At 43.5% G+C, this 72,089-nt stretch overlaps 1 protein-coding gene across 1 annotated transcript; it reads right to left on the bottom strand.

Annotated features, from left to right (window-relative positions):
* Positions 1-39,029: 39,029 nt before the first annotated feature.
* On the bottom strand, positions 39,030-69,800 carry lrfn1 (leucine rich repeat and fibronectin type III domain containing 1). The gene is made up of 3 exons (XM_062552845.1): positions 69,713-69,800; positions 43,844-45,227; positions 39,030-40,056 (listed from the first exon to the last, which is right to left on the bottom strand). The coding sequence occupies exons 2-3, from the start codon at positions 45,205-45,207 to the stop codon at positions 39,030-39,032; spliced, it is 2,391 nt and encodes a 796-aa protein (XP_062408829.1). The 5' UTR covers positions 45,208-45,227; positions 69,713-69,800.
* Positions 69,801-72,089: the final 2,289 nt, after the last annotated feature.

The raw sequence follows: 72,089 nt of genomic DNA, 5'->3' as shown, positions 1-72,089 counted from the left end.
GTTTCCAGTACGTTCAAACGCTGTTTAATGTAAGTTGCTGTAGTAGTAGCTACAGTAACTGGCTGCAGCTGGCGAATATCGCTCACCTCGTTTTGGGTCACCCTGGGCGGAATTCAGAATTAGCACACTTGTAATTACTGGACTTCGGTGTGTGTGTGGAGCCAGATTTGGTCATTTGCACTCGCCATGGATCATTCTCTTGGACAAGTGGGATTCCCTCTACAGTAATTTCATTCATGCTGTGAATCAGTCTACAGCAAGATCGAGCGGGAGTCGGAGGATCACGGTGGGTTTCCACACAAGTTCAATTTCGCCTCGCGCCCATTGAAAATGAATAGGGAAGCGAAATTCGCTCCGGTAGGGCGAAATGAAGCGAATTCGCCTCATGGGGCGAATCAAAGTTGGCGATCTCCCAACTTTATGCAAATTTGAACCGCTCAGAGCAAATCAGAAGCCTGCGTTGTACACAGAGGCGGGAGTTACAAAAAAATCAGAAAACAATGGCGGCAGCCCGGGGGTCGTAACTGGAAATATTAAATGTGAATTAAGGTTTCTTGACCACTTTTAATGGTTTATTTTGATACGGTTTATTGTTTATGTGCGACATAAATGTGTTCAGGACACACAGATCATTGTAGGTTAAAGTAAGCTCTCTAACGGTAGAGTTAGCTTGTTAGCTAGTTGACCCATTATAACCTATTGAAAACACATAGCAGCTAAATCGCTAGCCCACTGAAATGAACTACTATCGTGTTTCTGGACAACATGACTTGTTGTCAACATAAAAACATTAAAACGGATTGTTGTGTGTATGCCACTTGAACATACTTGGGCTAGATAAACCACTGGATATAATCTGAAGCACTAGACTGTCTCACTAACTAACCACTAAGCTAACCTGTTGAGCTACTGTTGACCACCGTTTTCAACGAGTATCCTGCCTGTCACTCAACCGAAACGCTAGGTGTGCGACCACCCCCCTCGGGCGAAATTTTAACAGGCGTATTTCGCGTGGTGACATGCCCTGTGGAAACCCAGCGTCACATCGGTATTTACTAACGGTCGTCGCTCGTTGGACGCTTTCCTTCAGTCTGCTGCTCCAGTATGCTGTGCTTGGAGAGGCGTTCCTGCTGCAGGTAAGTTCAGTTCACTCTCTTGAATAGAGACAGTAGTGCTACTGCAGTTTGTTCATTTGGCTGGATCATGTAGGTACCTATTTCTTGGTTTTGAATCGTTCGATTAGGAAGTACTCTACCGCAATATATTTTGTAACGTCAGTTAGCTACGTAGCCTAATCTTTGAATATGTCTCGCTAGCCACTTGCTAGTTAGCAAGTTGTTTGTTTGGATGTAGCTAGCCTACATTGCACATTTCAGTCTCCAAATGTAGAAGTTGCCCGAAGATCGGTGTTTAGTTAAAATAATTTGTCATATACATAGGAATGATTAGCCAAAATTGTGAATGATTGTGTAGTATGGTAATTGTCATAATTTTCCCTTGCCAGGTAGCTAAGCTACATTAGCAAGAAGGAGGAGCACTGCTGGAACATCGCAAAATCAGGTATGTGGATGTGCAACAATACGGGGTAACGGCTCTCTCAGTAAGAGATATAGATAATCTCCTCCTCAAAATAGAAGCTATATATATATATATATATATATATATATATATATACACATTATACACCATCTCTCCAAAGGGTCTAAACATGTATTTTGATCTTAAACCCTTCTTGTGATATTTCCACCATAGTCTTCCGTATGACAGCTAATTATAAATTCCTATACACTTAATTTTTTATATGTATTGTGATTCTATGTATTGCTATTTCATGCATTTTTGCATAATATTTCTGCACTGATGTTTTGCCAGCACATGCATTTTGCTCAGTGTTGTTATGCAATGAGATTTTGGGCTAGTCTGTGCTGATTGCCACCCATGGGTGCACCCCGCCTGTTTAAGGCAGATGCTTGATTACTAGGCCTATTGGTTATGTTTTATAGGCCTTCTATGCCAGTTCCTACTTTGCCTGATGGAGATCTGTTGATCGAAACGTTGCCTTTTAACTAAATTTTTAACTAAATTTAATAAAGAATTGTTTTGGAGCCATTACAGTGTGCAGACCATCACCTTTGCTTTTTCTCTCAGGAAGAGGCCATTTTCCTCTTGACAGATGTAGTATTGTTATTTTCCCCATTTATGTTTTGCTGTCATTTGTGTTGGTGATATATCTAAGGTTTTGTGTGCATTTCTCTGCCTATCTCCTGTTGTAGGAAACCTCCACTCAGGCAGACGTGGAAACCCACCTCTCACTGCCAAGCACTCCCAGGCTGATCATGCTTGGTAAGATTCCAACATAAGACATATAAACTAAATGGCCAGGAGGTGCATACATTTCTATACAGTCTTCTCATTCTGAAAAGCTGCCCCATTGACTTAGTATGGCGTTGTTCCTTTGTCATTACCCTTGTTACTACATGCAGTCAAAGGAACTCACAATATAAGCGACAATCCATCAGAGAAGAACAATGACATCTATTAAAGTAACACTTACGAGTTGGGTACCTTAAAAAAATGTTTCCAGAATCATTTTAGTCGTGCATCAACTCATAACAGGGTGATTGTCACTTCCACATTCACTTTGCGGCCCTCTATCAGCTATAACCGCACTATGTACGTTTACCAGATCGGGTAGCGGATCTGTAGTTTGATGCAGTGAGATGTAAGAAACTACCAATGTGACTTGCTTCGATGTCGCAATACATCATACTTTCACGAAACCATGCAACATACTTTACCCTGTCTGTGGACATAGTTATTTGCAAAGCCAGTGCTGAATAAACAAATAGCATGCGTGCGACACGGGAAAAGTGCTTTATGTTGCTTTAACACTCTAGGAAGTAAGCTAAGCATTAATCAAGTTTACCATGAATAGAAGACAAGAGCAAATAGAGAGAATTTGGCAAAAATCAAATAAAAAATCAAAAATCAAATATAGGGCTTATGAATGGTTTGTACTCTAGTGAACCCTTTGTTTTTTAATAAGATGTCATTAGTCAGTAGATGTTGCGCAGAGGTTCTTTTCCAATGGATTGTCGCTTGCATTCATTGCAATTGATTGTTGCTTCCTATGATATCTTAGACTAGTGTTTTCAATTGTTTTTGTCTGTCAAGGCACCCCCCAACATGTTAGAACATACATATTGTCTGCATGCATGCATGGGTGCATGGGACTATGGGTGAAGTCTGCATGACTTCACCCATAGTCTAATCATGTGATGCTAGTGTATTTTTCCCTCCTTCTGTAGCATCTTACTCATGTTTCCTTCTGTTTTCACTACAGTGAAGAAGACTTCAGTCTACAACTCCATACTCCATTTCTCCAGCTATCTGTTGTGATCAGGACGTTCTCTAGTTTAGGAAAATACATTCCCAGTTGTAACTGTTCATAAGCTGTGTGTGTGTGTGTGTGTGTGTGTGTGTGTGTGAGAGAGTCTGTGTTTGTGTTTGAGTGGACCTTTTTGAAAAAGGGAAACGGCAGTTTAAAAACTGCAATCATTACAACGTGTAATTGTAATCAAAGATGTGTTTGTTTTCAGTGAGTGGGAGCAAAGTTTAAATAAAGGACCTTTTAAACCTTTAATCTCTTTCTCTCTGTATTTTAAATGTCGTATTATATATTTAAGAGAGTAATGAATAATTGCTGTAAATGAAAATACAGTCAATATATCCTTTTTAGATATTTAAGAGTAATGAATAATTGCTGTAAATGAAAATACAGTAGTCAATATTATAAAGTGCAGTAGTTTATGTTATTACTGTAGTTAGATGTTACAGCAATCCCTGTGGGTACTGTGATTTGTTGTACAGTATACATAAAAATACTGTATTAATTACAGCATCAATATCACTACTGCTGTTAGTAATTACAGCATCTGCATTAGTGCTGTGATCTATTTCACAGTAACTTTACTGTAAAGTGAATCACAGCAAATTAGCTAATTGCTGCCAGCCAGTTACTGTAAATTTTACAATAAACTTTTTACAGTGAGTCTATAACCTGTTCTGTTATTACTTTTCTGTAGGTCCTTTACTGTAATACAGTGAAAATGGGGCCACACTGTGCAGTCTCCGGATACAGTAAAATATTTTTACTACTTTTATTGAATCTTCCATTCCAACAGGGAGAGTATAGGCAAGAAATTACTGAGAGATGGGAAATGGGGAATGGGGAGGAAGAAGTGAGTCAAACTCTTATTCAAGCCCTCATGGGCATTTTGGCTGATTATACTACTGTGCCATGGTCCCTCCATTCAGACGTTCATATCAAGTAAAATATCACACACACACACATGAAAACAAATGATCAGTTCAAGTACTATCATAAAATACACACCTTACAAGATTTGAAGTCTCAGCTGACACACGTTGAACACCGCAGCTGCCACACACAATGCGTGAACATTTTATCACACGTGTGGACATTTGGGAGATAAAAATGTAATAAAAAATAATTAACGCATGAGTCATCTACCGCGCCAAGTCATGGCCTCCTCAGGGGTCTTAGCCACGAGTGGGGCTAGTCGGTAAATTTAACTTTTAGCCTACCAAAGCTGGTCGGTAGAAAACACGTCCTTCTGCTGTATGAACTGTTCCAGGGCAACTTTTGTTCTTTTTTCAAAGAAAACTTGTCTTTAACATCTTCCAAAACAGAATTAGCAACAGCGGCTGCTGCTTTCATTTCGTTGCTGCTTAAGTTTTATCGTCACGTCACCGGCCAATAGCGTGTCAGGACTAGAGTAGCCTGGCCGTTTCAAGGTTCAGTAGCCTACTCGCCAAATATTTGGCCTTATTTGGGAAACGACAATAAAAAATCCCATCTTCCAACTAGGCTACTCCTCGAATCCTCCTGAGTGTGAACCACCTTCAGGGGTGTGATTCTTCCGTTTTTAAACGGAATTCCGTTTTTTCAGGCCTGAAAATGAGACCCACGCAATTCGTATAGATCCGCTGAGTTTTTTTTTAAGGCGGGGGGGGGGGGGGGGGTTCAGAGGTTTATTTCTGTAGCCTAAACACAGACCATTGCTTTATAATAGGCCGCTGACAATGATGACGGTTTTGGCGCTTCTTTCATTCATATAACTCCGCAAGCCTTGTCCGTTCTCTCACTAGTGGAATTCATTGAAAGTGAAAGCAGACGGGTTGATGACTGTTTGATGCAAGTTCGATGTGTGAGTGTGTGGTAAACTATTTGTTTCTTAGCAGAAGCCATGAAACGGTAAAGGTCAAATTATTTGTTTAGGTATTATTATTAAGTTAGTAGGCCTATTTATTAAGTTTTTGCTTCGCGTTCGCGTCCAGTTTGACGTGTCTGGATTTTCCGATAATGACGACAATCTCCTGGTGCTGATAGCCTATTGACTTTTAATTTCTGCGTGTGTAAACTAGTCTAGGCTACTGTACTTGAAGTTAGCTGTGACAGACTAGCCTACTGGTTTTCATCGTTTTCACCACAAAGCCCGTCTACCTTAGCTTAGGTCTACTAAATTGTTTAGTTAACACCTTGTCATTCCGCGTTTGTCCAGCCGTTCACCTCCGTGCGCCCCATGTCATTCAAAACATATTTCGGGATAGGCATCTCACTATGAGAAAACGTCTTATGAGTGCTAAGAGACTGACACTTTGGCATTCTTGGTAAACATCAGTCTTGACTCTTGCACGTAATACTGAGCTGATTTTTTTTAGTGGAAATGGCTTATTGTAGCAATGTGCTGATACATGGAAAAAAGTTGCCTATTTAAAGGCACAGTCTGAATTTGAATCCTAGCTCTCCATCGAGTGTGTGCACTTGAACAACTGTGTAGCCTATACCAGTAGGGCCTGCCATTTATTTTAGGAGGAGAGGAGGACATGTTACCTTGGAAGGAGAGGGAGTGATGCAATTTGATTTTCTTTCCAACTTAAATATCAATAACCTTCAAGCAACCTCTTCAATCAGCATCAATAGGCCTATCGTACAGAACGACTGTAAGGGGGCAGGCTAAATGTTATCATAGGCCTATAGCCTACTAAATAATGTAGTCAACATTATAACTTTATGTTGGTTTAAGTTGAAACAAAACATGAACTGAGAAAATCCATAATTCTACATCATTGTTGGCAAAATGATCATGATAGCCTATATTTCAGCCATATCTGCTTTAGTCTTAAGTAGGCCCTTGGCTACTTTGCTATAAATGAGTTTTCTTTAGGCCTTATAGACCATTTTGTAATATGTTATAATGTTTGAAATATATGTATCTCAGTCTATCAATAGTTCTCATAAAAGTCATCAGATGTCATCATTTAAGGGGTTATTTTTCAAAATTTTCTCTCGGGGGTGCATGCCCCCGGACCCCCCTAGTAAATTACATTGAAGTGCACAGTAGCGATACTATAGTACCTTAGCTATACACTAGAGCAGCAGTTCACACACTTTAGCCCCCAAGGACCACTGACTTGGCTCGCGTACCCCACCGTCGACACATTAAAAAGGGGGGGGGGGGTATATAAGGGTCGGATATATTTTCCTTTTTTTTTGTCCTTTGCCAATCACACCCCTGCACCTTGCTCAAGACACACATCCACATCTACCCTTAACATGCACCTAATTAGGTATTCCCCTGTATGAAAACTGCCCATGAAAGTGCACGTCTGTTTTGCGGTTAAAATGCGTCAATACCAGAAACCTTCAAAGACAACATTGCTATTCAGAGCACCAGTTTAGCATCTACACTATATACTATACTATATCTATGTGAGATGAATGGCAGGGTTGATCAATAGTAATACCACGTAAACTGAAGAAGCTCAGCTTCTGCTTTCTGCAGGTTTGCCACAGCGCTGATAATGTATAGGCCTACTGTACGTTCTCAAATCTACATACTGTACATCTAGCTCTCAGTACCCCAAATACAGCCAATACTGGAGTAGGTTCCAACCTATGGCCAAAAACATCAGATAAAGTTTAAATTTATTGAATTCCACAAATCAAATAACTTTGGTCACTACCAGAACATGTGACCCAACTAGGCAGGAAATGCCCCACAATTGGTCGCATCGGGGGGTCAGTGTTTGGACACATTTTAGCAAGCTTGACCTTTGAGAGATGTGAACTGTTTGAGACCCTGGGTGCCTCTCATGTGAAGTTTATACGTCCTCCCTCGCTCCCCGGGCCTCAATCCTCGATCCTCACTGATCTACATAAAGAATGATGGGGCGGCAACAACGATATTCTATCCCTTCGTCTATCTTTCTTTATGTAGATCAGTGAGGATCGAGGCCCGAGGAGCGAGGGAGGACCTATAAACTTTACATGAGAGGCACCTCCTGTCTGGTGCAAATGGATGCCGAGAGCACTCCCTTTGGTGCCTCTACCCATGTGCCCAGCCTGAACTTATTTCCTGATGGGTTTGGCTGTTAAAACAGTCTATAACCTGTTCTGTTATTACTTTTCTGTAGGTCCTTTACTGTAATACAGTGAAAATGGGGCCACACTGTGCAGTCTCCGGATACAGTAAAATATTTTTACTACTTTTATTGAATCTTCCATTCCAACAGGGAGAGTATAGGCAGGAAATTACTGAGAGATGGGAAATGGGGAATGGGGAGGAAGAAGTGAGTCAAACTCTTATTCAAGCCCTCATGGGCATTTTGGCTGATTATACTACTGTGCCATGGTCCCTCCATTCAGACGTTCATATCAAGTAAAATATCACACACACACACATGAAAACAAATGATCAGTTCAAGTACTATCATAAAATACACACCTTACAAGATTTGAAGTCTCAGCTGACACACGTTGAACACCGCAGCTGCCACACACAATGCGTGAACATTTTATCACACGTGTGGACATTTGGGAGATAAAAATGTAATAAAAAATAATTAACGCATGAGTCATCTACCGCGCCAAGTCATGGCCTCCTCAGGGGCGACACACCTCCTCTTGCATTGCTTGTTGTCACCTTTTAACACAAGCAGAAGTGACACCGCTGGCGCTGCCTCAGGGAAAGGCTTTGTGGTGGTGGAGGTCGTCATCAATTGAGGCTGCAAATTCAATCAGGCTTTAGGTGACTTGCCTTGCAGATATAGCCTTGTAGGCTGGCCTCCTTTCTTGAAGCCCCCCCGAGTGGTTCGCCAGTGAAATGTGCTGGAGCAGTGTTGGCCTCTAGCCACCAGCGGGCCACTGTTAGTGTCTCGTTAGTGGCGGGTGACCTTTACCGAGGAGCTTACCAGCCTAGGCTACCATAATTGATAGATGCTTCTGTCCTGGTTTATTGACTGCAAAACAGCAACAATAATCATCAGGTGTAGACCAACCTTTTGGATGGTAATAAATGTTCTTCTTCACTAAATCCTCCCTGGCATAATTACTTTGGTAGTAATGAACCGCTTGGCACTTGTCCAGAGTCTATATTCGTTTGTGTGTGCAAAAGAATTGCCTTTGTGATGTGAAATATTCATTTTTCTAATGCAGGGTTCATAATTAAATCCATTTATTTGTTTATTTAGATTTTCCTTTTATTAGATTTATAATATCATAATATTGATGTTTTTCCCCCATCAGAACTTGAGGTAGATGATGTTCACAGTGAGTTGTAATGAACTTGACTTGTCCATAGAAATAGCATCAATCAGATAAAATGAGTACTGATGATCAAGGCTTTTGTAGCATCAAATGGCACCTTATTGTAGGGCCATGAAGTGATAGTCCAAAATCATGGATACTCTTAGTTTTTGTAGATTTGTAGTTCTATCCTACTGAGGCCATTTTGTTGGTACAGCAACCCTGTGGTGTTATTTGAGTTGCTATGCAGAAAATGTAGGCATGTCTCTTTTCACTGTTGTTTTTTTATTATTCATAAAAGACTCTGACTGACAGGGCAAAGTGTGCAGGCATTAAAAGCAGCTGATGTCTATAATTGCAGATGGCTCATTCTAAAATAGACACCACTCACGTCAAAAAGCGTAGATGTTCTGGACTCCCCACTGACCTTAAATAAGGCACTTTTCTCTGCAACCCAAGGTTCTTGTATGCTGTGTTTCCAACAGATCTGGTTGCCAGCTTTAAAATTGAAAAAGACTTGAAAAGCCCCCTACTTTCATTAGATATGCAAAAGATGCTGTCTTGTCTTTCATTAGCATTCAATAAATTAGCCGTGACTTGTATACCACGGAGACGAATAGAGCCAATAGCAAACTCACAGAAAGTGAATGCCAACATGATGCGTGTGTATACTATAGGATCCCAATTGGGGGGGGGGGGGGGGGGGGTATAGTCCCTGACCTTAATTTCGCCAGTGTCATGTTCCTGTGGCTTAAACGGGAAAACACTTCACTGGAGGGTTTTTTTAATGGATTCTTCTTTTTTTCATTTTCTTCTTTTTTCCCCTCCTTTTCTTTCCAGAGAGACCATGTCTTTGCAACCATAAATCAGGCTTTATCCCACAATCAATACATGCTGGGAGGGGCCCGAAGAGATCAGTTCTCCTCCAGTACCATACTCATCTTGCAGCTGAGGCTTTTCTCCGGCACCAGAGGATTTCCGCGAGCACACACATATATTTACGCATTGCATTTTCCGCACAATTGGACAATACAGACACAAAGACACATAGGAGGCGGCTGCTCCCACCCCAGTAAACTACAGATAATACCTGATGCATGATAATTATTACCCTCTGTTTCTGTTTTTTTGTACTTTGTACTCAATTCTTAAGGCTGTTCAATTACTGAGCCACGGTACGGCCGTTGAATCATGTCTAGTTTGCATTACTGGGCTTAATGTTGTGTGCAAGAAAAGTGACCGTTATTTGTTTCTCCGTGCACTTCCAAAATGCAACCAATCAACAAAAAGCAATTCAGCACATTACACATATAGAGAAGCACTGATTTGTATTCCATACAACAGTGTGCCTCGGAGGAATTGATTTTTCCCTCTTCTCTCCTTCCTCATGTCGATGGGAAGATATTCTTCTGTTTAGGCACTAGATGAGTTGCTGGACTGTGAGTTTTTAATGTCAAAATGAACTGAAAGTTACAGCACGAGAAGTCACTTTTTTGTTTGTCATCATAAATCAAACTTATTTGTCATTGTTTACAAATCAACATTTGCTGCCTTTGGTCAGATGTGAAAACATCTGTTCCAAGTAGATATTATCAGGTGGGCACACCAATCGAATCCTGGCCTAATACTCAAAAGCATTTAGCTCATCTGTCTGCTAAATTTAGCCACTGCTGCGGGACTCGGGAGGGAAGGCAAAAGTGATGATTCGCAACACAAGAGTGGCCCACTTTTAATGTAGCGCCAAACGCAGCGTGACGGGGTTCCTGCGTTCTGAAGGACCGGGAGAATTAAGCGTGTTCCGGCTGCGGAAATTAAGATCTCGGCGTCTCCCTTGGTCGAGGCGGCGTCTTTCGTTAGCGGGAGATGATCGGCCGATAACGCATGTCTACTGTAAGCCCTCCCAGCTCTACACCTCAGAAGTTGTAGGTATTTTTCATGGTCGCGTCACACACAAAGGTGTAGTGAGCTTCTATACATGTAAAATCAGGCTTATCTTTCCCATAAGGTTTACAGGAAATTAGGACGTCCTATTTATAGCCTTTATGGTTCTGTGGGGGATCTGCATAGTGTGTCACCAGTCTTTCCTGATAACACAGCAAACTTGCCTTCAATATGTAGAAAAACAAACCCATGTAATGTCCTATCAGTGAAGCCACAGGCTCATGATTGCTATATTCTTACTGCTTATTCAACCACTGATACTAATGATCTTTTATTTAATTGTTTATCTCGCACATGCCAGAATATGTATATTTGCACTGTGTAAGGATGGCACAAGACACTCCTCAGGATGACAATTGCGTTGCCCAAGAAAGATTTGAATGTGAAGCAGTGGTGAATATTTTGAGTCTATATTTTGAATCTATGATTAATCTGACTCCATAAAAAATTTGACCTTGACTAATTACTAAGTAGTTTATCACCTACAGTATAGCAGGGTAGTACCATGGCATATAGAAATATATAATGGTGGGTGAATCAATAGTTTGTTACCAGCAAACAAACCATAAGCTTAATTGAAACATCAGTTAACATTGAATGCAAGCTAAAACTCACATAGGCAAATATAACAAAAGAACCAAGTAAGCTTAACCAAATAACAAACTAAAAACGTGAAACTTAACAAGTTAACAAAGATATAAAAATCAGATATACAATTCATCAAATATGAGAGAGAGAGAGAGAGAGAGAGAGAGAGAGAGAGAGAGAGAGAGAAGGCAGGGCAGAGCCTAGCCAGTCAAAGGCAAAACAGAAGAGAGAGAAGAATCTGTGTTCCTCCCCTAAAACAACTCAACATATTAACATAGGCAACATTCATCTGTAAACTCCCAAATCACCAGGGTCTCAGGGGGTGTGGATGCATCTCGTGGTTATAGAAAAAATCATACGCATTAACTTTACAACTTTACAACCGACAATGTTGTATTTCTCACATTGGAGACCTTGAGCTTGATACCAAACACAGCAGATTGTCATGTTTCCTTTGACGATTACAGCTAGAGTTCAGCTGTGGTCCAGGAGAGGCCCAGGACTGAGTTCGGCCCTCAGCAGGGTGATAAGAACCAGGCCATCTGGCAACAGTGGCCCTTCAGTTCATATGCATAAACAGGAGTGCTGTGATTGCAGAGGCTTTTGTCAATATGAGACTTTTCCACTGGTTTAGGCATGCAAATGGCTGGCCTTACAGCTGGATGGCATCATATCTTGGCTACCATAATCTTTTAAAGATTGCACACACTGCACAATCTCTTCTAATGCCTGGTAAATGTCACAGCAGACAGCCATCTTCTCTTACAGTGAAAAGCGCCAGTAGCGCAGGCGTACTACGTGTGTTGTCAAATATATACAAAAAATGGTTGAAGCTGTCAGAACACGCAGTGAAAATACTATTCTGACTGTGATCATGCATCAAATACACCAGTTGAACCGTCGTACGTTTTTGAAATATGTCTTTTTAATTGTTCTTTGTTGCGCATACTCTAGAGGCTCCAATTAAAAACTCATATATTTTCCTCATGGGTTATAGTGGATTACCAGTGAAACTAAACTCTGTGTTTAGTGGTAGCAGGTGTTTTTCGAGCATAATCACTGTGTAAGTCTTGCATGAAGTAAATGCTTCTTAGGGGTGGGAAGCTATTTTAAGCCATTTCACATCAAGTTTCCTCAAGTGAATTAATGTTGATTAACGGAATCCCTATGACACACATTAGCATCTGCCAAAATTGCTATAAATTATTAAATATGCATCAATAATTTAATGAGCTGTATCATTAGACTGGAGCACTGTGCATCTATTTGTTCATGAGGGAGGCAAAAATTACCATGGCCACTTTTAAAGGATTTCTGCCCGTTGTGCTTTGGGGAAGGGATGGCGGATGAAACCTGAAACGAATCACCTTGAAATGAAAAGTTTCCGCTCCTCACGTGTGGATTCTCAGATGTGGGTTGCTAACGGTTGTTCTGACTTGTATCGTTAGTGGCCAGCTCATCTAGCCTGGAAAATCCAGAGCCTGGTAATCTTTCAGATTAAGGGTCTGGCCACGAATAATGTACTGGCCAAACTCGAGGGGCAGCACCAAGCATGCATTTGAAAATCTCACCGCACGCAATTGGATAACTCTACGACCAATGTTCACTCTGACTGATTCCGGACCTCGACGCAATTGCATAACACTACGATTTACTGACCTGGGTTGGGACGTGGCCCGCCTACATCAGGCACACCGATTTGATTGGTTATCCCCGATGCCTGGGGGTAAAAGTAACATGCATCATTGCTCATTGCCAGAGTATCTTGCAGACACAATTCAAATTGTGCGCTTGCAAGAACTCTGGATTTCTAGGGCGATGCCCGTCATCTGTTTTTATATAGAAGTGTTGACAAGGGCTGCTCGATTATCATTATCACGATTATGTTGCTCAATATTGAGATCATGATCATTAAACGTGATTACTCAGTGATTTTGGAACTATCATCCATATTCAAAATGTACATTGTTCAAATAGTATTTTAAATATAATCCATGACAAATACCCAAATACATGACAACTCAAGACAAAAGGAGAGCGTTGTTATGAAACTGAATGTAGCAAAATAATCATTATATTTCGATTGTCATTTTCATGATTGTTGGAAGTCATAATCGTGATTAATCAATTGATTCGATTAATTGCACAGCCCTAGTGTTGACCACATGTCTGTGACTGAGAGGTGTCATAAAGAGGCCAGGGAGCACGACGCATACCAAGTGTGCAGTATTGTTAATCATGAATTATCATATGCATGTGTGGTCTATGAATCATAGTCTATGTTTACACTTTTATGTCAGCTTGCATGCATTCAATGCAGTATATCCTGGGGACTTGAAAGGTTATGATTATAAACATGAATTGTATATGGAAGAGGTGTCAACACACACACACACACACACACACACACACACACACACACACACACACACACACACACACACACACACACACACCTGTGCTATTGACATGTTATCAACATGCAAGCATGGAAGACGTGTCAACACGCACACATACACACACACACTCACACATACACACACCTGTGCACTATGCCATCACCACACAAGTGCACTCAAAGCTGTCCTTCACTGTCAAGCTGTCCTTCACTGCCCCCCCCCCCACACACACACACACACACACACACACACCCTGCAGGCCAAGGAATCATATGCTTCCGCTCAGAGGTGTTGCACCATGCATCATACGGCTATTCACATATGCAGCGTAATGGCATCATCGCCACCCCCACGCCCTGTAACCAAGTCAGTTACCAAAAAAAAGAAAGACAGAGAGAGAGAGAGAGAGAGAGAGAGAGAGAAGAGAGAGAGAGAGAGAGAGAGAGAGAGAGAGAGAGAGAGAGAGAGAGAGAGAGATTTTGCATGCATAATGACACCCAAGTCCGTATCAGAGCAGGGGACTTTGTGGTTCACATCAAACAGGCGTCTGGATGATTTAGTCTCCGCTCCATGCTCCTGACTCTGCTGCGTTCATGCAGCATACGGTGTGTGCACACGTGTGAATGTGATTGTGTGTGTGTGTGTGAGTGGATCTGTATGGCTGTGTGCCCTTGCATGTATGTGTGTGTGTGTGTGTGTGTGTGTGTGTGTGTTTCTTTGTGTTTTTGCGTGTGCTTGTGTGTGTGTGGGGGTTTGTGTGTGTGTGTGTGTGTGTGTGTGTGTGTGTGTGTGTAAGCGTGTTGGTGAGTGAGTCACTATTCTCAGTCAGGGGACTGACAGGTGACTGGCTCAATATTAATAATGAATGAGCATCATACTGCTTAATTTCTTCCTCCACCACATCCAAGTCCCTCTCTCGGCTCACGACCACAACTGTCATTGAAAAGAGCCCCGTGGCATTTGGGGGGTGGGAGTGTGTGTGTGTGTCAGTCAGGGGATAAGGGGGACTGCTGCGGAGGAGAGAGGAGGAGGGAGGAGTCGCTTCAGCGGGATCTGGGCATTCATCACCACATCATGCATTATGCATGGAGACTTCACGCCCACGTGGGCCTAATGACACTGACATTAGAACGGGCAAACCACTACAGCTGTCCACGCGGTAACCAGGTCCCTGTGCAACGGCACGTGGGCGAGCAAACGAGTGAACGAGCGAACGGACGCTCCCGTGGATCGGAGTGATTTCACAAAATTAATCCTCTGCTTAATTCAAAGTCACACGGAGCCTACCGATTGGCAGGTGGAGTTTGCGCTTGTCCTCTCGACGGGGTGCGGGTTCATTACATACGGTTCGCTGGTGAGCCACTTCATTGACCTGTCGTAGTGAGAGAGTAGGTGTATCAACTCTGCGAGCGTGAAGATGACCAGTGCTTTAGGTAGTCGTATGCTGTGTATTGATCGCTTTCTCGTTCCCTTACACATACACTTATTAACTCTAACTTACACAGTGTCTGTCACTCACTCACTCAAGAAATCAATAATTTGGGGTGATCTCAATGCATTAATGAATCAGCCAGAAATGTATCAGAAACAATCTAGAGTCTAGACCTAGGTTAGCAAATCTAGTTAGAAGCGCTACGGAAATAGATACACTCCCGAAAGGGTGGAGGAGGGAAATAGTTTTTATTCAATAACACACTCATCAGGAATGCACTGTGAAACATCCTGTGGGTTGATTATATTCCACGCAGCTAACTCCACAATAGTTAAAACAGCACCACTGAAATTTACAGACAACAGGCATGGCATTAAGAGGGATAATGCCCCAACTCAAAACACTCTGAAGTCTTTTGTAGCATTGGACTCCCACTGAGGCTCTCTGAACTGGCAACATTAGTGAGATTATGGCCTTATCTAAATTAAAATGACACCAGAATATAATAGAATCCCTTTGAGTAAGCCCCCACCCTTAGTGTCTTCAGTGACGACTGCCTACTCAAAATAAACAGTCAAGTGAATGATGTTTGGTTGCGTAATCGCACAACAGGCAATTTATTTTGTGCGGCTCAGATGAGGCGCAGACACAAAAAAGGACAGGAAGTCAAAAACAATATGAGAAGAAAATAATCCCCTATCTCCATTTCACTAGCATCGTATCCCATATCTCATTTGAACTATGTCTGTTGATATCCAGTAGTCTGGGATTCAACTTTTATGTTCCATTTCTTTTTTTTGTTTGTTTTTGTCTACTTCTCCTTGGTGGCCTGATCTCATATCCCAAAAACACGATGCAATTCCAAGGGCAGTTCTACAAAGATTGTGTAGATTGTACAGTGTTCCTACCACAATTATTGGCACCCCTTAGTAAAGTTGAAAACAACTTTTGTTAAAAAAATATGTATTTATTTGAGATCCTTCTATCTAGAAATATAGTTTCTCCTGTTCATTGTTTTCTGTGGGAGATTATGATAAATTATTATTATTTTTTTTTTTTTTAAATAGATGGCACTATACAGTACATCGTTCAAACTCAAGCTCAAACTCAGTCCCGCAATATGTCTGCATGATGTGGTTGATCAGAACTCTTATTCCCAAATAAGGCATTCTATCTTAACCGCTATGAGTACTCCAAAGTCACACTAAAAGATTCTAAAGTTTTCTCATTAAGACGAGTTTTGGGGAAGAGGATAAGGACTGCTGAGAACCCCTAAGATAACAGGAAGACTATGGATAACAGATGTCCTGGTTAATGTTGATTATCATACACTGTGTGTGCTTGCAAGGCCCTCGATGATTGGCTGATTAGTGAGACATGCAATGCAATGCAGGCATACACTAAATAGCCTACTACAAAGAACAACAAACAAACACATAAACAAACAAGCAAACAAACACATGCAATAAATGAGAATATGTTCAATGCTATGTTTCTATAAATCGCTGTTGTTGGGTGGAAACCTTGTGTCTCCAAAGGAAATAGTATATATCACCAATAATAATAATAATAATAATAATAATAATAATACATTTCCAGCCGACAGCAGTGACATGTCAACTTCAATCCACCAGTGTGGTGGGACTCCACTGATCATTTTCTGTCCCTTATGTCCTTTTTATAAGTCACCTGAATGGTACCAGAAGAACAACCCCTTTCATGTACAAGCTCTTCTGTTAGCTTCAAATCCAGACAGGTATCAAAGGATCTCACAAGAGCGAAAAATAACTGGTGGATTGTCTTGGCCAATCCATCCAGTATAAACTTAACAATTGCTCAAGTACAGGCCGCAGTAGCCTATTGAGAACCTCTCACCTTGCCTGCCAAATACACTGCATCCACATAGAATGGCATGATCTTGCCTGAAGGTCAACTATTCCATTCAAAAGATCAATTATGGAAACATGACAGATTATGTTAAATTTTATTATACATATAAATAGATACTTTTCCCATTGGTTATTGGTCGCAATAATTGCAACAGGAGTTGTTGTCTGGCCATTGCAAACACAGGCGATTTATTTATGTGGCACAAGTAGAGAGAAAAAAAACTACCCCAGCGGTGTTGCAATAGAGTGTAAGAGTACTGATGCAATATGCAGAAGCCCTGGTTTGGAAATCTTCCTTTGAATCGTATGATGCATACCCAGGCCACAGGCCACCACATCTGATCATTGTAATGAAGCACCACTGGCTGGTGAAAGGGGTCTTAAAATAGTACATTTGGCCCCAGCATAAGCCTTGAGATTGGTTGATGATTGTCCAGGAAATCTTGAAAATGTCAGAGATAATTAAGGCTGCTTGGCCTCAAGGAACAGTGCAATTGTCAGGCACGTTGTCACAGAGGATAATGAGGGTTACATGTTAAATTTGTTTTACTTTGAAGACAAATTTTGGGGGCTTGATACAAGATGATACCTTTTGCAGCCAGTATTTAAGCCCCCCCCCCCCCCCCCCCCCCACCACCACCACCACACACACACAGACGCAAGAAAAAAAAGTCTAATTCAGAGGGTTATTTCTTTTAAAGGCCAAGGCCAAGCTTTCAAAATTGATGGAAAACATGTTTCACAGATCACAATTGATCGACTGTACATAATATTATTAATGGACAACTATGTGCATGGAAAATGTGATGGTTGCATGGACTGAATATCAATTACAGTGTCCACTGCAGATGCACCTGAATACATTATTCGGAAGAGTACAAATGATATGATATCAACAGCAACAGCTACTGTTATTATCTGGAAAAACTCAAGTTAGTTGACCGCCTGTTCATTAACCACTGTTTCCCCAAATCAATTCATGGATGGGCAACAAGACAAAATGATGGTTTGCAGTGCAAGATTCATTCATTAGATGTGCCCTCTAGCTACTGTATATTCTGAACTCTTGAGGATGCGCCATTGTGTCAGTGCCCACGGTGTCAGCATGGCCAAGCTGAAACTCACCACTTGTGATCGGATCATCCAACTCTATTAGAAAAAAAGTGCTATATACAGTACAAAACAAATTTCCATTGTATGCCTCATATATGGCAGACACCCCTAAATGGTTCTTTAAACCATTTTTGAAAGGTTAATCAAAGGAACCCCTAAGGGTTCTGTAAAGCCTACATGGTTCTATATAGCACCCTAAGAACCCTTTTTTTTAGAGTGAAGGTGCATTTAGAAAAAAACAAATGTAATTGGGGTGTCTGAGAGGTTTGACGATCATTTTAGTCAGATTGGAGTTTTACAAGCTTGTTTTTCAACATTTTTTGAACTGACAATCTATGGTTTGTCAACCAATCATCATGTGCCATTGAAAAGGGCTTTCAGGGTTTTGATCAACAGTCAACATATTTCATCAACTTGACATCAAGGTTATAGGGGAGACCAGAGACAGTTGTAACAGGGGAAGGGTGTAAACACCTTGAAACACTCTTCCAATTAGAAAAAGTTTTGCAAGAATGGAGGGAAACTAAACAGTTATTGAGTCATCACTCTAGCTTGTGTCAGATTGGAGTACTGTATTTCAAGGAGTTACAACTGTCCCCTGTTACCACTGTCTCCCCTATAACCACCCACTGGAAAAGACTGACTATGCAGTCGCACATGAGCTGTTGATTCCTTGAATCCTCTCCAAGACACATTCCCTCTTCCCCATCGTAACACTGTCCCACTGTTTTGTGCTGCAGTGTTTTGTAATTAACCATCTCAACCGCTCATCACTGGTGTCACAACCATCAAAACCACGGTCATTAGCCTCTGTCAGTTGAAAGGCTCATCTTTTGTCAATGTAATGGGGATATGCAGAGATTATAGCCACACATACTCACCACATGGGGTTATTAGCTGTCCACGGGGAAGCCAATTATGAGAGGAAATATGTTAAAAAAGGGAGACATCTGACAAAAAAACAGACGAAGAATCTCGGTTAAATGTGCAGTTGTGCGGATATTCTGGCATTTGGCACGGTAGGCGACTGTCCTGTGAGCGTTAGCTGGAGCCTCAAATAGCTCCAATAGCTGCCTGGCGCTAGCATAGCTTATCAGAGGCCATACCTCCCATTCTTTCACTACTTTGCCCCCTCCACACAACAACAACAACAACAACAACACAGCCTTCAGGCAGGTCAACATAAAGACCAGGCAGCAATCACATCCGCTCCCATAGGAAAGCAACATTCAAAATGAGATCTGGCCTGTTCCTCCTAACCACTCTTTGGAGAAACGGATATAGGTCGAGAAGAACTTGAGATCTTGAGTTGAGTTAATTTGCTGAGAAAAGTGTAAGACTTGGTAACTGACAACTGATAACACCAGTTAAATATAAAACCCACTGTCATCAGACAACTTAAACTTTGTCTTCCTGTCTGCTAAAATAAACGGTAGCCTGCTAATGCATTTCCACAAAAAAAGTGTAGTAGCCTATTTTGCCATCAACCCTCATTATGGTTAACCTGACTTTCGCCAGATCCTGTAGTTCGCTGTCTGCTTCTCAGCGAAACGCCTCTGGTGGAGCATGGCGGAACTACAAGGGTCTGGCGAGAGTCAGGCTACATTTTTGTTATCCAAAACAAAAAGTATTATCCTCCATGATGATCAGTAAATGTAGTGTACAGTAGGCTACAAGATAATACCTTCTTCAGTATTTCAGTCCAATTATTTCATTAATGTTAGTGGTACTTTAGTTAGTTAGTTTGTTGTTAATGGTATACTGGTTTACTGTAATAGAGTAGAATAAGTAGAATCTCAATCTCATGTTGAAGTGTCATTGAACAAGACACTGAACCACCTTAGTTCCCCATCGGTAATAATGTGTGAGTGAAACACCTTGCGTTCTCCATTATCAATATTAATGTAGAGTCAATGGGTGAATGTGATGCATACTCTTTAAGTGCTTTGAGCGTTCAGAAGAGTAATAAAGGACAATATCTATACAGTCTATTTACCATTTAAATTTGAAAAGAAATTCCTCACTAAAATACAGAGAGCACAAAATTAAAGCTGATGGATAGCATTTATGTCAATATACTGTTACACATCTTAATCACCATCACCCTCCTACGGAAGAGCAATAGGGCCACGAAGTAATATATTTATTCTAAATCTCTGAGAAAAAAAGTCAACATTTTTGAGAAATAAAGTCAGTAATCTGTAGAAGGCGGCCATAAAGTTTGTGATTGGGATATTGTTCCTACGAGTTCTGCTCAGCTGTGAAAGCATATGAGTGTTTTAAGGGATTTGCTAGATCCTTTAAACCAGGGTCCTGCTGCATAGCCACTGTGGCAAATGAGATTTAATATGATCTCATGACATTTATCACATAAATAGCCAGTGCAGATGCAGATCCAACAGATAACTGTATCAGTCATTGGCACTCATCCTGCACAGGTTGCTTTGTTTCCTGTGTTTGTGCACTGACATTCTCTAATGTTTTAACAATATCTAGTGGTAAATGTCATCTCTCTTTAGTCACAGGGATAGCTGTGTATCTGTTTACTGCAATATGGAGTAGCGAAATGCTTCTGGTATGGATTCTCTGGTTCAACAGTATGTATGCAAATACTATCCGGAAACTGTGTACCTAAACTTGAATGCACTGCATACACAGAATATGAAGCAGGCCGCATTTTAATCTCGTTGTAAATGATGTGGTAGGCATTGCAAAAGGTTGTAGTCGTTACCAGCTTATGAGGTAAAAATGTTATCAGTGTTTATTCAGACTGCATGTTCAGAACTGATACAGTGCAATCTGGTTCCATTTAAATTATCTCAATCTTGCTAAACGTTTACTTGCATCTTGCCAAATCAGACCATTAAAAAAGAAACCTTGTTGTGTACAACTTTGAAATAAAGTTCAAAGCAAAGAATGAGGTGTTTTAACTTCATTTGCCTAGGCATTTTAAATTAGCTTCACACACAAAGCCTTTGAACAACACACTTTTAACAAGTTCTTTTTTGCTACAGTACATAGAACGTAGAATCTGTTTGAGCTACCTTGAGCACAGTAGGAGGTGGCATAATCATAACCCATGTGACCCTCGTGGTCTAAAGCTGCCGGGTCACAATTTCAGTCCGTGTAATTAAACGTAGAGAATAAAGCTTTATTTAATGCTCTGCCTTCGACACTGTCAGAACAATCACTTCACTGCTAGACTGGTTCCTTCTAAGCTCGCTGGCAGCCCCGAGTCTTGACAGCACTGCCTCTGGAGAGTTGCTCCTGGGCCGCCGGGGTGCCGATGCGCTCCCTTGCCGAAGTCAAGTGGCTGAATAATCCTATCCTCTGTGTGGTGTGTGTGTGTGTGTGTCTCTCTCTCTCTCTCTCTCTCTCCAACAGTGATTCCGGGTCTCCCGACTCCTGCCTCCCGCCCAACTTCCTCTCACCCTTTCCCTCTCCCTCATTTGCATTAAACATTAACTTATGTTTCAATATTCAGAGCCTCATCCTCCTGCAATAAAAACTGCATTAAATTTGCATGGCCGATAATTCTTTTTTTTCCCCCTTCTCGCTCCGTCTCTCTCTCTCTCTCTGTCTTGTTCTCTCTCTCTCTCCCTCTCTCTGGCCTTGTATGGAGACTTCAGTGAGCTACATAGAGAGAGGGGAGGACGTGGAGATGGATGAGTAGAGGGAAATATGTTTGAGGAGGAGAGGAATACGGAATACAGCAGAGAGAGAGAGAGATTGCATGAGCGTGTGCACGTGAGGGAGAGAGTGAGAAAGAGAGAGAGAATGTAGGTGTGTGTGTGTGTGTGTGTGTGTGTGTGTCTGAGAGAGAGAGAGAGAAAGACGAGAGCCGGCATGTGTGGGGGAAAGAGAGAGAGATAAATAGATAGAGGAAATATACATTTGAGAGAGAGAGAGAGAGAGAGAGAGAGAAACTGAACCAAGTGTGTTTGTTGTGAGGGTGTGGGTGATGTGGGAGGGGTGTGTGTATGTGTTGTGTTGTTGGGATGGGTGATGAAGCTGGCTTTATGCCATCCTCTCTCTCTCTCTCTCTCTCTCTCTCTCTCTGATGGTGTTTGGGAACCCGCATCCTCGGGGTGTGTCAGCCCGCTCTCAGCATAAACAATGTGTTTATGGTCATTATCCTAATGTGGTGTGCATCAGGGTCGTACATGCCCACGACGGAAGATTCGAGGGGATACACGGTCGGACGTGTCATCAGTGCTCACCGGGAGGGGGGGTTAGGGGTGGGCTCAGCCAGGGCCAGAATTCGCCTCCATTTGCAGCCGAAGGAAAAGTAGGGATAATGGAGCCTCTCCAGGCCCAGGCTCTCATTGGATGCTATTTAGGAAGTGGTGGTGTAGCATGCGGCCTGTCCAGACATCAGAAAGCACTGATAAAGGGATCACTACTCAGCCACTGCCTCAGCGACTGACTGTCTCTAATTAGTTGATGGAGCATATAGCAGACCACTGCGTTAGAAAGGTATTATATCGGCAGTAATATAGAGTGCAAAGCCAAATAATATAATAGCTGCTCATTGGCAGACTGAAATTTAGGCTTCATTTCATATCACAACATTTCCATATTGATATAAAAAACGGCTAAATGCAGAGTTAACCGTTTGGAGAGATGGATCATGCTGTTTCTTGACAAACAACTGATCTATCACACCAGCCATTATTGGTGTGTTTCAGTAATTAAAACACAGATACAACAATCTTTTCTTCATCTTTCTTGTCAACGGAGGTTATACATGCAGCTGTTTACATGTCCGTGTTATTTAACACTGACTCCATCAGTGCAGCCACTGGTAGTGTTCAATGCAACTGTACTCCTCTGTCTGTCATCATGTCAAGTCCACCCAAGTGGTTGTGAGTGGTTTTAAGGTTTTAGGGAATTCAGAAACCAGCTTGAGTCAGAACAATATCAGACGGACCTACTAAGTAACTTCAAATGCCTTCACAGCGTCCTCTTGAGTTCCCCTTGCCCACAAATGGAAAGCGTGTGAAGATTTAATAACCATTCCAGACAGCCTTCCTTGAATGCTCTAAAATTTAATGTCAGTCAAAGTAGGATTCATAACAACCTTGATCAAATATTTACTTTCTGTGATTTCAAAGCAGCTTACTCCCAATTCCATTAATATTTTACCTATACTCATGGATAGGGGGGTGCCTAAAAACTCGTATGAAGTTTTTGCGGTCATTATTTTATCATCACAGTAAACTATTAATGATGTAACACCTCCATGTCATTATACTGTAGGTCATACTGACATTGAACCTCTTATGAGGTTTAATTTACAGTAAAAACAGTGTGTCACACAGAACCACAAACAAAGAGAGCTGTCCGTTCCTTCACATATAGCAATCCATTTTACTGTAGACTGCCAGTCAAAGAGAATTGCAGTAGAGAAGTAGTGGTGATGAAGCATCTTTGGCATACTGGCCAGTGTATGAAGTGTATGTGGCGGGTGGCCCAAGTGTTGGGACACAGAGCATGTATGAACATCTTATCCAGTCAGATGAGATGAGGGCAGGCTCATCCAGCACAGCGGCAGCCAGCTTCATCTCTCCCAGCAGGAGCCACTATAGCCGTTCAGCCAGGAAATGTGTGTTTGTTGTGTGTCCTTTCATACGCGTGACATTCGATTGGAACATGCTGCACCGAGCCATGCGTGTGGGAGAACACCCTAGAGTATTCTCTTAAAGTAGAGTTGTATACGTGTGTGTATGTGTGTGAGAGAGAGAGAGAGAGAGAAAGAGAGAGAGAGAGAGAGAGATTTATGTTGTGCTAGAAGGCCACCAGTTGTAAATGCGGATGAAGAAAAGTTGTGTGTGCCTGTGTCTCTGTGTGTGTGTGTGTGTGTGTGTGTGTGTGTGTGTGTGTGTGTGTGTGTGTGTGTGTGTGTGTGTGTGTGTGTGTGTGTGTGTGTGTGTGTGTGTGTGTGTGTGTGTGTGTGTGTGTACACAGCAGGTGCCTTTGTCTTTTCTTATTTATTTAGCACACCAGTGATAAATCACCCTCTGTGACAGGGAGCTTGTTTTTGCATTTGCTGCACCCTCACAGAGGAAATATTGACCCATTCAAATAGACCTTTTCCTCCAAAAGCATTTGGATTGACAGAATGACTGTGCCCTCCTGTGAGATACTCATATTGTTCCGAGGGCTTTCTTTGCCTCTAACTCCTTACAGAGGGGTCTGTCTGTGGGGGTTCACACTGAAAAATTCCATGTGTCTTGCTTTTGTTGTTGTTAACAAAGCCGTGTGGTGCACAAAAGGCCCACACAAATAAGAACTAACTGAATGGGAGAAAATATTCCCTCACTGTAATTGAAATATGCCCAGGAAAATCAACCACTCCTCTTCTGTGTATCATGCAATTTCATATGAAGGAAATGTGCAAGAGTGTGTCGATTATGGAACATATTCAATCTGCCCTGGAACAGGTGTTGATTTCCATTCAATTTGACCCTCAAAGCGAGCATATTTGCTAAAAAATAATCCTGTGTCACCTATTCCAAGAGGTTCCTTGATTACATCAAATGTATGGCCAATTACGAAATGTTCCATCTTAAACACACACAAAAGATAATTAGATGATGAATCTTTTAGAACACCTCATTTTGTATGGACACTGATATTGATGAATGTGATTTGCCAAAACCTTGTTATATGTTGAACACAATGAAAGTCATCCAACACATTTGGGCTTTATTCACAAGATGGAAAATTGTCATTTCCTCTTCTACTGAAAAAAAAATTCTACCGTTTTTCCCCCCCACATTTTCCACAATAGCAAGCTGATCTAGCCACACTTGCTTATTGACAAGCTGCATCTTCAGTAATGGTGGTTATTGTTTAACAAGCTTGCTGCCATTGTAAATAAACCCCATTATGGGAGATTTGTGTCTATTGTGTACTTAATCAAATTCAGCTCGTTTTCTTTTTTATTGACGTAGTAAATGTATGTATCTATTTGTGGCACACAATAGAACCAATCATGTCTCTATTCAAGGTTTTATATATACTATACTGGCCACAAGGGACATAAATCTATAGGTTGCCATTAAACAAGCACTGTCACTAAAGTCTGCTGGGTTATACAGCATGCTAACCTTAAAACCCACTTTGCTGCCAGGCAGATATATTCCTTTTTTTTTATTAGTAGTATATTTAGTGAAATAGAACATTTTACACACTAGATTTCTTGATTGAAGATCCTTTTTATTTTTAGGATGAAGAGGGAGAATCAAAGCTCACCTTGGAGCACTCTAAAATGGAGGCTGTGGGTAGCTGAAGATTTCAGAGGTACAAAAGCCCTCACGGCTGACTGAGGCACATGAACCTCCTCCGCACACATAATGCATATAATAACTAGGCTACTGTCTTGGACAATGAATGCATGGGGGAGGCATGTACTGTACAAAGTGAAATTACTGAAAAGTGCAGTGTGGCTCTGTCTTCATGCTCAAAAAAAGGCTTTTACCCCTACATTAATGTTGTCTGAAATGATCTGAAATTGTCTGAAATGGTCATGTATTTTCCCTAAAATCTGTCCTCATCAAAATCTTTTTTATTTTTTTCATAGAACTATCAAAGAGATTTTGAAGAAAATGCAATACCTGATCTAGAACAGGAGTACATTCTTATTACACGGCTCGGCTGGAATACTTGACATTACAGTGCATGCCCAGAATATTTGTTATATCACAAGAGTCCTTTATGTTCTGCCACAACTGATGTACAGGGAGTGCTGCATTGAGTTCTTACTGACCCTGAGCTCATAATGTGAATGTCTGCATGTTATATGACCTTTGTTTGAGGGTTGAGTATGACACTGAAGTAGCGGATAATAATCCAAGGCGAAAACTAATGTGCCAGTGAATCTGTAGGCCAGAGGGGCACAAAAGGGTAGAGTAGGCTATAATGTGCCAGACCAGCTGTTCAACTGAGAATCATATTGCTGGTATTATATAAATAGTGCATGAGAGTGTGCCCCAGAGCCCACAGATCTCCTTGGATGTCTCACTTGCACTTGCCTTCTTTTGCATTTCATTCATATTTAGGGCCGTGTTGAAGCCGAGTGGTAGATGTGCCTATTGTTCTCTATCACTCGAGATGATTTTCAGATGACGTAAATGATCTGAACTGTGAAATATCGATCTCCATCGCATTCCGTCTCAGGGAGAACTGCCTAAATAGTAGTCTGGCCATACCCACCTAGAATCAGTGGTGGAAAAGTCCAGCTACAGAAGGTAAAAGTCCTACCACATGTCTGTGCCAACCACTCACTTACTGTAAGAGACACAAATAAGGACAAATGTTGGTCGGCTTAAGTAAACTGGTTTGGCCTATTTGCTCATAATTAGGTTGTTGCTGATGGCAATGCAATGCCAGCATTAATCACTTTGGGTTTAAATGAGAAAAAATGTTGACACAGACATGAGCTGTGGCAGAGAATTTATAGGGGGTGGGGTTGCCATCGTTTCCACCAATGATATGTACTGTATTCACTGCATCAAAGATTGTAGAGTGATGTGCTGTAAGATCTTTGCTGCATCATCAACAACATAGTTGGAACTACAGTGTTCCAACACCAAAAGGAGTAGAATTGCGTCTCAGGTTAGATGCTCTCGGAACAGGTGTTACAGCGTAGTTGTTTGAGCGCAAGTTAAGTTGTACCATGGTGGATCAGCAACGTTGTTGCTAACTTTTGTATAAAAGCACCCTTGAGCCGTTTTAAAGGTGGTATGTCTCCTCCTGGCACACCTTCTTGCCCCGTGTCGAGGAGGCCTTGACCACCTCCCTCGTCCCACGGGGCCCGTCGAGCAACAGTAAGCCTACCCTGCCCACAAAGCCTTGCGTAACGGCTTCCCTGGCTGAGAAGGCGTACTGTACGTGTGCATGCGCAGCGCTGAACAGCACATTGCTTCTCCCCAGGGGCCCACCTACTGCTTCCCATTTCCTAGAAGCTTCCCAGCCCCTTCGCTCTCTGACCACCGTATCAATGCCTCCACTAAGGTTGTATCGGTTTCCCTGACATGTTTTTTTTTCTCTAACTATTCTCTGTGAAGTCAGAATTTGACATTTCTTACCTGAACAATATGGCATTTGGTGTAAATGATTCAGAGAGACTTCAGATCAGTCAGTTATTGGCATGGTTGCATCATTAGCAAATCATTTGCTGCCCAATAAAATTGAAATAATTAAACCTTTTGTCAGTCGAGGACCTATTATTGTGCTGATATGCATCATTTATCTACTTGAAGGGCATTTTGCACTACGCCTAGCTGACATTCTGAGTAATAGGAAAAATCTGGTGTCAAAATCTTTCAAAGTCATTCAACCAATCAACTTGAAATTCATGTCAGATAATCTGGAGGTCACCCTGACTGAGTGGTAGGAAGAAGATAATTCATAGGAACTTTCAGACGCATACAAATTCACGGTCAGTGTAGTGTAAATTCCAAATGGGTGTATGCGGATTCTTTCAGTTGTAATCACTTTTTCATGGGCCAGGCATTGACTGTCAATTTCCTTTTGTCCTGAATACCATCTCAATGCAATTATATAGGACACAGCACAGATGGCCATACAATATTAGTAATTTGTAGCAATACAAATAACACCGTTTTGTCATGCAAATGTGTGATCATGTCAGTCTATCTATGCCCAGTGCTAGGGTCACGGGTGTTACCCTAGTCACTAATGTCCCATGACACCATAAGACTGCATGTTTACGATATCAATATCATTCCTATTACAGAGAGCAAAGGGTTGTGTACATCTTGTTCTGATGTTTTCAGTAATAGATTATAGATACAGTATATCCTCACAGCTCTATACTTGGGCACAAAGAGTACAGCTGCTTAAAAGATGGTTTCACAATTGTGGTTATGGTCTGGTTGTTTTTTTTTAAACAACAGCTGAGCTAACAACTGCCTCTTTGCTCCTAGTGCAAGCATGTTTCAAAGAAATACACTCCACATAGTACATAGGACTCCACACTATAGAAAAAATATGTCTCTGAGATATCCAGTGATCTAGCTATCAAAAATAGCTAATTCTGTAATTCAATAATGAGGAGAACGTATATATGAGTATACATTAACATACATGACATAAATTGTATACCTGCAACAACAGTTTTGTTAATAGACATCACTCACACCCTGTCCATTAACCAATTTGTGCTCTTTTATTTAATGATTATTATTTCAGTAATTTTTGTGATCTCTTACATGGTAAAATCTTATCCAGGTGGTGTGATGAGATCAAATGAACCAAACCCATTACCAATTACCAATTAGTTGCATTATACCAATGACAAGAGCTGCGACCTCTTCTGAGCCCTAATTCCTGGCCAAATGCTGCCCAAGCACCCAAGTGCTGGTGGACATTTTGTTCCCTAATAAGCTGTTGATCTTCCCGTATTCCCACTGGGCTGCCGTGCACTTACAGTACCCTGTGAGAGCCTCCTGAATATGTGTGTGGTAGCGCCAGCAAGGCTGGAGCATGGAGTCTGACGGGAGGAGGTCCTGTATGGCTTAGCAGTAGGGAACTAAAGCAAACCGAGAAGGAACAGCTGAGCAGCAAATGCAGTCTTTGGAGATTTCAACATGTCATGGAAATGCCTGGTTAAAAAAAAAAGAAAATATTGAATTACACACATATTTCAGAAACACTTTAGCACAGAGCCGCCTCATGTTTTTGTGGGGGGCGTTCAGCGTATGATGCTCTCTGATTGTGTTTTAATCAGAGTGAAACTGAGGAGAATGTGCAATGTGTTGAAAAAAAGATAGATTTTCTTATTGACGTTTGATGCAAGCACTGTCTATTTAAAATATGGACGAGCTGAAAATGTCTACATTCGAGTAAATTAGCATTTCGAAATCTGCACACGCTTAACGGTGCGTTATGGAAATTAGATTTTAAAAAAAAAAGGTCTTGAAGCCATGATTTCTCATTTTCAGTCGTTATTCCGGTCTCCAGCTGTAGTTGTCAGCTTCACCCCCTGTGCCTCGCCAGCTTCCCCCACTGGGCCTATCGCTCTAGTCTCACCTGTTCACCTCATTAACCGTTGCTTTTAACCTCGTCTCACACTAGAAGTATCGCCCGGATATCACTCTGATTCTCCCGAGCCTAAAGTCCTGCTCATGTTTGGCCCTGCTTATGTCTTTGCTGCTGTTTTTCTTTTGTGTGTGTTTTTGACCTTTTTTGAATTGAGTAGCTCCAGTTTTTTTGGATTCTCTTTTCTGACAAGACTGATCTGTGATTTATGACTGTTGCCTGGTTTTGTATTCCACAATGTGCTTGTCCACCTCTGCCCCTGACTTTTTCATGTCTGACTGTTTGGATGACTTGTGTCTGCTTTGTGCCCCTGTTTCATGCTTCCACCCTGTCTTTCTGTCTGTCAGATTCTAGACTGTCAGAAGATTAGCCAGATTAGCACGGCTAACCCAGGTGTTTCTCTGTCGTTGCTTGGCTCATTGCGGTGTAGTGTTTTGCTCTTTACTACTCTCTTACCTTCATCATGCCCTGATATCTTGGTCAGCTCTGGACGTTGTCATGTGGATTTGTAATCCACATCCCACGTCCCCTCAGCTTTTCACATAACCTCAAGAGTTCAGATACAAAACCCTCTAAATCCGTCCGACCACTTACATTAGCATTTTATATCAGTCACATGTTTTGGCCTACAAGTTGATATTTCAGACCAGGAAGAGAGTGTGGTGTTAGTGGGGTTTTGAAGCTAATTTGATTAAAAGAAATTGTATGTGTGGAGAGCATTCACTCACTATTGTAATTTTTGATGGAGGTGGCGTCTTGAATTTCCCCTTGGGGATCAATAAAGTATCTATCTATCTATCTATCTATCTATCTATCTTTAGAGGTATTTGAATCTGAACTCTTCTTACGTACCTGAAAGCCTGTTGGCACGGATGCATTGGAATTTTTACTACGCAACACACCAGGTGCGTGAGTGCTCAAACTCCTCCTGGCGTTTCACCGGCACGCTCGTGAGTCGTACATCACATCACAGGTGCGCGGAGGCTCCGTCCCGCGTGCACAGCGGGGTCGGGGGAGTTCACCCGTGAAAGGGAGACCACGGAGGCCGGGGACGAGGAGCCCTGTGAGGACTCCAGCTGGTGCAGGACCGGCGCTGGCTAGAGCGTACGTCACCGCCACCAAATGAGGCGTGAACGAGATGTGCCGGTGTCACGGAAGGGTACGAAAATAAAAACGACTTCAAAAAGGTTTGAAAACAAGAGACACAAACAAACAGACAGACACTGTATCAGCGTAATAGGACTGTCATTAGTAGCAATAATGACCATACAATACAAAAACAGCAGGAGAAAGGGAAGGACAACAGCAGAAAGAAAGAAAAAACGAGCTTGGAAAATAAAAATACAAAAATGTCAACAAAGACAGATAGTAGAAACAGAGACAAGCTAACCAACAATCTGCTGTTGTGAAGGCCTGCAGGAACCCTCACCAACCACATGATCATCACCAGGCAACGTGGGGAGGGAAAGCCCTTCTCAAAGGGCACGGGGTTACCTCCCTAAGGCCTGCTTCCAGTGCCTTGTTAGGCTCCCAGCTGTGCAGAGGGAGACTGATACCAGGTCATTAGGTGGCTGAGGCACAGTACAGTGAAAAGTTCTGCCGGTAATGTGTTCAAATATAGCCCCTGAGCCCTAGTGCTCGCGCGGGCGGCCATAGTTTCACCGAGGCTCTTGGTTTTCATGTTATTTTTTGATGAAGCAGATCTACTTTGCTCTACTAAAAGTCTGCCATTTCTGTTGCCGTTGCAAGTGCATTACAGCATCTTCCCGGCCCAGCCCCAACAGAACCAACAGCACATGAAAAAACATCTCACGGTTGACCTAAGAGCACATTACTATTCTGATGTTAGTGCTCCAGTTATTCCGAGTTGTTATTACAGACATAGGTTCAGGACCCTTTCAGAGTGCAAATGGCTACATCGCAAGAGAACCCAGACTGCTGCACATTGGGTACAGATGAGGGCGAGGCATGATATAAACAGTGTGCATAACGCCTGTTGAAGAGCTCTGTCTGAATTCCAGCTCCTCCATCAGACTATTCTCGTCCTAATGGCGATTCAGTCTACACGACTCATTGAATCAGTCAGTTGATTTGGGCTCCTTTCCAAGCGATGTAATTACATGGCCTTTGGCAACAACACCTCAGGAGCATGGGGCGGGGGGGAACAAATAAAATGACATTCCGAGAATTTTTTAGGCAAATGAAGGCAGCCGAGCGGAACACATTTTAGGAGGCGCCAGCGTGGAAGACGGTCGGAGACGGCGCGGACAGAAACAACAGACTAATTGATACGCTTCGCTGAAAACAAGCGCAGAAAACATGGACGATTACGCCTGCCAAGACGCCTCGCGAGTCCGTCTGAATAATGGAACAAGCGTGGTGCCCTGCCAACAGCACCGTGACACCTCACGCAGCCGGAGATTTTAGGCCCTGAGACTGAACTGGGGCCCCCGTGGGCTCTGTTGTCCTACGCCTGATATAAACATGTCACAAACATGCCACAGCCAATAGTGTAGCTCGTCATTAGTCATCACGGCACGCAGTCATCCAACAACATTTAGTATTTATCAATTATCGCAATCTGTATATACGCCATGACGGGACTCGTTACGTTAAGTGCCGTAACAAACTGGCACCTGTTTTATATCGGTTATTCTGTCAGTCGTGAGAGATCTCACAATGCACACGGCAAGATGATCTGACTGTACACAACATCTGCTCTGACATACAGTATTAACGAGAGGATGATGCTCGTCTCAGTCTAAGTAAATGAACAAAATAAGACATCACCTGATGTGCTCACCTGCCACTATGGGATGCGTTCATGTGTCAGCGAAGTGAGATGGGGTATGTTTCCTACCGATGGTCTGTAAAGGTTTCCCACCCCTCTACTTCCTGTTGGTCTGCCTCCTAGGGGCAAGTTAAGGCCAGGGATCGCGGTGGAGATTCAAAAGGTGTGCCTGCTTTGTGCATCGCAATGCCTCAAAAAATGAGGTCACCGACCCTGTCAATCCAGGTGTTTGTGCTCTATCTACCCAGGCAGAGCAGGCACCCCGAAGGTTAAAAATAGAAGTCACGTGACCTCTTTCTTTCAGTGAGGAGTGCTGGTAGAGGGGGAAACAGGCAGGAGAACTGCCATATGCACCCACGCTTATACTATCACAGTAAGCGAATCGGAAACTCACTGCATCGGGACGTGAATGTGTCCATCTCTAAGGCTGATGATCCCCCCATCCAAGGAAAGATAATGTCAAATGATATTCAAATTTGGGTCTTATTTTGTCTGCGCTGAGAGGTGTCTGTCCATGTGTCTTTCGGCACTTTAGAGAGTTGAGTCACAGAAGGAGACAGTTAGGGTGGGAGAAAAAAAGGACATAACTCTTTCCTCGAAATTTTATTGCTGACGTCCATGAAATAGGCAGTAAAATAGGCAAATAACCTCTGAATGGAGTACTTCTTGTGCTCCCATGCCCCTCGCACTTCCATTGTTGAAACTCCATCAACGTGGGAAAAGTGGCAAATTAGGTTCTGTGTCCCTACGTATCCGACATATTTAGCAACCAAGTTCACAGACCATGAAAAAAGTGGACACTTTCCTTCAAAGAGGGGGTAATTTGCGATTGCTTCATTTGAACATGCTCTTATCAGGACAAGTGCAGAAGGCACTCAGAGATCCCACATCTCCCGTGGTCTCTCCGAGCACCTGTCATGGTAGTGCTCCGCTAAACGTCTCTCTCTCTCTCTCTCTCTCTCTCTCTCTCTCTCTCTCTCTCTCTCTCTCTCTCTCGTGAATGAGTCGAGCCATTTGGAGCAATAAGCCAAAAAGGATGGATGCCCACTCCAGATATGCGCCGTTGGATAGACAGCTAATGGCACAGATACGTGCTCCAACAGAGTGTTCCAACGCTGACATTAGGGTGGAAAAGATCCATTTCACATGGTAAATAATGTGCCGTTAACTTTATAGGGCCTGATTTGTGTTGGACATTTGCTGCTCTTAGGCATCATGGAGGAAATGGAAGCTGTGCGTTGAGAGTTGTGACTCTCCAGTGGAATATACATCTTTCTCAAGATGCTTGCAGCATTTTCTTTCTTTAAAAAAAAAAAAAAAAAAAAAAAACAGACTAAACTCCTTAGCTTTCTGTTTTGGTAAACACCATTGTGAGAATGATTCCTTTTTTTGAATGAGCTGTCAAACGCATACCGGAATGCATAACAAGCTGTTTTGAAACAATACAGTAGCTCCCAGGTAAAGGAAATCTGCATTTACAATTTTTTTTTGCATGTTCAAAGAGGCATTTAGGCGATGAATTGTTTTCCATTTGATATTAACTAGTAGCTTAGTATCACGCAAGCTCCAAGCATCTGGCGTATGTTATCCCCGAGCAAAATCCTTTTAAAGCATTAATTATTATACCCGTTGTTAGTTTCTATTTATTTTTTGTTCACAGCCCCTGTTGTGGTTGAATGGTCAGTACATAAAGTAATTGTCCACTCTGCGCGGTTGTTTCCGTGCTTGCTTTGGTGGAACAGTGCAGAGGTCAGTCGAAGCCCGTTCTGCTTGTTGAACCCGTGGGCCGTAGGCCATCTTAAAGGATGACAAATATAGCTGCGATCCAGACTCAATGCAAGGATATTATGACCTAAAGGACAATTAACACTTGACCTTTAGCCCCTGTCTATAGAGATGGTTGTCCAAGTGCATTAGGACTGCGTGTGTTGCGGCACTTTGGCGATGCTGTGTGCGCTGTCTGACTTAATGAACTTCAGTGTGGAGTATTATAGGTCACAGTCTCCTACAGAACACATATGTGCTCACGTGTTGTGATATGTGTACACAGACACGAGCACACAAGCAATGCGTATCCATGTAAGCACCAGCAGACCTACATAAACAAACACACATACTGTACACACGCAGAGGCACAAGCATGCACGCACACATATTCACACACACTCACACGCACAGAGAGAGAGAGAGAGACACACACTCAAAGAGAGAGAGAGAACGATCTCTTTTTTCTTTTTTTTCCCTCCCCAGAGTGCCTTAACTACTGAGATCCCCTCTACTGGGGGTTGACACAATCATCCAGATCACTGGACGTGTCCCTTCCCATCGTCCTATGAGAATTAACAATTTAGATCCCTGTGCCTCACTGGACAATGCGATTCGTCTATTTGACCTAAACAGCCTTGAGCCAATTGTGTTCCACGGGTTAATGTGCGGCATAAGGAATGGCGCTGACATGGCTACGGAATTACACATGAGCTGTTTCATATTACAGTGGAACATACTCAGGTTTTATAATTCTATTCTGTTCTGTATTAAAATGCAATTTGCTCATATAATGACTAACAGTGCAGAAATGGAAAATGTATTTCAGCTGAGCAATAGCCCAAATGATGCACAACTGCATAATCTAAAAGCAATACTCCTGGTTTTCATCAGCCCGGGCTGTGTGCAACTGGAGACAGCTCTGAGTGAGTGAGTGTGTGAGTGAGTGAGCGAGTGAGCGAGTGAATGAGGACTGTGTTGGAATCAAATTAGAAACTCTTGCAGCCTATTTTTAGTCGAAACCCAACAAACTGAGAGGCAGTCAAGCTTGCAGACGAAATTTCTCTCTTAACACCAGCACTAAAGTGATTTCATCGGCGTAAAATACATTTGTAAGGAATATGTACCAGCCATTTATTGCCATTACTGGCTTCAAACTCTTGATAATGTAATGACCCAGACAGAAAAAAAATTGAAAACGCGGTATTGAATTGGAAGAGAGACTAATGTGAATTGCCTTGCATGGAGACCAGCCTTTGTGACTTGGACACAAAATTGAACTCTTTATGTTTACTTACTATCCTTAAATATGATCAGGGGGGCGCCCAATTGTCTTCTACTTGTGTCAAGACGGGCCTTGGGTTGGTCAATTCATAATGCCCAACCCTGCTGAAGCTCATTAGTATTGCAACAGTGCGTGCCTCAACCACGGCCAAACCTTCATGCTATATGTAGCACTGAATAATGTATTACGGTGTCCTTTCCACAGCACTAAAAATAGCCATTTTGACTGGCCATTATGTGCTGTCTGGAATATCTTGCAACCATGTCAGAGAGTACCAGGCCGCATCCTTACTGTGTACTTGTCTTGAGGAGAACACATCATACAGTAGTAGGACAGTCTCTCCTAAAGCCACTTTAAAACACTCTCCAGTGTGTGTGTGTGTGTGTGTGTGACTGTGACTGTGTGTGTGTGTGTGTGTGTGTGTGACTGTGACTGTGTGTGTGTGTGTGTGTGTGTGTGTGTGTGTGTGTGTGTGTGTGTGTGACTGTGTGTGTGTGTGTGTGTGTGTGTGTGTGTCTGTGTGTGTGTGTGTCTGTGTGTCCTGAAAACATCAAGGTCATTGCAGTGCACCAGCAAATATTCACACTTCAAAACTACCTGACATGCGCAGACGCCGAAAGCCATCATTTTACAAGCCCAGATAACATGACTGAGCAGGCATGAGCCCCGTCTAAATGGACAGAGCGCGGCCAACAAAATCCATGTTAAACCACCTCATTCGAAGTAATGGTCTCCTATGATCCACTCCGAAGGCGCACCACCCTTTTCTATAGGAAAAGGATGGAGGAAAGGCGGAGGAGAGCCACCCCTCCTGTCCTGATCCAACCCTGAGGAGGACTTTTTAGTGGAGCTGTCACTCTCATCAGCATCTACTGTACGATGTGGCCCGCGCCTCCTCCATGAACACGGATAGTGTTTTACAGTGCTGCTCCTGCTGTGGGAGAGAGAGGGGGGGGGGGGGGGGGGGGGGTTATATTTAACCTTGCTGCCACTCCAAACACGATCACTCTTTAATGAACCCTTGATTGGATGAGACGCCGTCAAGTCACGGTTTGGGGCCCAAGTAGGACACACACTTTGTGTGTGTGCGTGTGTGTGTGTGGGTGTATATACTGTATGTATGTGTGTGTGTGTGTGTGTGTGTGTGTGTGTGTGTGTGTGTGTGTGTGTGTGTTTGTGATTGAGGGAGTGGTGAAGCAACGGAAGTGTGGCTGTCGGAGAAAGAGTGGATAGCATTGTATCGAACAGTGGGCTCGATATCCAAAGTTGCCAATCCTTGGCACTTTGGATAAAAGTGTCTGCTAAATCCCACTCCCTTCACTTTAACTTTGATTGTGTGTGTGTGTGTGTGTGTGTCTGTGTGTGCATGTGTGTGTGAGTTTCTTTAACCACTAAACGTCTTGTTTTGGATAAATCATGGATATGGAGCCCAGATGAGAGCCTCGGTGGCGATGTGAGGAGAGCTTTCGTATTGTGGTTAGTGGAGCTCAGTCGAGCGGGACACATCTAATTGATCGAGTGTCCTTAAGTGGGGTGAGGGGTGGGTGGGGTTGGGGGCGGAGGGTGGGGGGTGGGTCTGATTAACAGACAGCACAGGCTGATTGGAACGTGACCCTGCAGTTAATCCGTCAGTGTGAATGAAGAGTGCACAGCTTAGGCAAGCACACACCTGCTGACACACATGCACACAAATAAACACACACACGCACACACACACACACACACACACACACACACATACACAAACACACACACACACACACACACACACAAACACAACACAATACACATGCATGCACACAAACATGCAAACACATCACAGCCACCATGTATGCATAAAACAGACACATGCACAATTGCTAGTTTTAGGTCTACAGACACACACACACACACATGCATGCACACACACATGCAAACACATCACAGCCGCCATGTATGCATAAAAGTAAAACAGACACATGCACAATTGCTAGTTCTAGGTCTACAGACACACACACACACACACACACACATACACACACACACACACACACACACACACACACACACACACACACTGAGCCAACACTCGCTTCAACAACAGCACTAAACAAACCTCCTCTGATCCATTATGAGGGGAATTAATCCAACATGCGGTTGGCGAAGGGTGCCCGTCTTATATAACCACCGTCGGCCCTAATGCACTGGAAACGCTGAGCGGGCACAACCCACCAGACGAGTAATTTGCCAGGCCCCGGCTAATGATTGAGATGTGGCCTAGCGCTAGCCGGGCGAGATCGCTAATGTCTTTTCAGTGATACCGCAGACTTTGAATACCTGATTAGGTAACTCGTCTCCAGAAGTACCCAGAAACGAGATGTTCGGGGGGGAGAATGCTTTTTTCATACTAATCATTGTCTGGCTAATGGATAGTGAGATGAATCTCAAACAGTTTCACAAAGACATTAAAGTGTAAACAACCTGAAACTTCCCAGTGGTAAGAGAACAAAAGGGTGGAGAGTAGGATAATGCTGCTTTTGTAGTCTATTAGTCTGGAGCCTACTGCATGCAACAGTATTTCATATCTGATTTACTTTAGTGTGATGGAAAGCCTAAAATGGTATACTGTTAATTTTTCAGAAACTAGCTTACAAGCTTGATATGCATATAATAATGAACATTAAAAATCAAGCTCTTAGTCATTAAGTAATTATCCTGATATGCCTTAAGACCACACAACTACTGCAATGAACTTGTGGCAAGAAAAATGACACATTAAAGAGTTCTTGAAAAAAAGACACAAGAGAAGACAGTATATACAGTCAACCGACACAAAAAATGTTTAATACCCTCTCATAAGGGATAAGTGGTCCAAACTTTGATATACTAAATCAGGGGAGAAAGTGCCAACAGATTTTTAATGTAAAAACCTGACACCAGCACAGAATGCCTTGTAAAAAGTCATATAACTTATGACTTAAGTATTTAGCACACATACACCGATAGTTTTAATATATTTATATATGTATTTGTCGTCTTTTTTTTTTTAAATCTAGGCCAGCCAGATACAATACCGATTTATATCATACAGTCACGTGGGGAACAATACCTATTGATATCATACAGTCCAACCGACCTGAAATAGTCCGCTTGTATGTTCTCCAATCATTTCTCTCTAGGCTAACATTTGAAACCGGCATGTGGATAGATCTTGGTTTTCTTTACCGTTGATTCTTTGTTTTATTTTTTTTTATTATTTAGTCATTGTTTTTTTTGTTGTTTTTTTGCAAGTCATTACATAGACTGGTGTGATACTGGTCCGTTGTATCTCGTGTCTTCTGTGCAAAAGTCTTGAAGTTACCCGACATATGGGAAAGGTTCGTCTGGATGCTCACTAATGCAGTGGGTATGTTTTTATGCTTCTTTGTTCTGTTCTGTTCGTCTTTTTTTCTCTCTCTTTCGTTCGATGGAAGTGGAAAGGAGGAGGAGGGGGAAAAACAGCAGTCGTATCCAGCCTTCACACGCCTTGGCATCACATAGAAAACAAACAATCAAACAAACAAATAAACAATAAAAAAGAAACAATTAAAAACAAAAAGGCTGGGTTGGTGGTGGGGGGGGGAGGGAGGGGCGTACATGGCAGAGTATGACCACAGCTAGCAGCATCCTCCATTGGTACTTCTTTTAGAATAAGGCACCACTGCAGAACATCATGGCCCTGGCCTCCTTCCTGGTCTCTCTTTCTATCTCTCTCTCTCTTTCTATCTTTCTCTTGCTGTCTATCTTGCTCCCTCTCTCTCTGTTCCTGTTTCTGTCTCTGTCTCTGTCTCTCTCATGCTCTGAAACCAGGGGAGGAGGAGGCGGTCTGAAGCCAAGAACTGTGCTATCTCAAGTGCTGCACCAGACAGTGTGTGTAGGACAGTACTGACACACGCGCATGAAAGAAAATGGCATTTGTATTCAGGTATGCATCTGTGGTTTTGCATGTGTGCAACTGACTGTCTGTCTCTGTGCTTGTGTCTGAGTGTGCTTGTTTGTGTGTGTATATGTGTGTGTGTGTGTGTGTGTGTCTATCCATCCGTCTCTGCAATTGGATAAATGTTGTGTTTTTTTTTCTTTTTCCCCGACTGGAAATGTAAAAGCCGCCGCGCTCCACTGTCCCCCCTCTCCTCACACCGTGCTCTCCAGCATCCACTCGGTGCTGCTGAACGTGACTTTGCGGTTGGCCAGCGGCGACGAGTCCACATTGAGCTGGTTGGACGACTTGTGCCTGCGCGTCCGGGCGCGCCGCGGGTAGCTGTGGCTCTGGAACAGCGCGTAGTCCCCGTCGAAGGAGAAGCGGTGTCTCGTCCGTGCCAACTCGCCGGGCAGGAGCCCGATGTTGGCCAGCGCGCCCTTCCGGCTGTCCTTGGCCCCGCCTCCGCCGCCACCTCCGCCGCCACAGCCGCTGCTGGGCCCGATGAGGCACAGCGACATGGTGGAGCCCGTCAGGCTGCTGTCGGTGCCCGTGTCCTCCGAAAAGCCGCCGCTGGCGCCGTAGGACGCCTGGGCGTCCAGGCTGGCGCGGCGGGCCAGCGCGGCCACCGCCGCCTTGGCCGTCTTCTCCATGGCCGACAGCGGGGGCAGCGCCACCTCCAGCGCGGCCGAGTCGTCGCTGCTACCGCCACCGCCAGGCGCCGGCTCCAGCTGGCAGTCGCTCTTCAGCTTCAGCACCAGGGCCCTGCAGTCCGACGACGACTGGCGCCGCTGCCCGTCCAGGAAGCGGCTCTCCTCAGTGGGCGCCGCGTGCTGCTTGGAGGCCGAGCGGCCCATGCGCCCGCCACCCTGCGGGTGGCTCCCGTTGGTCTGCGAGTGGACGTTGCTGCTGCTGCTGCCGCCGCTGCCGCACGCCTTGGCCTTGGCGCCGTCCGGCCCGCCGTGGGCCTTGTAGCGGATCATGAGGATGATGATGAAGACCAGCACGGACGCCACGATGATGCCGCCGATGATGATGATCATGGTGCCGCCCAGGAACTGGCTGTGGATGAAGCGGCACTGGCTGGCCTCGGCCGCCGTGTGGAACTGGACGCAGCCCACCACGCGCGTGGCGGTCAGCAGCGTGATGCCGTCGTCGTAGACGGCCAGCACGCACAGGTCGTACTCCCGGCCCGCCGCCAGGTCGTTGATCAGGAACGTCTTGCTAGCGGACGGGATCATCCTGGGGGGGGAGACAGGAGGAAATCGAGAAAAACAAGTTGAGAGAGATCGATGCGGAGCAGAGAAAACAGCCGCCTTTGTGTGTACTGGAGGTTCAGCCTGAATTCTCAAAAACGGAAGGAAAACAGACGCTCTGCAGCCAATAACTCAATATCTTATGGCAGGATTTAATTTCAACAACAATAACAATAAAAGTTTTCTTCTTAGGGCTGTTTTTTAATCCATTGATGTTAATCCCTTTGAATATGGCTTATATTAATGGTCTTCAAAATATGGATATTACATACACAGTAGAATTTAGCACATGATCTATTGTTTATAAAGGAGATGTCCTCCTTATGAGTGTTTCATTTCTAGTAATACCATTTTAAAAAAACAAAACTCCCCCATTATGTGTCCTTCATGGCAAAGCTAACGCTGATTCGGTGATGATTATCAATACCCCCCTAATAGGCACGGCTGTTTAGCCGCAGGACAGTCTCCTCCAGAGATCTGCTGTTCATTATTTTCCTGCCGTGCTTTTTTTTTCTTCCTTTCATTACGGCCTGAAGGAGAGTATTGATTTCCTGGCTCTCTGTGTAAATCCTCCGTCTCAGTTGCTATGCTAGGGAAGGAGAAGTAGGACGTCAGCTGTTCATATTTAGCATACTCCACATGTCTTCCCCGACGTCCACAAGGGCGGGTTTGGCGGCAGAAATATATTTCATTAAGATCCATTTAATGTTAACAAAGCTGAATGTTAGTTAGTGAGTTAGTTAGCTGGTTCATTTGTACACAATTCAGTTTGTCTAATTCAACGCTTCTCTGTATCTGTCATAGGAGTTCCGTGATATTTAGAGTTTGCTAAATTGATAAACTGTGCAGAACGACCTACTGTTTGATGCAAGCTATATTTAGCTTTTTCATTATGAGTGCTGGGACAACCAACATCCTCATCTTACAGACATTTACTGCCATGTCGATCCTAATCAGATAAATAGTCATTTTCCTCATGCTGAGTAAACAGTGCGAAATTTGCTCAACATGTCATTATGTTCTCAAACATGGCTGCCATTGCGTAAAAGAGATGGTGGTTATTATTAAGCTGTGCTGTGTGGTTAATATGTCAAAAGGAGTTTATTTCAATACTCTCTCTTCTCTTCTCAATCTTTTTTCTACTACTACTACCCTACCTGTGGAGTTATGAAATGAGATATCATTTTCACAAGTCACACCCCAAGGAATAATTCAAAAGTGAAATGTGGCCGTCACTGTGGCATATCAAAAATTCTCAATAATATAATTATTCTCAATAATGCAGAGATTCAATTCATGGCTAACTGTTTCCCTTCCACATGGATTCCATTTTTAGCTGCTAGCTGAAAGTATGCTGTGAGAGCAGTATTCTGAATTTGACCAGCAGTTGATTGTCTATGGTTGTTCCAGGTTTTCACTCCTGCCTCTACCTTGTAGTACCTCCAACCTTTTCACTCACAACCTGCCCTTACCCCTGAAGTACCTCCATCCTTTTCACTCACAAGCTGCCCCTACTCCTGTAGTACCTCCATTCTTTTCACTCACAACCTGCCCCATACCCTTTACTACCTCCATGCCCTCCACTTTGGTAAGCATCACAATAAAGTTACATATTTACATCCTTATTATGAGTGCTAACTAATTGGAGTCAATGTCGTCCAGCTCTACCACAGTGCCGAGATCAATAAGCTTTATGCATAACATGGGCAAACAGCATACTTACACATCCTGACATTTGTGAAACCTACTGCTCAAACCGCCATGAATTATAATCAGAAAAAAAACGGCACAGCTAAAACTGCTCAGTGGTCCTTCAGAGTGGAGTGGAGGGGTAGATAGGAGTCATGAGAGACTGGTAGGAGGGAAGATAAGCAAAGAGCGTAGCTACGGAGGGGGTGTGGGAGGTGGTGAGGGTGGCTGTGAAGAGTTGTTTTTGCTGCTGTGGCGCTGGAGATAGAGGGGGCAGAGGTGGAACGATGCGCGTCGAAGGTGGGCAGTCAAAGAGAACACAAACTCCGAGCTCAATCCCAAAAGCGACATTATTGCAGTATTACTGCGGTATTGAGTATCTCAGCGCTACGGTTACATTAAACGTCCTGATCTATCAGAGGTATGACCTTACGTGATAAACTGCCAAGGCTTTTAGCACCTCCATTTGATTCCATATTAGCACCTTTCAATAAGGAGCGGAAAGATACAGTACGGCCTTTTTTACACTGGCAACAAAAGCAAATGGAAGAAGACACTGAGGCTGAGTCATTCTCAACAACAGCAGGAGCAGCAGGGGGTTGAGACGGCTCTTCAACTCATAAAGAACAAATTATATAAAATACGAATGGTACACTTGCGCAATGTATATGTGCTCCACTGATGGGCCATATACTGAAAGTGCAGTTTAGGCAATTATGACATGTATGAAATTTTCCATTCCTCAATAGGAACATTCATGAATTTGTCATTTTCTCAGATAAGATCAAGGATGCTTTTTCATAACATTTCCATTTATATAATTATTACACTTTCATTAAACAAATTACCAACTAATGGGTATTTCTATCTCGATTCATCTGTTGTTGTTTTTTTCTGCCATTTTATTCCACATCAAGCAATTTGAATATTTTGCATTTTTTTCCCTCACACTGAATGTGAAGTATTTTCAGCTTTTCACATTCTGATCTCTGCACAGCAGGGGATGTTTTTAAGATTCCCGGCTTTCTTGTGCACACTCATCTGTAATGGGGCTGCGATGTTTCACCCACACTTTAGAACTCTCCGCATTACGACCCTGCCAATTCCCACACCCCACAGAGTAGCACCAGCAGCAGCATCTGTGACATGAAGATGTTCATGTTTATTAATGAGCTAATTAACGGGCTACTTGTGCCTCTCTTGGACACCAACCTGAAAAAATGTTAAAAAATGTATTGCATGTTCAAAATAAAAGCCTCTCTGACATAGTCACAGGCTAGTGCCATGGTGTTTTGTTACTAATGGTTTATTGGTCCTTTCAACCAACAATGTCAAAAGCGACAGTATTGTGTAGCAGCTCGTATTTTGGCAAGTCCTTGACTCAGTTGCGTTGCGTTTTTATTAATCAGCCGTAACGACTTCTCCTCCTAACTGGCTGGATTCCGTCGAACGGCCACAGCCAAAGCCGCGCGGATGTAAAAGGACCTGGTCAGTTTTAGCCAAATGAGTAGATGCACAAACCAATCAAGACTCCCAGATGAAGAGCCTCTGTGTTTGTCAGAGGGACGGATTTCTGTGGCGTGATGAGTGCCAGGGAAGCTTTAATAGGCTGAGGCTCTTGGGAAGGACTCGCACAAACACATTTGGTTTGGATGATTTCCTGTTCTAACTGTGGGCATAGCACAGCAATGCATTATGGGTATAGAAAAGGCACTTCATTTATGTTACTGCACGGAGATGAAGTTGAACATCTCCAGAGTCAATCATAGTAATTACAATTACAAGAGATGTGAAGAGCAATTTAGAACATGGATTTTACATACAAGGCCTTTACACTGGACTATAATCTGTTTCTATTGTTCTCTCTAGACCATTCTATCTCCGATGCCATTATCCCACCAGAAGTTTAATGTATCTTCGTTTTCATTGTTTTTTCCTTCGTCGGCTGTGTTCTGTTGCACCTCAACTATTAAGTCACCTTGGATTTTAACATCTGCCAGATGCTCAATGACATACAGTTTGTAAATAGAACGCCTGGAATGTGGGAGGAAATGGTCCTGCGTGTTTAATCAGGATTAGCATACCTGTAGACCAGCGTGTCGTCCGCCGTGCTGTTGTACTGGATCTGGTACATCCGTATGTTGGGGATGTGTCTCTCCGACGGCCAGCGGATGACCGCCGACGAGGCGGTGACGTCGGCCACCACCACCCTGCGGTCCTGGCTCTTGGTGTCGTTGGACTTGGAGGAGGTGGTGATGTCGCGGAGGCGCGAGCCCTCGCGCAGGTGCCCCGTGTTGTTGACGAAGAGCGGCAGCGGGATCATGCTGATGTCCACCTGGGCGGTGGCCATGCCGGCGGCGTTGGACGCCACGCAGGTGAAGGCACCGTTGTCCTTGAGCGTGGTGATGAGGATCTCCAGCGTGCCGTTGTCGTGCACGACGGTGCGCGAGTTGTTGTGCACCAGCTTGCCGTCGGGGAAGCGCCAGTGGATGGCAGGGTCCGGGTCGCCCATGGCCTTGCACTTGAGCGCCACGCTCTGGCCCTCCATCACCGACGGGTTGGAGACGGTGTGGCGCGTGATGAGCGGCGGGTCGCAGGTGAACTCCTCCTCCTGGATGGACCAGAAGTACTTGTCCATCAGGTGCTCGGGCGAGGCGCACGTCTCCAGGTCGTCCTCGCGGGTCAGCCGCCGCAGCCAGAGCAGCTCGCAGTTGCAGTGCAGCGGGTTGCCGCCGAAGCTGACCGCCAGGCCCGTGGGGTTGGAGTTCTTGGGGTCGGACATGACCTGCGCGTGCTGGAACAGGTTGTCCGGCGGGAGCTTGTGCAGCCGGTTGGACGTCATGTCCAGGCGCACCAGCTTGGTCAGCATGGTGAAGGTGCCCGCCTCGATGTAGTCGATGAGGTTGTGGTCGAGCGAGAGCGTGTTGATGTTGGTCATGCGCCCGATGGCGTTCCACGGCAGCGTGTGCAGGTTGTTGTACGACAGGTCCAGGTCCTCGATGGTGGACACGAACTCGTCGAAGGACGTCTGCGCCACGGTGTGGATCTGGTTGTTGCCCAGGATGAGGTGGCGGAGGTTGACCAGGCCCCGCAGGTGCTCGCTCTTGATGGCGGTCAGCCGGTTGCCGTCCATGTGCAGGGCGCGGAGGGCGCGGAGGCCCAAGAAGGCGTGCGGTGCGATTTGGCTGATGGTGTTGCGCGACAGCGTCAGGTGGACCAGGCTGGTCATGTTGGCGAAGTCCCGCCGCCGGATGACCGTGATGAAGTTGTCGGTCAGGCGCAGCTCCACCGTCTTGCGGTCGATGCCCGGCGGCACGAACAGCAGGCCCGTCTTGGCACACAGAAGGGTGAGGGTCGGCGAGATGGTCTGGCATATGCAGCGACCTGGGCAGTTCTGCGCTTTCGCCAGCACTCCAAACACCAACACACACAAAACCAGCCGCTCCATAATGTATCAGCTTCCAGGTTCTGGAACAGAGGAAGACAACAGAAAACAACATTAAGGTACAAAACACTTTTTTGTTTGACTAATTTATGTCAGTACAATACCGGCCGGATTTGATCAAAATGTGTCCAATTTCACCAGTTTCATCCCCTGTGCATGGCAAGGGGACAGATTGTCACTTTTGTGAGGGAACTGAAAGATAGCTTTTTCAAGATGGAGCAAACATTTATTTATAGCGTGAGCTATCTTCAGAGACATACCTTTACTGCAGAGGTAATTTAACAGATGGTGAAAAACTCATTATTTCTTATTGCCATATTGGACTCAAAAATTGATTTGATGCTTCATTCAATCAGAGAATTGGGACACAAAGATAGTCTACTTCTGAGACCTCACAATACAATCCGTTTGAAAAACAAAACCGTGGGAATTCAATGCAAGGCTTGCTGACAGACGAGACTGTTTTTTATCCACGCAGCAATTTTGAGTTAAAGCTGCTTGACGTCCATGCTTCCCCCAAGGTTTTGCATGCCAATGCGTGCTTGCAGTGTACTAACATGAGGTCTGTACACTCAAGACAGGTGTAGATGACGCATACACACACATAACTGTCGGCTTATAAAGTACAAAGGCTGATTTCAGATGGAATACAACTGAGCGCTGATATCCAGCTATGGCAAAGCACTTGTTTTGATTAGAAAATGATTCCCGATCCTATCATGGTGAACAAGGATGGTGAGGCCCGAAAGCACATTCAAGAGAGGCCTACAATTACATTCAGAAGAGATCTGAATCTCACATGCAACTCACAATATCATAGTGATCTGTGAAAAGGAAGCACAATTGACACAGTACTGCAACAAAAGATTGTTTCTAGGCTGAATCGTATGATGAAGATGCAGACAGGCCTTCGTGTTCACTCTCATTGAGAGGAAGAGACATGTTTAATGCATTTAGTAAAAACAGATCTGTGTTGTGTTTCAGTTTCCTGAGGCACTGGTCTGGGGCTATTCTGCAAGGCTCTTCCGTAGCTGGGAGAAATACTGCTTTAAGTGGGGCTCCTTAAAAAAAACTGTACTGTGGAATTAGATGTAAACCCTGGGATTGGTATTAATGCAGCGGCATCACTAATAGACAAACTCAGAAGAAAGGGGGCTTGGTTCCAAATCTATCAGCGTGTGATATGACTTCATGAGTCTCATGTGTTGTGGGCAATGACTGGACTCTACAGTATGATCCTCCATTTAGGCCATATCGATTTCTTTTTCGAAGGCCGCATATGTCTGGCCCTTGACAGGTACCGGAAGAAAACCTTGACTATAATAACCCCAAATCCCACCGGACAGTGAACTCCACCGTCAGCCATAGTACACTTCTTTTCCATGACTGCAGCATCCATCTTGGTGGCTGACATACTAAATCAGGCCTGAGTGTGTGTGTGTCTGTGTGTGTGTGTGAGAGAGAGAGAGAGAGAGAGAGAGACCCAGGCCTGTTTGGTTTACAAGGGAAAACACTTCACAAGATTGCTCACTAAAAGTCCTTCACTCTGTGATCTGTATTGGATGCAGTCTCCCTACGGGTGAAGAGATAAACAAACCGGTCAAAAAAAAAAAAAAAAAAAGCTACACAAGGGACCTTTGGAGATGGATGGACACAGCTATAGGCCACGTATGGTCAGTGCATTGCATCATCCTCTCTCCGTGCACAACACACATCTGGGTATGCATGTATGTTTTATGGTGGCACATCACACACAATAAAGCAAGTGTGTGTTGAAAACAGAGATGCTCATAAATTATGGGGCTCAACCGCAACGTGAACCGTAAGCCGCCTTGGGACGCAGGGGAGGCAGGCAGGCAGGAAGCCACTGAGGCATGAAGCTGCCTTCGCTGTGCAAGAGGGACGCGACCCCTGCGGAACAGCTGATGGAAACATCACCGTGATTAGGATGATGAAGAACCCCGGGGACCAGAAGTGAAAAAAAAAGAAAGAAAAAAAGAAAAAGAAAAACTCGAGCAAACGATAAGGATGATGTTGGGTTTAGAGGTGGAGGCTAAAGCATCAAAGAAAGTCAATGAAGTTATGCAACCACATGTGATTGAGGGGTGGCGGGTAATAGTGTATCATTACCATTAGGACTGATGCTGTTATTATTCCTCAATGCAAATGTGTGCCGGTGTGCAAGTTCACAAGAGGTGACAGTGATAGAGGCAGTGAATGGCCGCACTGTACATCTCTGGCCTCCTGAGGAGCAGAGCAGCTCTCTTTCTGCTCTGGGCCTGTGTGCTGTGTGTACTGTTAGGCCTACAGTAAGTCCCAGTTACAGAATGGGAGGTGAAGAACCAGGAGAATGACTGTACACACCACAGAGCTGTTTAAGCACAGTCAGCAACACACACATGCTCAGATAAAGAGCCAGACTTCTACACATGTCAGCCACATTAGGAATATGGCATCACTCATCGTCTCTGAAGCATGCTGTCATCCATGTTTGACCTATAGAATTAGTACAGTATGTGTCATCCAATCACTATGAAGAGGTCCTGTGACCAGTCTAGCGTGGTCTTATATGTGTAGTGAATAAATACATCAGTAACACCAGCAACTCCCCAGCACCACACTTCTCCTGCAAGGTCATGTCACACTACTGGCAAGTTGTTATGCATCCAACAGGCTATATACTACACCCACCTGAAACCACCTAATCTCCAAACAACGTTACACTGGTCTTACTATCGTTTTGATGTTATTCACTTACAGAATTCAAAGTCTAATTCTAATCTAAGCTCTGGTTGAAACACTGGTTATAGAATAACAAAAACAGTGTATTGCACTACAATTTAGCATATCACTTTATTATCCATCATATTGAAAGACAATGTGACATTAGTACTAAATATCTATAGACTATACAGTACATCACCGTTTAGCCTACCTGAGAATAGTGGAACAATGCATTTTACAACAAAACATGTGTTACAATGTGTACAGCCATATGGATTTTGGAACCTATCAATCGATTTCAATCATTAACAATAATTATGTTTTCTTTTTGTGATTTGCATATTATTTCTATGTCTTTAGTATTGCGGTGATTGTAAAATGGACAGTGCAAGCATTCACTGTGCAAACTAGGACATACACTATCCTCATAGGGCTATCTGTGTTCCAACATTTCCTGTTTTTAACCAGGGAGGATTCACTATTGATCTTCCTGATTCTCTTGTGGTGAAAAAAAGGAACTTTGTTTCCAAGGCAACTCTGCTCGAGAATTTAGGTCTTTGAATTACATTAAGACACTGTTAAGCTTCCAGAAGAATGAGGTCTCAATCTTGATAAAAGATAAGGCAGATATTGAATATTTGAAAGCTGTTTCTCCATTCCTTTTCTGTAGAAAAAGAAGAGGTGGTCTCGGGCCTAAAGAGCTTTTCAAGAGCACATTTTTAAACCCGTGGGCGGATGTATTTATCTTTGACAAATGTCCTTCATTTGATTCCAATTAAGGAGGAAAATGTGCGTGTCCTGTTTTCAGCAAACAGCAGCCTGTGAGGCAGACTCGGTATACTTTACCATTAATTCCAATTTTCCAATCAGCAAATCTCCGACAGTGATCAAAGCATGAAGTTTATTAGGCCACATACAGTTTATCGGGTCCCTGAGGTGATGCGGCAGGGTTTTTTTTTGGTCAGGTTTATCAATATATGAGTAAGGGAAAAATTGTGCAAGATAAGGTTTATCAACATGAAACTGCATCTTGAATATGTTTGCTAAAACTATCAGCACGTGATTGCTTTGTCTGTATTCAAAAATGTCTGCTTGTTTGTTTATACACACAAACTACATTCATGTGCTACTACTGTAATAATAGCAAACAAGCACACACATCCAAATTCGGAAACTGGGTGCTGGAAGAACTAGGCACAAAATAAGTAAAAGATGTCCGCTACACCATGATCTCTGAATATAATTTTACTACGGACTGCAGCAGAAGCCCACACATAGAGCTCAGAGCCCAGCCATTGTTGAGGAAAAGTGCTAGTTGCACCGGAGAGGTCAGTAGCATAATCACACTGCCAGGGATGGTCCTGGATGGTCCAAGTGTTCCTACCCCAACACAGAAAGACTGCCTATGCAGGACCAGCCAGCCAGACAATGGCAGAGGTGCCGTTCGTCATGTTATGAGGTTGTGTGCCATCAAAATGATTTTGGAAACATATCAGGAAATATAATAATAATAATAATAAAATGACACTTATGGGTGCCTTATATAATTGGGTAGTCACAGCATGAATCAATTTTGTAAACTGAAATAAAAACACAGTAGTTGCATGTGATAGTGTTGAATAACTAACTAACAAAATAAATAAAAAATGTGGTTTAAATCAGACCTGGCCTCTTATCATTCTTATCATTCATTTGAATCAGTAATTGAGTCATTGTTACAAAGTAGACCATCTATTACTGAACATCAAGAATGTAAATTAGGCTATCATTAGGAGTCGTTAAGGGAAGTTCTTTGAACACAAGTTACTTTAAAACTGCCCTTTGGGTGACCATAATGTTACATTGGGATGTCAGTAACAGGGAGTCAGCATATTTGATTATGGAATGCCAGATAGAGAACGTGTGACTGTTACTGTCAGATATTGATCAACTCACCCAGTGTACTGATATATAACATACAAAAAAGCATTTTAGTTCCTTCAAAATACAAAATACAGCATTTTATTTTGATACATGGGATGGCTCCAGTATTTTTAATTTTATTTTGACACATTTATAAGTTGGGTATTGGTATTTTTTTGCCTGCACACAGCTATTGTGGCAACAGTAATTGACAGGAAAGTCAGTCAAACAGCAGTAAACCTGGGGCATATTTATGGAGCCTTGTGAGGCATGACAAATGAAAGAAAACGTCTACCTTTGTTTGATGTAATAAAATAAATATTTTTCTCGAATGGGAGTTTTTGCCGTTTTTGGTCACAGAAAATTATCATGGATTTGCGATTCAAAGGTTGAAGCAATTTGTATGTAACAAACTGACAAAAACAGTTTCATAATGTGCCATACCAATCTGTGAAATGTTATACAATTATAGCTGAGCAAATAAAAGAAAAAAATAGTTATAATTTTGAGCTGAAACTAATTATGCATGCATCACAAGGGAAATGAGAGAGAGAAATAGACAGAGCGAGAGAGAAAGCAAGAGGGAGGGAGAGATACAGAGAGAGAGAGAGAGAGAGAGAGACATCAAACAGGTCTCGTCCCCATGACCACTTCTTTGATTGGAGTATATTAGAGTAATCAATGTCATGCCAAGTTCTCATGTCTAATCTACCCAGACGTTTCCATTTGGGTCATGGGCTATCGAGTCTTTGTGTCTGTGAACAGAATCAATGCCCTGCAATATGTATAACTTTTTCATCTAGAGTTTATACAGGAGATGATAGTAAACATGACTATTAGAGACAGCATGCTAACATTCCAGTAATAGGCCAATCATGAGAGGGCTAACTCCTAGTTTAACATGGACAGCAGGCATTTGTTATTATCACCACCCCACCACCACCACCACCACCACCACCACCACCACCACCACCACCACCACCACCACCACCACCACCAGGCTGGTGGGATCCAGTAGTGCCACTGTGTCTGTGTGTGTGTGTCCCTGGTGTGGGCGAGTGTGTTGTGTTGCGTCACAGTGGCCGAGTCAGGATTGTCCTGCTTAGCGCTGCCCTGGGGGCTGAGGCCTGCAATTGTCATCTTTGCTAACGAGCACAGTTACCGAGAGGAGAGAGGGGGAGGATACCGTATCATTCCACATGTGACACTACCTTTTCACTCAAAACGCATATACAGTAGCTGTTACATAACTACAGAATAACTTTCACAATATAGGGCTCAAATGATGGGCAAATAATAACATTCTGATGTGCAAATCATAGCATTCTGTTTCTATTTACATTTTACACAGACTCAACAACAGTTTTAGAAACGGAGTTGTAGAATCACTTCCATTGCTCGGAAGGCACTGTATGCTACGAGCTAAATATAGAGAACCGGCACCACTTCTCATGCTGATCTGCTCAACAGGAGGAATCCGACACACCTTGGCTTTATGGACAACCTAAACTGCCTGAACATCCAGTGATCCCCGACACCACTGTCTGTCATACATGGAGGAGGCTCAGGAGGTAGAGGAGCCGTTCTTCGAGATCAGCTCCTCCTGGCCGTGTTGAAGTTGTGCACTGAACCCCAAACGGCCCCACATGTGCAGGTTTAGCAGCTTGCATGGCAATACTCCGCCAGTGTATGTGTGAATGTGTGTGAGTATATGTGAGGCATGAAATTGTAAAGTGCTTTGAGTGCTTGGAGAGGGAGAAATCAAATGCATTTGCCATCACCATTTACACTGTGCTAGATTCCAGCATACTGTAGCCTCTAGTCTCATGCAAGCTACTGTTTCTGGCCAATCCTGACACTTCGCATGCCTGGTGCTAATTATTTCTGTTAAGGATGGCATTTTCTGTCTCTTAAGCTTGATCTGTGAGGCCTTCACAGCCATGTGTCAAAAATGTGTCTGAAAGAGGCCCAAATGCGGCTGCTGTCATTCCCAGCTGTTACCTCCCCGACTGTATACATCATATCCAGCCAGCATAAAACACTCTGACGATAAGTAAGGCGTTCACTTGCACCATTCATATCCATTTTGCATGGCGTCAGTGCCACAGTATAACCATCCATCTATGGGCCTCTCATTGTGCCTTCTGAACATCATATGATCCAAAGCAGAGGAATTCAGGTCAGAGAATAAATTTCCCCAGTGACTAATGCCTATCAACATCTCACATAATACTTTGATTAACCTCTTCTCTATGAACGTTCCATGAACTGGTTTATAATCCACCTGAGGAGGACCATAACAGTGTGTGTAAACTCTATCACTCTTATCTTGATAAACACAGATGTGGCATTTACCTGAGACAAACACGGTGAAATTGTTTGACATCTGGCTCAGTCCATACTGAATCCCAGCACCTAGTGCAGCAGACTTTTAGCTGGCCGTTGGATAACCTGAGCTCGCACTGAAAACCATAATGAGCCTAGGTGCCTAAGGCTAAAAAGCCAAGGTTGTTTTTGCTTTTTTCCTCACCACGTTAGGCTAGAAAATGATTTGCTGCGGTTGGGGGAAAAAAAACCCAAGCACTGGCCCGTCTGGCTTTTCATAGTTTAGGTTGATTGGTTTGTTATGGTTTGCAGTTCCATTCCAGGTCATGGGAAGTCAAACGGGTTTATTGTTGTGTCAGGAAACAGGTGAATGCTATTGATCACTAATGTGGTTCACACTGCAACTCCACATTTTCTCCCCCACAACAAGGGGCTTTGTTTTTTTCATTTTCTAGACCCCTGAGCATGAAGCCTTCTGCTTTTATGGGAAAGCCCCCTTCAAGATGGAACATGTTCAATGGCTTTACCGTATTCCTAGGCTTGTTTATGATTTCAAATAATACAAGAATAACATCAACAAAAATGGTCGTAAAATCATTCAAGAGGGGAACATGTCCGAGATCTGCTCTAAGATGGGCGACAGTGAGGAGTTGGGCGTTAGCTGAAAGCTAGCAGAGCATAGAGTCAGATTTGTGGTACATCCTCTTCGCGCCTCAAGTCCCTTCCATCTGGTCATGCCGGGCAGATAATGAGAGACAAGTCAAGCTGTGAAGCACCAGGAAGTCAATTACGCCACCAGTCCAGAAACACACACACACACACACACACACACACCCACACACACACACACACACACACACACACACACACACACACAAATGAAGGCATTTAATGTTTGTTTACCAACATGCTGCATTCCACATCTGCCAAGTGCATTCTGGAGGAAATATATATAGAAACAGAACAATTTGAACGTGCGCACGACTGAACAGAATGGACGCTTCCAAAACAAATGTTAAAAGCTCGCCATGAAACCTGTCAGAGAGTAAATGCCAAACCAAAATGTCCCAAGCACGGTAGAAACGGCTAAACAGTGATATGCTGAATGCCACAATCCACTGTTTCATAAATTCAGGGATATCTAAACACTGACAATAAAATAGGCTTCTGCTGAGGAATAATTACCATGCTATTTCTCCTCAGCGTGTCAAGCCTTTTTTTTTTAACACGGTCAGTATCTTATCCACAGTAATAATTCAAACAAGAATAATTCTCAGTACAAATTGGTATCAGCAATGTGTTCAGTATGACAATGCTAAATTTACAGATGTAAATGGACCAATTATGGTTCTATGGCTTAAACCTCTATTAGCAGATTGGAAAAATCAGCAAGCAAATTGAAGGTTATATTCATAGTGTTCCTTTCTCAGCCTTTAAACGACTATTTGAGTAATGATTTATTGTACACTGTCAAAATAACAGAAGTTATCAAGATGTCAAAGTTTCCATGTACAATGATTAATGGATAAAATGTTTCTTGAATACTTTTTCTTGTCATAACAAATACTCAGGATATTACTTTCAATAGAGTTAGGTAGTTTGTCACGTTTAAAATGTGAGTTTTTCAAAAATGTGCTCACTCAAAGCGTAATTGCCCACTATAACACGTTCTCATTGGAAAACTGTGTGAATTGTTTGGGTGTCTAGACAGTCAGTGATGAAGGTGTTGACTCGTTTCATTGTACACCTTCTGTCCAGAACTAAACTGACAGCATTTAGCCAAATATATCCACTCAGTATGCACAGTTTGCCTTCAGAAAGAAAACAATAAAGTTAAACAAACAAAAGCAAAATGACTGGCATTCAGCTGAAAACTAGCCAAAATGGCACTGAAAAGATGCACTGTGTGGACCGACGACCGCTTCTCCTCTCCCGGTCATCCTGTGAGCTGATGCAAATTGGTCAGCACCTTGTGTGTGCTCGGCATGTGAAGCGGCCAGACAGAGGGACACAATGGCACACGACTCAGCGCTGACCGGTCCGGCGGCACACACAGACACCGCTTTAAAAAGAGCATGAATCAAACACTTGTCCCCACCAACAGGGGCCCGGGTCAGCACGCACGCACGCACGCACGCACGCACGCACCACATAATGACTCAAGTCACCGCAAAACACTTGGTAGAGTTTAGTGATGCAACTCTCTGTCCAAGATGACGGCTAGTGACATTGTGACTGTGCCGGATGTTTCGCCGGTCGAACCAGTGGCATTCAAGCAGAGACAGAACGCAGGGATATGGATTCCTGCCATACAGGAGTTCACACATGCTTGTGGCCCTTCCTCAATAACAACAGTCTCAAACTACAGGTGGGAATTGGGGGGGGGGGGTGGTGTGGAAACACTGATGTCTATATATACAGTATATACAGTACACACACGGTGACGGCACAGCACCTCAGCAAATCAATGTGCAGTTGATGACAGGGATCCATAGTCAACACAAGAATGAGACAATTACACCAGATGGAGAAAAGGAAGTGAGAGAGAGAGCGAGAGAGAGAGAGAGAGAGAGAGAGAGAGAGAGAGAGAGAGAGAGAGAGAGAGAGAGAGAGATCACAATCTGTTGATTCATCATTTTGCGAGGAAGCACTTGGCCCCAATTAAGGTGCTGGCACTGGCTGGCTGGCTAGATTCTTCATCTCATTAAAAACTGATAACAAGCTGATATTTTCCTATAAGTGTGTATAAATGCATCTATGAAGAGCCATGGCATATGAACAAATCTGTTTTATTTATTTACTTATTTTGTTTAAAGGCACAATGTTCTCTATAGTTGAAACGAACATCTGTCTATATAAGTTTCATTACAGTGCATTAAGGCTGGTGATTTTGAGCAGACACTTATAACTCATGACAAAATGCAAAGGCTTTGCTGCCAGAAATAGCTGTTGATAAACAGGAAACAGGAAACTGCAGCCTGGAAAGTTTTCACGCATCTCAATTTTATTTAGTCTTGAGGGCATGCATCATTACATTAGAATGTTGGAAGAGATGCTCTAATGAATAAACAAATGACGCGCATTCAGTTTGTATATCTGCAACCAGGAAAATGAGCTGAAATGAGAGGAATAATGGATCAAGTCATGATGACAACGCTGGTAAGATATGATCTACTTGGCCAAATTCCGGTGATGGATTGTAACTTAGCGATGTTATGGTTTCCATGGCTGTTGGTTAGGAGGTCTAATGACATAATCAGCTCGCTATAGCTTTGGGTTATAAAAAACAGTTGAGACATCATTTGGATTGCAGGGCAGGAAAGCTTATGATTTCTTCACTGCATTATAGAGATGCAGTTGACCTACCTATCTGATGCTCAAAGGCAAAGTTTAGCATTGTAACCTATCGTACTACGCCATTAATAGCCCAGCATGCATTGCCAACTACTCTGAGTAGCATAGGTGATGCTGTTCCTGCTAAGATTGAGGAAAAAGAGGCGACGCAATAACTACCCATTCAGTATGCCATACAGAGTGTGGGCAATACGTCCATGTTTACATGAAATATGTTAAAACCATGCCTACGATTGAGACAAATGTGCTGAAGCATGATTCCACCTGTTAGTGGTTTCATTCATCCGTAGTGATTCATCAGTCAATGCATTTCTGTGAGGAGTCTCCAAATGCTGCTTTCTTATTCTGTGCCACCACCTTTCCTTAATCTGAATGCAGCATTGTGGAAATATGGTCTAAGAGAGCAGCCTACCTGAAAAGTAAAGGAGATACTTTGGAAACACCACTAACAGCCAAGTTCACACCAATAAAAGCTTGCTAACATGCTAACTAGTGTCTTTGGTAATATTGTTGGCCTTGAAATCATAAACAGACACCAGACGTTTAGGAGTTATATGGTTTATGAACTACTCTGACTTGTAAAATACAACATAAGTTTAAATGGACAGGACAACTGTTAAAAAGTCTTACTAACAGTCTCATGAATCTCATGTGTGAATCACAACATCAATTGAGCTGTGACACAGCACCATATTCGGTAGGCTATACTGATACAGTATGTTTAGTATTTTCAGACACACATTTTGTGTGGTCCACTGCTACCACTGCTGTTTTTACCGCACTGATTATTAAGGTGATTCATCCTGCAGAGAGGGGTTGGGGTTGTGCTACCTGCTTAGACGCTGCAGTCTCATAATAGGCGTCCGCAATCACCTGCAATTTCGATTTTTTTGAATTTTAAAGTAGGGCCTCTTTACTTTGTACCTCTGTCTGTGTTACCAACACTACATGAGGTCAACAAAGCCCACTTTTAAAGCTGACCACAACAGTGGCTCTCCACAACACAATGTTAACACCCTCTTTTTTTTTTTTTTTTTCATCAAGCCTTATTGACTTGTTCGGGCGCTTTTCTGACCCAAGGTTACACAATCTGAGTTAGCTGAAGTTCCCAAGTACAAGATGCAGGTCATTAGTGGGATGGAACACTGGCTTAGGTGGCTGACAGTTAGAGGCTGAGTGGGAGAAATTATCCTCTACAGGGTGATTCAACGACTGGAGTCCCTTCGTCCTCGGAGAGGATTGGAGCCACATTAGGAGAGACTATTCAGAAGCATTTAGCACATCCTTCAAACATCCCACAGGCCTTTTTAGCCAGTGGTCTGGAGGACGGTCTTCAGGATTCTTAGAGAAAGAGGGGCACACAAACACACACACACACACACACACACACACACACACACACACACACACACACACACACACACACACACACAGACACATACAGACCCTACCACAGTGGTATTTAATCGTTTGAACAGTTATCCCAGGATTTGTGTGTATGTCTGTGCTTCAGTGTGTGTGTATGTGTGTGTGTGTGTGTGTGTGTGTGTGTGTGTGTGCGTGTGTGCGTGTGTGCGTGTGTGTGTGTGTATGTGTAGGAGGTGCAGAAAGCACATCGACCACAGAATTGTGTGCCTCAAGAGAGACGTGGGGGGTGGGAGGTAAATGAAGACCAGCAGTGTCTGCTTAATCCGAGGAACCACACACACACACACACAAACACACACACGCACACACACACACACACACACACACACACACACACACACACACACACACAGAATTGAGGCCACAGTGGCACTTGAGAGCATTACACAGTGCAGTAGGCGCGATAACTGTTCCCTCTGAACAAGCGGCTAAACGTGTGGCCCACTCGTGGGCTGAGCCGTTGGAGGACACCCTGGAGAGCGATGTTGGACCTTATAGGGGGGGCGGTGAGGACTCATCGCTCTCTCTTAGTCTTTTCTTTGATCCAGTTGATTTGCTGACAAATGCCATTCATTAACGTAAGCATCTGACGGATGTGTTGGTGTCCAGCCCCTGCCTTTCAATAAAGGGAGGCGACATTCTCTGATGTGTCAGTAATTCTCGGTAATACATTTCAGTTGTCAGACTCAATAATATTGTGTCATGGGCTAGATATTCAGTATTCCAGTTATTTTATTAAACTGGAATCTTGCAATTTTGCAGACTAGATCTTACAGGAGAACTTTTCACACAGATTTCTCGGTTTCTCGAGGTTACCGAATTAGCCTGGTTAGCGCCACCACTTCTCAATGAGACGTGGTCTGGCAACCAAACGTTCATCTTCTCGTATTTGAAAAAAAAATCCAGATCCGTTCATTGGGCGCCACGGATCAAATGCGTCTATCGAATGCATCTGTGCATAGCTCACCATCGTCTTGCGTTCCCCTCTGTTCTGTGATTGGTTCCCTATCGGATCATTTTTGCGGTAGTTTCCAGGCTGCCTTAGCAGCGTGAATCAAATCGCATGCAAGGCAGTATGGGAATACCCAGGCTATTAGCGAATACTGTTGGTATGAAACAAAAAAAAAATGCCTTTGGGGGCATCTTTAAATTCATGCCCCCAGAGTGTAGCACTGCAGCTGCCTCCATTGTTGTTGTTGCTGTTGTATCGACAGTACTCAGTGACCTCGAAAAACAGCGATCTATTTGAAAAAGAGTTTTCCTTTAAATCCTAGTTGTTGTTTATTTCAATTCAGTGTGTTTGTCTATTACTGAGCCCAGGTGCTGGTTTTCAAACAAGGCAAACAGTTATTGTAATTGGGTCCAACTCATTAAAATTGATCACTCCTAAGCAAACGCCAGACATTGGGTAAAGATAGTACCCTTACTTGACTGCAGTGGCTTGTTTTGGCTCACTGAGTCCCAGTTTCGGATGTAATGACTTCTGCTTGTCTCAGTGCAGGGCCTCAAGCATTTAAATTAACATCAACTTCAGCAGGAAGCATACGACTTCCTCAAACCGTGTCCGACTTCATCAGATTCAGCTGCGTAGATGCGCCAAACGACCTCCCAGATTAAAAGTCTTTTATGTGTTCTCCCAGTGGAGGAACACGTTCCAATTCCACAGTCACAGTGTCACATGAAATCCCCCGAGAGGATGATCTTTCAAAAGACTTAGAAGTTCCTATAGACATTTCCGTCTTTTTTTTTTAATTATTGCTGTGACTAAAACTAATAATGAAAATGAGTATGTCTAAGAAGTTATTGTTTCATTTGTGTCCCTATAGGTCCAGAATACACAAATTACACATCTCATCAAGGAGCATGTCCATGAATGAAAGTGCATTTCCTTTTTTTACTGTCTTAGAGCCAAGTATAACCTCACATAGTGCATGACATGGAGGAGTTTCAGCACCACGGACAGCGCCCCACATAGTGACGGCTGAAGAATCAGTCACTGCATGTCTCAAGTAGGCTAGGATGGTGTCAGGATAGTGCCAATGTCTCAGTTTATCAGACATGCCACTGCACTTCTGGCAGACTTAACTCTCGCTCCCACGGTAAGGTAGAGTTCCATTCAGACACAACCATCCAGCACTCATTATGCACTGGCTTTTGCTTATTAAATTGTCAGACAAATAAGTTGCAGTCATTTATAATGGGGTCAGAGCTGACTGGTGGAGAGAGAGGAGTCTTATATAACAGGTCATGGGGAGTGTTTTTGCAGCTGTGGTGAACGTTTGACAGAGACTTGTTTGTCCTCCTTCGGGATGTCATTACGTTTCAGGCCTATCCTCCTGCATCTCCACAAAGCCTATTACCATGGGGATAGAGGGGAGAGGGTTATCGCTGTAATCCAAAACGTAAGTAAACAAGTGTGTGATGAGCAATTCCGTCGCTCTCTCTCCCTCTCTCTCTCTTGCTCTCCCTCCCCCTCCTCTTTCTCTCTATCTCCCTTCCCCCCCATCTCCCACTCTTTATTTCTCTCTCTTTCCTCTCACTGGCTCACTCCATCTTCTATTCTCTCTCTCTTCTGTGAACCTTTCACTCTGCCTCAAATGATGCCAGTGAGGTTTTTTTGCCCTTCGTTCTTTTTTTTACCCCTTTACAGCAGTACAGAAAAGTAACGAGTCTCCCGAGCAAGGCCGGCGCAGGAGCGAGCCCGGCCCAGATGTGGCTGAGCTCTGGCTAAGCTCTGGCTTGCTCCGTGCCAACTCCGGGCCTGATCCGCCCTTTCATCCCCCATCTCCAATCAGCTCGCACTCTCGCTCCATACATGTCTGCTGTAAAGTTAATAAGCAATAGGCTCCAAACAGCTGAGACTTCCCCTGTCCCACTGTCGCCAAAACGGCGCTCTTTTTTTTCCTTTTTGATGGATGATGCAACGAAAGCTTAATGTTAAAACTGTTTTTCATGACCCGAACCAGATGATTATACAGCAGCCCCCCCAACCCTGTAGAGACTAGAAAATATAAGACAAAACTGCAGCACAAAGGCACTCAGCTGAGCGTCGAGCAGCTGCCTGCTCTGGCCTGCGCTGCCTGTCTGAATATAAATTTGTCTCTGACAGCTTGTGTACCTCCTGTCCCACTTAAGATGTGAACAACCACCTCAGCAAACAGCCATGTCTGACAGGACTCACTGGCAATACATAACACTTTCCCTGGACGTCTTTCCCGAGCCTCTCCCCCTATACCTCACCTCACCTCGCATCCCCATCCCTTCTCTGTGAGGCTAGATGTGGACAACTGTAGGAGAAATAATTGGTGGTGGTTGGCAGGATGGCTTGGATGCTGTGTGTGTGTGTGAGTACACAGGGGGTGCGCGGGTATGGAAACAGAGTCAGCTTGTGAATGGTGCATTGTACCAGAGAAAAACACTGAGACTTTTACTGATCCTCATGTATAGTGCATTTAGAACAAACCTTTAAAGAGAATGAAGGGATGAAGGGATGGATGGATGGATGAATGAATGAATGAACTAATGCATGGTTGGATAAGTGATGAATTGATTGCGGATTCCGCTCTCCCAGAAAATGTGTCCATGACCCAAATAGCCCAATTTGAAAGAATCAGCAAAAACAGATCCATGCTTCTTAAAATGTTCTGATGGCATTCATTGAATCCTATCAGACTTTGCATGACTGTAAAAGAAAATTGATTAAGCGTATCTGCACCGCTTATCTACTGTGAATACTAAAATGAAATAACAGCAAGGCAAACGAGAAAGCATGTGTGTTGCAGGGATGCAGTAGGCTAAACCACGATTATAAACTGCAAATTGTAGAATTGTACACTTTTTTTTTTTTGCTTGACCCTTTCTCCACAAAAAATGATTGCAAAATCAGTAGTTTAACTTGAGTTGGGGTATGTTACATTTGTCCTATTTCTTAACCAGTAAGCATCTGAAGTGGGACAGTATGGGCATTTCACCCTAGATGATACACTGCTGTGGGTTTGAATGAAGCAGAGCCAAATCACCAGCCACCACCATCATCCATCTTCATATCTGCACATACCGCTTTAAACAAAATGGGTTCCATCTGTAAAAATCAATACGTTCTTTTCCTTTGCTCCCATACCTCACTGGTATTCATGAGCTAACCTAAATGACTTCTACTCAGGTCTGGATCACCTGCTGCTGAACCTCCTGTAGTCACTGGCCTATAGTGCCTCGGCCCTCGCCAGAATGTGACTATAGTCTCTTTTCAGCTGAGGGAGTAGAACATTTAACATTGATGCTATAGATCTTATATTCTTTAAAAAAAAAAAAGAGTGAAATCAAGTATGATACTATGTGCTGATTCTGTCAGACAAAACTATAGATTTAAATGGCTGGATAGTGAGCGGGAGCGTGTGCAATTAGGTTGTTAAATTTGACACTATTCTGCTACTGCATCTTCTCACTGGCTTGTCAGGCTCCAGATTCATTTCCATTGACACTCCTTTGAAAGCAAACCATTTCCTGTTGGGAACGCAAGCTCTGTGACTCACCCCTGTCTCTGCAGAGCTGAAACAGGAGACAAACAGTTTAAAAAAACATGACTAAATAGATAAATAAATATATAAATGAAAGGATATGTGAAGTCCACAACAAATCAAGGAAACACCTTGGGATGTCTGACATGAGTCACTCCCTGTACCAGCCTAAGGTCCATCCACACACACGCACACACACACACACACACACACACACACACACACACACACACACACACATACTTCGTTCTTGCTTGACAGCATCTGATCCGACGTCATCTCTGTGAGTCAGGATCATTGTGTCTGGGGCATCTTTAAACTCCAATTTGGTGGCACATGATTTAGAAGACCTTGGGTCCCTAATTTAAATGCAGGGCAAAGTGCAAAGTCAGTCAATGAGCAAGTTATCGCACATGAACTGGTATGTGAGAGCTTCAAGCTGACCCACTGTTTGTGCTTAGGATCTTACGCATGGCATTACATTTGCAAATTAGATTTGGAATAGCTTTCAAAATTTGCTATAGCTAGGCTTTAAAAATTGCACTTTGCCCATAATCTAAACAAAGGCCCCTTTTGTTTCTGCAGATGTTTCAGTTAGAGCTCATTGGTTATCTGAGACTGACATGAACCATATGATGCACACAGCATGTCACTGTAGATGATGTATCTTCTCATAAGCTGTCAAGACAGTTAGTTTCCTCAGGCACAACAGTGTCATGTGACCATATATACTCTCAAGACAGTTTTCAGAGTGTTTTATCCCAACATATAACTATGAAACAGAGGCTATCAAAATAAATCAACCTTTCCGTCAACTGACATGACTGCTAACATGATTTCACAATTTTATCAAGTAGCCAGAGATTCATTGGCCTGCCAAATACGGCTATCTGGTTGACAAGCCCAGTGTATGAGAAAAAGTAGTGCGAGTAGGCATATTTCTTGATTGTCTCTGTCAATTCACACACACACACACACACACACACACACACACACACACACACACACACACACACACACACACACACACACACACACACACACACACACACACACACACACACACACACACACACACACACACACACACACACACACACACAAGTCAATGGGATGGAAAGCTTTCTGACCCCAATGTGTGCACATTTTTCTGTGACGTGGACCGTGAAGGGGTCAATATATATTCATTGAGTGCATGCTAAACATGCACTTACGGTTGACAAAATAATATGCATGTTTAGTATGCACTCTATATGTGTACTGTATAAGAGTTTGATTCCAAAACGCTATATATCCATTTTTAAAAACATTAAAAAGTCATGTTATTTAATTATGTATTTCAGGTAATATCAATAAAAATGCAATTGTTTTGTTTTGATTGAGTAAAGATAAATCAACTTAACATAAACCAATACAGTTCCACTGTAATTACTTGCAAAACAAAATGCAAAAAAAATATTTATGAAAATTCATTAAAATGGTGGATATAGGTAGCGTTTTGGAACCAAACTCTTCTAAGAGAGAGAGAGAGAGAGAGAGAGAGAGAGAGAGAGAGAGCACATGCTAAACATGCATATTTCAAGAAAGAAAATAAGACCCTATAAACCGCACAAAACAAACAGACTGCCAACTGCAGCGGCAATGAGATTGTCTGCAGTAAACAACTGGATCAGAAGTTAGAGCTGATAAAACTGTGATTTGGAAAAACAAACTAAAATGTCCACAAGCAGAGAGGGGTGATTAGACTGATCTGTGCCACGCTGCTTTGACAAACAAAAAGCCTAATTTCAGTAATGGGACTGTAGGAGGCAACCATTTTTTGATGTTGTTTTCCAACCGCACTTTTTGATGTTTATGAGTTAGCAATATTGGCCTCCCCCACTTCCAGAAAAAATGCTCTGGCTTTGCAAATGAAGTTTCAATTAATTTCATGCTATCTTCATTAATTTGTATTTGGAAATCAACAAATCTACTGGGAGCTGTCAAACAACAGTAGTGCATTAGATTTGCATCTGTTTCAGCCCTTTTTCTTCTGCTTTAGGTAAGGAACACCTGTTAGCCTAAAGCTGGATTACACAATGCTTTTAATTTTCATGTGATTATCATTTTAACCATGCACCGAAGAATTGGCTAATGCAAAAACCCCAGTAGTTAATACTGTTACAGCAAAACTTCTTCCCCCGATGGTCTTCCTGTGGTGTGCTTGCTTTACTTGCTCTATATGCCTCAACAAATATGTTATTTTCTTAAATCCCAAAGCAACTGGCACTGATTCTAAAAAACTTCATGCAAGCAAGCAAGCAAGCAAGCAAATGTATTCCAACTGCTGCACATTGTGGACAAATGTGCACATTACAAAATAACTAAGACAACCATAAACAGTGTACAGTATACACTACTGGATTTAATATATATTTGTTACATTTTGGACCACAACAAGAACATTTTCAAAGATTTACCACACATAAAGATTTAACTCGACCGTTTTGTTAACTAACTAACCACTGAACTCTTTTATCTATTATCTCTTCTTAATTCATGGCATTTGCTGAACAATCAACATTTTTACTTTGTCGTTGTTAACCAATGCATTTACTACTTCATGTTACTTCAGAGTCCCTTCAATCAAAAGGCTCAACCAAGCTCAACCCATTTTGAAGTAGAGTTCAGACTATGGCTATATTTCACATCTCTAAGCTCATGGCAAACCACCTCCCCCAAACAATCGTCTCAACCATCCCTGCACTTGTCCTTTCTCCTGCCAATTCTACTCCCCCCACAATCTGACTTGAAAGGCTTCCACAGCCCCAGAGCCAGTGCTATGCAACACCTACTGCCAAGAGTGACAGGATGACACACACACATGGACACACACACACACACACACACACACACACACACACACACACACACACGCACACACACACGCACAGGCACACAAACCCACACAGGCACACAAACACCCACATTTTCCAACCCCATCATCACCGCCAAGTTTACCCACTTTTTCACATGGCCGCATCACTGCACACACACTTGTGTGTCCAGCCAACCTCCAGCAGTGCACATCTGAGCTCATGCACCCCCTCTCAGCACGCTGCAGGGTGCTGCAAGCCAACATGAGTCACACACACACACACACACACACACACAAACACACTCGTTTTCGCCTAGCGCTACGCACAACCAGGAAATGGTGATCCTCCCTCTCATTAAAGGGGCTGGTAACTATGGAGACGGATTCCTAACAACCTTGTTGTGTGTTGAGCTACTCCGCACGAGCTGCCCACCCAATGTGCATCACAGTGGAGGGGATTATTTTCTCCCATTCACCTGAAGCTGAAATGGGGCTGATTCCTGTTGCTGGGTCACAGATTACGCATGAAGACGAGGTAGCGAGCGGCAAGTGTGACCCTCACGACCCGCCTGACAAAATGACAGCAACACTGGCAATGGTCAGTTGTCATGATGTTCGCTAATCATGTTGTTATTTCTACATTCAGGTATTACTACATGCAAAAAAACCCCACTATATACAGAAGTAGAAGCATACATTTTCGGTGTAAAAGCCTCCTCTGTCTGAGGAGCAGGGTCTACAGTACATGTGTCATTCCCCTCTGGTGGTTCTTCCCAGTGTGTAGTCGTTATAAACAGCTTTGTGTCATGTTGTATGTCATAAACTCCACAACAGACACGAGCACGAGGATGAAGTCAAATCCAGAGCCCAGTGCAGCGATCCCTCACTCCAACGCATCAAGCTGTCCTACTGAAAAAAAAAGCATCCATTTATTTATTTATTTCACTCCCCCCGCCACGCCACCCACCCACAAACGATTTTCGTCTGCTGAGAGGACCACAGGGTAACGTCTGAAGGGGTGTCGACTGGACTGAGATGAAACTTGGGAGGCCTCACAACACACAAATCTTCCTTGGCGTCCCCTGCCTGCTGGTACTGTGGAGATAAGCAGGGAGGCAACGGCAGCGGCAGCGGCGAGGAGAGGCCCTGCTGTCACCTGAAACAGCCGATAATCTGCTGAACCATCCACGGGACTAAAATCACTCAGCCTGACCGCTCTAAACCAAATTGATCCATTTTACACCAGATTAAGTCGCTTTCTGGCAAGGTGTTTGGTTTGTACCTGGAGAGGTCAGTTCTGGACAGGGTTTATCAACACTGTACAGGTGTTTACATACCTGTACTAGTCAGTAACTCAGTGGTGCTAATTTGACATGAATTTGGTGTATCAAAGGGTCAATTAGGCTCTGATATGTTGTTAGAGCTGCCCTTACTCAAAGTCATTTCCCTTCACCACAAATGCAATTTGGTCAAAGTCAATGGGTTTAGATTGATGATTTGAACAGGGATTACACATCACATGTCAAAACATTTGCGCTCAAATAAAACAAAAATGATTTCATCAAAGCCTGTGGTAATTCAGTCATGCAAGTTTGCAAATATAAACTTCAGTCGGCTAGAAAATGAACCCAGGAACAACAGAGATCAAAACAAACTCAGCACCAATGACAGAGTAGGATTCACTCTGCTGCAATCTAGATAATCCATCATTGAGACCTCGTTTAGTCTTCTTGACATTTCAGGATTAATCTGTCACCTGTCTATCTACTGGCAGACCTAAAACAGTCAATCCTATGGTAGAGATTCAGCTACCACAGTCCTTGATTAGTATAATTAAAAGAAGAAGAAAAAAACAACTTTTCATGGGAATTGGAGGAAAGAAATAAATATTGTTTGATCAATTAAGACAGCATGTTACAGTGATCTGGTTAAACAGAGTAGCTGTTTCAGGCGGTCTTGGCGATGAAACAAGAAAGCTTTTAAGCATCACATCAATCAAGCTCTTTCAGCATTCACACTCTCTTGCATACTAAAGGGCTCTGCCTAGCAACACTGGATACCTCACGCTCTTACCAAAGAGACGGGGGGATACAGAGCTGGTGAGAATGAAAAGGACCACAGGATGACAAATGCACAGCCTTGGAAATATACCTTTTCTGGAAGCGCTCGCCAAACAGCTGAACAGGCATCGCAGACAATAGGCTTTGACTTGTCTGGTGGCTATTTTAGTAGAAATGCATTAAAAAGGTGTCGGCACATTGGCAAGACAAACACACGGCATCCTTAGATGCTTGGCAGCGTTTTCTTCCTTTTTTTTATTGATTTCAATGCTGCCCGAAATATCTTAGTGTGTCAGAAAGGGGCACAGCCAAAGACGAAAGAGCTCCCTGTTTCCTGAGATACGAAGGACTCTCTTCACATGACACGTATGCCATGTTGTGAAATCATGAGGCACACAATTTCTACAGAACAGGGAGATGAAGAGACCAGCTAGTTACAGGGAAGAGGAAAGAAGGAGTGAGAGAGAGAGAGAGAGAGAGAGAGAGAGAGAGAGAGAGAGAGAGAGAGAGAGAGAAAGAGACGGGAGAAAAAGGAGGAGAGAAAAGGGCAGAGCAGCTAGCAAACTGTCACCAACCGGCTGACTAATTAGCATTGCTCCGTCGTCCTTGTAAAGAGATGGGCAGCATCCTGGAGAGGGAGAGGGAGGTGCCAGGCAGAGTTTGCCACCACAGCCAGGCAACAGAAACCAAACCGCCTCAGCAATGCAGTGGAACTGCCATCACCACATTCGCAGAAATGTCTGAAGAGGCTGTGATTAGAACGTTCCGGATTTTCTCCACTAATATTGCCCAGTTTGACTAGGTCTTTTCCAGACAAATTAGAACGCCAAGCAAATATATCTCGTGATTGTAATTTGTAAAAAAAAATCAAGGCTCTTGTCAATTAGCAGCCAACTGCTGGTACTTGAGCAGCTGTAAGTGCTTTTGGGCCAGATCTGGTCCTAGTCTGGTGCTGATCCGCCGACTCAAAACACAAGAGCAAGATTAGCCGGTTTCTCTCTCTCCCCTGGCCGCGGCTCTGATACCGTGTCGCTATGGCAGCTGTCCGCCCGCTGCCGGTAATGCCAACGGAGCGGCGGCAGCGGCGGGACGGCCCAGCCGATGCAGCCGCCGCTCCATCCCACCGGGACGGCCAGCCTGTCCCTCGGGACGACAGGGCAGCAGACGCTTGCGCTCACGTCTGATCTGCACTCGCTTAGAGAAATACAGAGATGAGCAGAAACGGAGAGCCAGAGGAGAGTGAGAGAGAGAGAGAGAGGGAGAGAGAGAGGGAGTGAGAGAGGGAGGGAGAGAGAGGGGGGGGGGGAGGGAGGGAGGAGGGAGAGAGAGGGAGGGAGAGGCGATGACAGAATAAGTTAGATAAAAGGAGGGAGTGAGGGGGTTGGGATTTTCAAAGAAAGAGTGAGAAAGAGAGAGAGAGAGAGAGAGAGAGAGAGAGAGAGAGAGAGATAGAGAGCGAGAGAGAGAGAGAGAGAGACCATGCAGGGGATGGGGAGTGAATTCGGAGAGACAGGCCGAGAGAAAGAAGCACGGAGAAGAAGAAGAGAGAGACAGATAGAATAGGGAGATGGAATCAAAGAAAAAGGGACAGGGAGCAAGCAAGAAAGGATGAGAAAGAGAAAATGACAAGGAGATAAAGAGGTAGAGACAGGAAGGGGAGGAGAGAGAAACGGAGAAGGTAGCGAGGGAGGGAGATAAAGAGACAGCAAGAGGGAGAGAGAGAGCGAGCGATGGGAGAGGAGAGCTGAGAGAACAGCGAGGGACAGAGAGAATAGGAATGAAGGTTTAAAGAGAGAGAGAGAGAGAGAGAGATAGAGAGACAGAGAGAGAGAGAGACTAGGGACTGTGTGGGTTAAAGAGAAGGGCTGGGAGACTCTGGAGAGGCAGTTGAAGTGCAAGAGGGACGGGCAGAGAGTAGGAGAAGGAGAACACAGAGGTAGGGCTAGAGAGAAGGAGAGAGAGAATACAGAGGTAGGGCTAGAGAGAAGGAGAGAGAGAGCGACAGAGTAGAAAGACCATGTTAGAGAGAGGAGGAGAGAGATTGGGCCTGACTGTGTCTCCACTGAGAACAAGGCAGAGACAGCGCTGCACTTCTTGACACAGTGTACAAAATATGAGGCTATGAGTAGAAACTGGTTTAGAAACATTGCTGAGGTCCTCCCCGAGTTTCTGCAGGCCTGCAGTGAGGACTGGCTTTCATGCCTCATCGGAGAAAATGGGGAATGCCTCCTATTCACTATACACAACATGTGACATGACAGTCGAGACAGACGATACCATTTGCATGACTTCTATATTTACACGTGTACTGCATGTGTGTTTTCTATAGTTAATATTCTGGCTTCCTTGATCGTTCTTCCTCCTCCATCTGAAGGGTCTTATGGATACAGCCAACCCCCATCCAAAATACGTTGGCAATACCGCAGAACATTATAACTGTGTCAGTAAAGGTTGTTTTGAAAACCCTTCCAGGTAGGACACTCTTGTGTTTCCTCGCATATCGGGCCTTCCACTTCTCTCTTCTCTCCTCGGCCTGGCCTTCTCTGATTGCAATTATATAGGTGCTTCTCATGCAGCGTTTATACAGTACGTCCTCCCTCGCTCCTCGGGCCTCGATCCTCACTGATCTACACAAAGAATGATGGGGTGGCAACAATGGGATAGTCTATCCCTTCTTCTATCTTTCTTTATGTAGATCAGTGAGGATCGAGGCCCGAGGAGCGAGGGAGGACGTTTAAACGTTGCATGAGAGGCACCTTAAACATGAGACATCCTCGATGACGTAAAGCTTTGAACAATTTCTGGGGCACGAGCTGAAGGACCGAGGACCAAGGAGAGAGGCCGTATGCAAATAGAGCTTTGAGATGAAGCCCAATATGAAAAATGAGACGTCGTGCTCACTGACGCATCGCTTTTAAGAGACGTCAACTACTGATGATGCGGCACATCACGTCTTAGGCTAGAATCAACAGACACGCAGATTGCAGATTTGCAAACAGAGAGCCAATTCTAGCAAAATGAGAGAAAGATGGGGAGAGGAGTACTAGGATGGGATGCATAGTAAGAGACAGAGAGACAGAGAAACACATACACTATGAAAAAGCCATTGGAGAGATGAGAGTTGCGAGGAGAGGAGAGAGAAAGAGGGGGTGCCTCTCTACTTCTCTCCTCGATCCTCCATGCTCGATCCAGGCTCATTCCAACTAATCCATAACTAACACTGGATAAACTATCCCATTGTTGCCACCCCATCATTCTTTGTGTAGATCAGGAAGGGAGGATGGATAAAAGACCAAATGAGAGGCACCCAGGGAGTAGAGGAAAGTTAAAAGGTCACTCACCAGAGAGCAAACTCAGGCTGTTGTCTCTCATCTCACAAGTACATCTCTGCTCACACTGCCACCCGCTGATATGGAGGGGACACACACCTAGAGGGCACATAAAAAAACACACAGGTGGGGTTTTACTAAAGTTACTCAATACAACACATACATTCCACTCGAGTCAAACTTGAGGTCTGATGACTCGACTACACCACTGGTGGATGAAAACAGGACACACACAAAAAAAAATGTTCAGAGGAACACAAAAAATCTTTGAGCGCTCACTATTTGGCATGGTGCCCACTCGCGTTTGGAGTTTGTGGGAATGTTTCTTAGTTATCTAATGCAGGTGTCCACTGGGTGGTTTGTATGTGAGGCTGTGAACACAATGCAATATCGGTTATATAAGCTTACAACACAGAAACATATTGCACCTAAACAGCCCCCGATATGTCTGTATACTCCACTAATGTAAATATTTAATGGTTTCATTGTAGGCAGCTAATGAACCCTGGGGAAAACTGTGAACTGGAACCATAAAATACATTTTACCATAAACAAAAAGAAACATATTACAATATTAGCCTTGAAGCCTTGCATGGGATAAAATCAAGGTTTATTTAACGTCTCAAAACACATAGCATTATTAATGAGTAAATCTATTGGATTTACTCATCTTCAGCTAGCAAATGCATTGGTTATTCAGAATATTCTAGAACAGTCTGAATGGGTATGAATTATGAGTGCTCAGCGCAGGAGAATGTCTGCACGACTCAAGGTCATGTGATCCAAGCGGCCGCTCTATCGGAATATTCCGAAAGTGATACAGGATGTGCGGAGACTCCAGTGGCAGGGAAGAGGCACGGAATACCATGGAGATTACCACTCCGCACTCGTACTCTCCGCCATCCGCCTGGGCCAGCCTCTCATGCATGAACACAATGTGGCTCCTCGCTCAAGTTCTACCATCACTGCCCTCAACCCCCTCGACACACACACACACACACACTCACACACACACACACACACACACACACACACACACACACACACACAGACACAGACACAAAAGCCTCTGTGTGTGTGTCTCCTGAGCTGAACATCAATTTGTAATTCAGAGAGGGATTCAAGGGAGTGTCACTCCACAACGATCCTGACACTGTACACTCCCTGCAGTATTTATAGGGAAGGATTGCTTTTCCCCCCTCTCTCCATCTCTCTCTCTCTCTCTCTCTCTCTCTCTCTCTCTCTCTCTCTCTCTCTCTCCCCTATCTCTCTGTCCCTCTTTCTTTCTCTAAAGGATAGCTTCACTTCCACTTTGCCTCTCTCTCTTAAAAGGTGTCAAGAGTGTTTGTCACTTTTTTCCGCCTTACTTGTTAAAGGCACTACAGAAATAACAAGAGAGTTCTAGCCCTTTGCCGTATAATACCATCGTTATTTCAGAGAGATAAAACAACTCGGTCAGAAAATAGGAAATTTACAAAGTTTTGTATTATGGCAAAACTCTTTTACAGGTTTTGACCCAAAACCATAGTGCTGATGATAAATATAGTTTGACTAGAAATAGCCCAAATCAAACACAGGGGTTGTGGCAGCTGACTTTGATTGGGTTAAGGCCCTTGAGAGCTCAAAGGCTCCATTTTGCCCAACGACTTTTACTTTTAAGCACAAACACACACACACACACACACACACACACACACACACACACACACACACACACACACACATACACACACACACACACACACACACACACACACACACACACACACACACACACACACACACACACACGCACACACACACACAGGCCGAAGAGGCCATATCCATTGAAACACTGAGAGGGAAAATAAATTGCACTATTGAACAATGTCTGTCAGGGTAATGAACAGCATCTACAGGGTCATGGCCAATTTAACAATGCAAACGTCATGGATACAGCACATGAGCTGCTAACTTAAGGGGACTCTCCCACCCAATTTAGATGTGCAAATGTACAAATGCTGACAATCTATAGTATCCATTAAATATTTCTTTAGGTTTCAATAAACAGAACATGAAAGGATGTTCATCATAGAGAGCAACACAGAACTAAGACTTGGGCCTGATGAGTCATTATAGCAACACAATGTCGTTATTTTATCTTACAATGCTGCTGCACTGACTTACTGTACAATATAATGAAACTGCAGTCTGACATTGCCTATGCGTGCCCGGAACGCCTGTTGCTGCTCTAGATGTAACGGTGTTGTCGCCAGTAAGAGACTGGCCCTTTTTGCCCGTTTCATACAAATTGGGTATCCGGTCTGTTAGAGGAGAAAGGGAATTCCTCCCTCCCGTTTCTTTGATATCCCCTCTGAACCTCTATTCTCAACGCAATTAGTAATACTGA

The sequence above is a fragment of the Sardina pilchardus genome, chromosome 13, assembly GCF_963854185.1.
Source record: "Sardina pilchardus chromosome 13, fSarPil1.1, whole genome shotgun sequence".
Lineage (NCBI taxonomy): Eukaryota > Metazoa > Chordata > Actinopteri > Clupeiformes > Clupeidae > Sardina > Sardina pilchardus.
This window is presented reverse-complemented; position numbering and strand designations above follow the sequence as displayed.

Coding starts and splice junctions, on each gene's coding strand:
- lrfn1 (XM_062552845.1), bottom strand. CDS start 45,207: ATGGAGCGGCTGGTTTTGTGTGTGTTGGTGTTTGGAGTGCTGGCGAAA. Junction 40,057..43,843: donor GACGACACGCTGGTCTACAG/GTATGCTAATCC, acceptor CTCCCCCCCCAG/GATGATCCCGTCCGCTAGCA.